We start from the raw sequence: 70,530 nt of genomic DNA, 5'->3' as shown, positions 1-70,530 counted from the left end.
TATTGAACTGAATTTACAAATATTGAATAATTCAGATAAGGCCTGTTTTTTCTTTCTTCTTTCAAACAGAAATCACAAACTCCCTCAAACTGAAACATTTGGGGATTTTCTGTGAAGTCAGGTAAATTTAATGATGTAGATAAAAAGCTCATAACCTCCTTTAACAGCATCCGGTATTTAAATGAATCTGATGGACCGTGACGCCGCTGCCTGCGCTGGTTTCATTAACCGTTCTTACAGTGTTTGCATTTTCTGTTTCTGCTTTGGAACGTCAGGAGTTTGTCCTGTGGAAGAACGGACCGGCTGCTGGTCACCATGTTCCATTTCATCTGGGTGGCTCTGCTGCTGACCGTTGCAGGTAAAGGAGGAAACTTTTACAAATAATGCCTTACATATAGATTAAAGAGGTGTGTTTTAGTGTTTATTGATCATTCTTTCATAATCTGAACATACTCTTTTGTTTTTGTTTTTGGATTGACAGAAACAGAACCGAAGAATAAGGAAAAGTCCTGCTTGACTTCAAGTGACAGAACTTTAACAGCAGAGGCTGAACTCTGTGCTGTTGTACCGTGTTTGACTGGAGCGAATTCTGATGTCAGTGTAACAAGGCATGGCAAATCTGAAAAACGCTGTGACATGACAAACAACAAAGACAACCCAAACAACTGCAGAATCATCATGAAAGACCTCTCCCAGCTGGACCCCGGATCATATCTGCTCAAAATCTCTGGTAAACTCACAAAACCTTCTCAAGCGTCTCTGACTGACAGGCGCCGCCACCACAGACAGGACTGTTGGTCTGATTTTCAAACTCAACCTGTAGCTAAAACAACTTATCCTGTTATTTTTCATTCCAATCTGAAGCTTAAATCTATCTCTTTATCTTCTATCTGAGGTGTTTAGAGTTGATCCATTACCGCATTAGGTCACGAGTCCCTTTTTAATATTGTTTGTTTTAACTGTCAGTTGTTGCCTCAAGTCTGAGTCTGGTGTTAGACTGAAACCTGCTGCTCTTTCTATATTTTTTCTCCTTAGAGATCAGTCAGAAGCCCACAGTGGAGAGTTCTCTCCTGAGAGCAGGACACCATGCCACTCTGACCTGCACGGTCCTCGGTCTCAGCGATAAACCTGTTTCTAGTATCGACTGGACGTGGAGCGCTGCGGGAGGGAACATCTCAACCATCGAGGGAACCAAGGAAACAAATAAGACTGAGAATCTGACTGACAAAGTACAGAGACACAGCTCAACTCTGACCTTTAAGGTGTCAGCTGAACACCATGGTACAAATGTCTCCTGTAAAGTCAAGTTCAGTGATGGCAGTACTGCAGAGGAGAATAAAACCCTCAGTGTCTCCTGTAAGTAGAACAAACCATGCTTTACTCTATTTTGATCTCTTTGGAGGCACGAAATATTCGAGCCATTGTGGAAAATGTTCATCTGGTCCTAAAATAACGACCTCCTGAAGGAGCCGTTCGATTTTCAAGTTTGCATGATCTTTCTGTTCTCTCGTGAGTTTTGTGGCTTCCTCAAACTTCCTCTGTGCTCGTCTGTATGCTTCCTATAGTCGCCATGTGATGGAACAATGCTGTCCAAGGGGAAATGACCTTATGCTCTGTGCCAGCAATGATAGTTTTCAGTAGCTGTTGACCTCATGGTCGGTGGACCGTTGAGCGGTTCTGTTTAGTCCATCATGCATGGATGGAAGTCAGGTGCACGGCTGGTACTGGGACTCTCCTGTTACTCTGGATGCATTCAGTGAGGTTGCCTCTCTCACGATCCATATATCGAACAGCATTGAATTTAACACTAGTTCTAGAAACAAATCAGTAAATGAGGCCTGTTATATAACTGCAAATATAATCTCAATTCTCTGTTCACTCTGTCAAACTGCTACTTTAGCGTGAACATGATCCTGAGCTTTAGGTTCCAACTGAAGAGCAGCTCTGTTACTATTCCACTAACCTCCTGTTCACTAGAAGATGAGCTAACCTGGCCTTCCTAACGACCCGCCTTCTGCTGTCTGTGAGGAAGACGATCTTCCTCCAACCTATCCTTCAATTTTGGACCATTATACTTCACTTCAGTCTCTCTGCTGTGTAGGGGCTTTTATTTTTTCATTCCCAGGTGTAACGGTTACGTTGATAAGCCTCGGCCTGCATCCCACCATTTGAGAACCCATCAGTAAATTCATTCATTCGTCCAGCTCTCATGGAGATCTCTCCAGAAAAAAGCACGAGACTCCAAATAATTCAACAAATTCATGAGTACATTTTTTTGTATTTGCAGCATTTTCAGGGATCCTGAACGCCTCTGCATGTCAGCGGCAGTCGGGCGTGCTGACCTGTGTGTGTGTCAGTGAGGGCTTTCCACTGCCCACCATCACATGGCCGCAGTTAGAGAAGCGTACAGACTACTCTGTACTGACCACCGTGTCCAACAACACTGTGAATAATACCGTCACCGTGTCTGAGAAAACAAACAGCCACGCAACCTTTCAGTGTGTCAGCAGTAATGGGGCGAACGAAGTCAGAAGAGATATCACAGTCACAGAATCTGAGGCACAACAAAAAGGTGAGTGTTCACACTGAGAAACAGCTGCTTCTATTTGGACGATTGTGGTTATTAACCCTCATCCTCACAGTTCCAGATCTTCTCGCAGAGCTGTGGAGGATTATAAAACAGCTGGAGGTCATCGTAGCGTTTTTGATTGGCTTACTGTTCGGGATAATATTTTCATCATTCCTCACATGTTTGGCAAGAAAATGTCGAAGGTACAGTTATAAGTTTCCATCCTGATTTATTTTCCTATTTACATCTAGGAATTACCTGGCCAACTTATTCTCTTTATTGACTTAATATATTTTAAGTGGGATTAGCTGTATCATCTAAATAAGGAAAATTCTCCCCAAAACCTTTTTGACTCATTTTATAATAATGTATTTAGTGTACCAGTAGTAAAGCCTCAACAGACAAATTTAATGTAAACCGTTTGTCTGTGAATGCAAAGAAATTCAGAACTTGTTAAAAAGCTTAGAAAAGCAGTGGTGTTTCATGGAAACACTGCAGCATTAACTATGAAGCACAACAGGTGGTAGTTTTGATTGCCTTATGAATCAACTGTGATTTAACAGACACATAATCAGTTTTAAAGCCACTAAATTAGTAATATTTTCCAGTTTATTTTTGCAGTTAAACATTATTTCTTGTTTATGTCGATGTTCACAGACAGAAGCTGAAGCCTGGCAGACTGACGGAGGACTTAGAGATGAACACCCACGCTGTTCAGGTATTCATTAGTTAAATCTATTTTTCTGACATTAGAGCAGGCTGTAGGTCAGTTTACACTGATTCAAGCACGTTATGATCAAGTATTATATTCGTTTTCATTTTTAACTGGAAATATTGCAACATGAAGGATGATCCTGAGTAGAGTGCCAATTTATTCTGAGCATAGAGGAAATCACAAAACTCACACAGATATTCACATTCTCTGTGTGGCATCGTGCAGATGGAAGTGTGTCACGCAGCTGAAGATGAAGGGACGGAGGAAGCTGGAATGATGGCTGCTGGGCCGTCGGCACCCGAGGGTGACGTGAGGCCCAAAGAGGTGGAGTACTCCCACATCGACTTCTCCCTGCTGAAGGCCAAGAATCCCGCGGAGGAAGATTTGACACAAGGCGCCACCGAGACGGAGTACGCTGAAATCAAAAAGGAAATAAGAGAGGAGGGGGAAGGCAATGATGGAGAAGGGAGTGAGGAGATGAGGGAGGACGAGCGGACCACAGAGGACGGAGGCGAGCAGGACACTCTCTATTCCAACGTGAAAGAAATAATGGATGAATGAAATGTGAGGACGGTGTACAGTGGCTGAGCTTCTCTTTAAACTATTAGTGAAGAAAGTAGAGTAAGACGTGCACGGTAAGAATTTTAGATGAGGATGGATGTAGTGCAGTGAGGCCTGAGGATATTGTATTCTTTGTCTCTTTTCTTCTAACTGGACACTCCATTGTCAAACCAATTCAATTTGAACAAAAGGTTGGAAAGGTATGGGAAGTCAAAATTGGACACAAGTGGCCTTGATTGCTTTGAGGTTGTCTGAAATATTCTGCAAAGATATTTGCATAAATCTTAGAATTGAGATCAGATTGGCTTCCTTTTGGTCTTTAAGGTTCCTGCTTTTGTATGTTGGCGAGTGGGTGGATCCACCAGTGTTTGGCTTCACTGTAATGCTTTTTTTAAATACAGCATTTCTTTCTGTGAATCTCCAAGTAGCAAAAAGTGAGAACTTTTTGTTGTTTCAGTTTAGTAAGCTCATCGTCAAGTTTATGATATGATGGTCAGCTCAAAAGAGCCACGAGAACTTAAGAAAATGGGATGGAATGAAGAGCAGCTTATTTTGTAAAAACACACAAATAAAAAAAAACTAAGAAAAAAGCTTTTTTTTTTTTAGGATTGTTCAACAGAAAAAACCTGTGATGTGTTCAGATTTTTGGGTTCTGTATTATATTGACAGGAAGTTCACTTTTCTTCTTTTTTTGAGCAATAAAAGCGCTTTAACCATAAAAATCACATTTTTTTTCTGTCATGTGTTATGGCAACCTTAATCTTTTTCAAACATGTGGCACTCAGCTCATTTTTACCTTTTATTAATTAATTATCTGAAACTTAAAGGTGCTGTAGGCAGGATTTTGCTAGTCAATGCAAATTTTTCTGTATTCTTTGGATTAAATGTTAGAGTATCCATTGATAATCCTTTAGGAGTGTAGCATAATTGCACTACCGCGAGGGCGCAGCGTTTCCATCTGACTCTGTTCTGAGCTGTAAAGGAATCTCGACAGCTCCAGGTATCTTTGACCAATCAGAAGAGCCCATGAGGCTCTAACCATGATTAGTCAAGGGGCGTTCGTCGCACGTTCTTGTGGGAGGGGCTTAACTTGCATAAGGGAGTGATGTCAGAGAAAACAGGACAGGATTGGCTGTGCTGGGTTTCAAATCGCCATCTTAGATGGGTCAAATCGCCATCTTGCTTAGGTAACCCTAAGCAAATGGCGGAGATGCAGAATCCTGCCTACAGCACCTTTAATTTCATGCAGCAGAAAAAAGGAAAAATAATTCGTGATCCTACAACAAATGGACAGTTTATGTATTTTGAAATGCCACACATTGTGGGGGACTTGATTCTGACTTTAATGACATCTAGTGGTGATGTTTGGAAAAGACGCTGCAGTAAAACGGACTGGTTTGGTGTGTTAAATCTCACCGATGAATCAAACTCACATTGCTCCATTAATATCCTTCTATTGAACAAGAAAAAAAAAGTGTTAGACCAGCCCTGAGCTTAAATATATTCTGCGTCAGTCAGTCATTTGGTGAAATTTAAATGGATCACAAAAGGGAAGAAAATCTCAAGTCTGGCTCAAAATTAAAGCAGCCTTATTTTGTCTGCGATTTCTTTTTGAAGATGTTTCTGTATTAAATTCTCGTAGTTATTGAGAGAAAATGTACATATTATTATCAATGTTGACACATGCTCTCCCTTCTTAAAGATGTAAAAGTAATAAAAATTAACACATATTCAAAATGTTTATTTCAATGTGAAATTGTCATGTTGACAGCTGGCTCCATTATCATTTTTTTTTACCACTGTGAACTATAAGTGACCCCATCATCCTTCACACCTATTGCAAAAAAAACCCAAAACAAAACAAACAAAAAAACCACATGAGGAACCTGATAACACAACTATAAGTGAAGTAGTTTCTATATTTCTTCTGTCACAGTGAGTTCCTTTTTTCTGATGCTTGGTTTCAAACTATCAGCTACCAGTTTTTCACAGAAAAATATATACATGTTTTTTTTTCTTAACCTGTCCTGTCAAGCATGGAGGCAGCAGAACGGAGGTCTGGCTTCTGTCACGTGCCTGAAAGATTTACTCTTCCAAGACGACATTATAGGAGTTCTTCTCTTCAGAAATGACTTGTTTTTTCTTTTTTCCTACCAATTCTTCTTTCACCTTATAATCCGATGCTCAGCCATGTATTTCTCTCACTGCTTAAACTTTTAATGCAAATGCTTAAACTTAGTTATTAAAACAATTTAAATGCAGACTCACCTATAAGAAAACATGGTAACACTTTACTTGAAGCCCCCCTGCATAACACATTATAAGTACATTCATAAAGCATTATAATGCCATTATAACATGTGTAGCTGTAGTTATAAACATTCATAGATGATCACAATGCCAGGACCAAACCCTAACCCTAACCCTAACCCTAACCCTAACCCTAACCTTAATCCTATGCTGTATACTGCTGTATAGTGAGTTATAAAGCATTGTGATCATGTATTAGTGTTTATAACTACTTATAATGTGTTATAAAGAGGGGCTTCAAGTAAAGTGTTACCGAAAACATGACCTACCCCTTAATATCAAGATGGCAGCAAGTGTCTAGCAAACAAGTGTCTGCCCACTTTTGTCAGAAACAAAAGAAATCAATGTGTGAGAGGATGTTGGCTGAAAAACAGAAATCCCCAGCACGCAGGTGTCAGATGTTTTGCATTCTGGGTTCCTCCTAAATGCAGGAACAAGGTTTTCGTGGTGCTGGGGTTTATTTGCAACCGTTTCATCAACATGACTGTTTTCCTCTTTTTCACTCAACAACTGTTACAGTAAGAAAGTAAGAAAAAAAATAAAGTGTCAGCTTGCTAGGTTGTGTTTAGATGTTGCAGACCTTTACTTTTTCAGCTGATGGTGAGACTGACCAATCACGCAAAATAACGATGAGAAATTCTAATCGATTCTATTCTATATTTGCAAAAAATATCCTGAAAAGGCTTGGATATCTGTGTCGTGGGTCGTGTCTGTGCAGGTAAATGACAGCCAGAAGTGTCACATGGACTCCTGCAGTATTCATGTATGTGCTTGAAGTGATTTGGGATTAAAGCCGAGCTTACAGGATTACAATGTTCCGCTAGCTGGACGGATGCCTTAAATAGATCAGCCTGGCGCTGTCAGAGCTGCAGAGCTGCAGAAGAATCCACATTTTACACACGGCAACCGGAGGGCTGCTTCTGCTCCAGACGTACAGGTGAGTGTGTGCTGCGCTCTGTTTTAAACATTTTATTTGTGATGATATATTTTCACGAAGTGCCAAAAAAAAAAATACTAATAGGACAGTGTAGAGGTACTTCAGGTCATCATCTGCATCTGGGATCCTCCTTTAGCAAGAGGATAAAAGTATGCCAGTTGCTGTGAGACTTCCTAATTCTTGACAAACTGTTGCATTTCCGTTCCTCTTTGTGGTCTGTCTTTTGTCATGAGGTGAGTTTTATTCACTGCCCTCTTTATCTCTCTGTAGTGATGGCCGACGTCCTGAAAAGTTTGAACCTTCTTGAGACCCTCAAAGAGTCGATCGAGAGCAATAAACTGTCAGAGGTCAAGGACGCGGTGGAAGACCTCCTGATCAGCAGAATCAATCTGGCAGTGGTCGGGGACCGTGGGGACGAGAAGGCCTCCATCATGAACTCCCTTCGTGGTCTGGGGCCCGGCGATGAGGGAGCAGCTCCCTCTCCGTCCCCTGCTGCCCCTGAGGACATGGCCGGTTACCCGAACCCTAAGCACCCGGACTTCCGCCTGTGGGACCTGCCCCCCGTTCCAACCACGTCCCCGTTTGAACCGCAGGGATACATGGACCGGTATAAATTCCTCCGCTACAATGCCATCTTCATGACGTTCACCGAGAGACCCCGACCGAACAGCGTGGAGGTTTTCTTGGAGTCTCATTCCGTGCAGCGACAGACTGTGTACTTTATTCTTTTAGCTTCCGCTAAAGACACAGAGAAGAGCTTGGAGGAAAAGAGAAAGAGCAGCTTGGCCGTGCTCACGGCGCAGGGCGTCGCCCTGCCCAAGGTCTACGTGGTGGCACCCTCCACTCTGGAGAAACTGGACTTCCCCGGGCTGTTAGAGAACATGAGTAAAGACCTCCCAGAGATCCGAGCCCACGCGCTGCTCCTGGCTCTTCCAACACTCACCTCGGACTTGATCACCCAGAAGAAGGAGGCCTTCAAAGCGCTGGTGTGGGCAGCGGCGTCGCTCTCCGGCGGGATGTCGGCCATTCCCGTTCCTCTGGTGGCGTCCATGGTGGACTCCAGCGTGGCGGTGCGGATCCTGACCAAAGCCCAGCTCTCTCTGTGCCTGGACAACGAGTCCGTGGAGCGCCTGGCTCGGCAGCGGGGCGTCGAGCCCGCGCGCCTCAAGCAGCTGCGGACCTCCGCGCTGTCGGTGGAGGTCAGCAAGGCCGAGGTGAAAACCCGCCTGGCGGCCGCAGAGAAGGAGCTGGCCACGGTCTCGTCCAAGCTGCTGGAGATGGCGATGCCGAGACACGCCCGTTCGGCCAGCCGCTCCTTCGCCGCCATGCTGCAAGCCTTAAACAGCTCTATTGACGAGATGGCCGTGGATGCTGAGAAGATACTGGCTGCTGCTCTTTAGAGCGGCAATCAAACCAAATGATGACTTTTTAAGTTTTCTGTCTGGCTTTGATACTTGTTCTCTTTGATATTAACTGTACAGATAATGTCAATAACGTCATGAATGTTTTGACACTGTTAATATTCTCACAACCCAACAGTAAGTTCTGTAAATAAATGCTAATAACTTCAAGTTGCTCTGCCCCTTCTTATCAACACAGATGCACTAAATAGTCACTTTTACTATTACTGAAACTCAAATAGATGAAGTGAGAAGACCGACACCCTGCATGGACACATAAGCCAAATTTATCTTCTTTTTCAGTAAAGCTATAAAGGCTTGTGTTCGCTCGCTTGCATGATTGGACATGTAAATTCTTTAAGGCCACAAGTCAGCCGTGGAAACTTCCTCTTACAGTCTTGTTTCTTGACAAGTGATAGTGTGTTTGCAATAGAGCAAGAAGGGGATTACTTAAGGTAAGATGTGTGTGGTTTTTTTTAATGCATTTTATGATCTTAAATGAGGACTATTAAGAATTTTTCACAGCAATCTGTTAAAAATAGAGAAAAACATGTAAATTTGAATGTTACAATTTTATATGTTCCAGTATTTTTGACAGATATTTGCTTCTTGAGTTGAGATGTATTGTGAGTCGGTTTGGAATTCATAGCTGTTGAAGCAGAATTAAGATTTTAAGGTATTTAAAAAGTTGTGTTAAAAGTCTTGTCATGGGATCGGGGACATCAAGATGCTGAAAGGAACAGAACCTAACAGCGGGAAGACTAAAATTGAGAGTGGTCGCAAGAAATATACAGTCATATAAAACGATACTGATTTTTTTTTAAGTGAAAATATATGCTGGAGGGGGGAAGATAAGTGAAAGACAGCGATAAAACAGAGTACAGAGTAACATATATCAAATAACAGGATTTATAAGAAAAACATATTTGAAATATGTTATATTGGGAACAGATCTGAAAACATTTCTGGGCTCTCTGATTTTTGGAGAAATGGATGGAATCTAAGTGATATTTCACCTCCAACAAAAGTCAAAAACAGGGCTTTTTCTTTTGAAAAACCTGGTTTTATGAATGTGAAATTTTGCCAAAAAAGTAGGTTGATTAAGAATTCCATTGAATTTTTATATATACACTGGTGGAGGTCAAACAGAATCTGTTTCAATATAAATTGAAATTGATTGATTTATCACAAATGAAATTCCAAAACGTTGCCAAAACTATTCAGAGTGAAGACAGAGCCAAATAAAAGGTCACTGTTTCAGGAGAATGATTGCAAAAAGTGCATACTACATCAATGTCTGATTTAAATTTGTTTAGATAACTTTTACAGGGGTAAAATCTGTGAAGAATTTTGAATGATGCTTCTTTTATTTAGCTAGAAATGAAAAAATAATTGAGCAGAAGCCAGACTTTCATCCAGATCACATAAAAAACAAATCTATTCCAGTGAGAAACGGCACTTGGGGGAGACCCAGTATCCTTTGTGAAGAGGGCTCTAATTCCTTTATCATCATTCCTGGGATCACAGGGGAAATGTGATGGTTAAGTCAAGGTCTTTGATTAAACAACATACACACTCCAGGAGAAATCACTCCAAAAACTACAGCAAATTCACGAGGAGAAACTGGGATGTTATACTGTTTTACAAATTAATCTTAAGTAAAAAGATAACCTCCTGCTTTAAAGAGTGGATCAACCAAAATTATATTATTTTGAAACCATGAGTTGCTTGTGGAGAATGTCTATTATTCCATGTCAAGTAACGGTGAAGAGTAACCGACCGATGTCCTTACAAGTCTTACTGTAAAACATACTGATGGTTTGGTTGTCTTGTCTGCTGTTTGTTGCACATTTCAGGTTTTCCTCCGAGTGAACATGAATCACACAATTGGATGGTTGGTGTTTTTGACACTGATAAAAGGTGAGTACAGTGGTTTCTGCTAGCCATGTTTCACTGCTGAATTCCAGTCTGAAGTCCTGAAGGTGTAACTTTTTGTTTTCTCACAACTGCAGGTTTTCTTTGTCATGAACAAATCCCCATCGAGGTAGATAAAACTGCAGAATAAAACAGCGAAAGAGGGGTCCTGTGTTGAAATTAAATGCAAAGTCACAAGATTGTTGACACTTATAATGCCCTCTGGTATTGGATAAATGCAGAATGGAACGATGAAGATAAGATTTTTATGGCATTAATGTTTACAGCAATGATGCATCAAGGATCTCTGAAGACTTTAAAGGCAGAGTTCACTTAATCGCCTCTGAACAAGCAGCCTGGAATTCTGGCAATTCACTTTCACGTTCGGAACAATTCAGCATTCGGATTTGTGACCTGAGGAAAAATGACACCGGGAATTATATGTTACGATATGTGAAAGATAAGAGAAAATGGTCAACTGACAAGTCAAGGATCAACGTTACAGTTCAGGGTAAGTAAAACCATCAGAAGAGCAGTAAGGATGATCTGATTGACTTCATGTGATATTAAAACCTGAAAGAAATCAAAATGAGAAAAACTCAAAATGTTATTTTTCCTATTTTGTCCTTTTGTAATAGATTACATTTCACTGAAATGAGAAATGAAAATTCTGAATGATTTAGAAGCGTTTTTCTTTAGTTTGACTGTTTAGGAAATGTGTTCATGAAACAATGTAAACATGGTAATATTGAAAAATGCTTTACTGTTCTACTCCTTCAGCCTATTCGCTGTATTCACTAACATTTCTTCTAATGCTGCCTCTCGTTTTTACTTTCAGACAATCCATGTCTGATCACATTTGACAACACCACCGCTCTGGAAAACGGCAATAACGCTCAAATGCTCCACCCCTTCTTCGTGTTCCTTCAATCCACAAATTGCCGACTCAAACCAGCAGCTGTTAAACCAGTCTTTACGCCTTACTGAGGCTTCTCCCTCTAAAAGCGTCGTTTCCACTTTTGTGGCAACCTGGAAGAACGACGGGGCCGAGTTTTCATGTCAGACAGAGGGTAACGATGAGAAATATTTGATCAGGAAGATCAAAGTCAGTGTAGAGTGTAAGTTTTTATATATTTGTTTACAGTCTGAAGTACACAGATAAACGCTGCGGTCATATTTACTATTAATTTGTGGAGAAGTTTTAAAACGCTTCCCTCCTGAGCTGATCACAGCAGCTCTTCACTGGGAACACAAGGCTCAACATTCAGCTGGACTTGTGTTGACTTTTTGACACAGATGCTCCGAGAGACGTCGTGGCGAAGGCGTCCTCTCCCAGTGTGAACGAAGGACAGGATGTGAGTCTCAGCTGCTCTGCCAGAGGGAATCCTACGCCTGAATTTACCTGGTTTAAAGATCAAGAGCAGTTCTCAGGAGCCAAATGGACCATCTCTTCAATCACAGAGGCACAAAGTGGAGTACCACTGCAGCGCTAAAAATAACATGAAGAAGAAAAACGGAGCACAGTCAACATTATAGTGAATTGTGAGTACTTCATGTTAGGCTTGAATGACCTTTTTGCCCAGTGCCCAGTGGGATGTCAATCCAGGCTAATATACTGGAGAATTATTCTGGATTTGTGACTCCTGTAGGGTTAATCCTAGACTTTTATTTACCTGAGTTTGAAATCTATTTATCTAAATATTTGATGTATAGCTTTAGGTTAAGAAGTACAGTTTTTGCTTAGTAAAAAAAATCATTTGCTCACATTTATCAGTTACAACATAAGAAAGAAGGACGTTTGATATCATGTTTAAGTACAAAGCAATAACAACAACATCAATAACTTTGACTTAATCTTCTGCTGTATTTTAATCATGTTAAATGCTGAAATCCTGTATTTTACAGATAAGCCAGTTGTTGAGGTCCTGATCTCACAGGAGCCCAGTGAGCATCTTGAAAATGTTAAAGAAGGAGATAAAGTCACATTCTTATGTAATGTGAAGAAAAGCTCCCCACAACCATACGCCTTTGCTTGGTATAAAAATGGAAGACGCCAACCCAATTCAGACCCATGGAATCAAAAAAGAGTTGATATATTGAAGGTCCAGCCCCAGCACAGTGGTCAGTATGAATGCGAAGCCACGAACTCTGTGGGCGGTGGGAAATCAGCACCTCGTCATTTTCAGGTTAACTGTAAGTTTCGCTCACCTGTTCTCGCTGTGCACAGTCTGAACCACCTGCAGCAGTGTACTGAAAGCTCTTCTGCTGCCATTTCTTTTTCTTTTTTCCTTTTTCCCCAGACAAGCCAAGAAACACCCGGATTTCCTCAGAGAACTTGAACGATAACAGCGTGAGCGTTAGCGGCTCTCTCACACTGACCTGCAACACTGAGGCCTTTCCACAGCCGTGGTTCACCTGGTACCGTTACCGACAGACCGACCGCTTGAACCTGACGCACATGAGCAGAGAACAGAGCCTAACACTGAAGAAGGTGCAGAGAGCGGACGAGGCCTGTTACAGATGTAACACATCAAACAGCATCGATACTGGGGACGTCAGTGAGCCGCTGTGCATACGTGTACGGTGTAAGTGAAGTTGTCTGCACTTTCGTCAGGTTAAAGAACAATCACAAGACAACAAGCTTTCAGTTGCTTTCTCTCCACAGTTCCTCCCACCAGCATGGTGCTGTCGATGGAGCCTGAGGTGACAGAGGGCCAGCCGGTAACGATCACCTGCTCTGTGGAGAGTTTCCCGCCGTCACGTTTTACCTTGACTAGATCAAACAACAAATCAACTTTAAAAGAATTTCCAGCTGATGGAAAAAATGCTGTCCGCCACACTTTCGCTGCAACCTCGACAGATGCAAACAGTTACACCTGCAATGCACGGAACAGTGAGGGAGGTGCACAGAGCGCCCCGAGGACACTAGTGGTGACATGTGAGTGACCGAGCGTGGCTTGTTTTTCTGTCCTAATTGTATGATTTCATTTTTTAGTCCTTACATTTTCACTACTTAATTAAACACCGATTAAAACATAAAGCAGTTACTTTTGATGGAATGTTCACGTTTTGTCATTTCTGGTTTCTCCAGATGCCCCTAAAGAAGTGACGGTAGAAGCTGTGCCCGGTCTCGTGGTGAAAGAAAACAAGAAATTCAGGTTGGACTGCAGGGCCAAGTCCCACCCACCAGTGCGCTCCATGACCTGGGTGAAGAGGCCTCATGGGGGGGGGTGAACCCGTCAGGTGGAGTGGCTCAGTGATCTTTGTGAAGTCAGCCGGACCTTCTGACGCCGGATTCTACAGCTGTGAAGCCGCAAATCAAATCGGAACTCGACACTCAGAGCCGGTGGAGATGAGAGTCCTGTGTGAGTTCACTGTAGCTGTTGAGATGCTTCAGTAAAAACTTCATCTTTCGTCTCACCAGATCCTCCTCCTGGTTTTCACCGGTCACCTTCACTGGGCTTCAAACACAGTGACCCTGTGCTTCCCTCTACATCACTGAGTGTGGTTACATGGTGTTTTAAATTAAGAATTGGTTTATTCTGAATGAAGTAATTCAGAATTGTATTCATCGGCTTGGTGTTTAGATGGAAAAAGAAAAAGAAAGGATTAAATTCTCTCTCACGCCGGGTCTGCAAAGCGTTCTGATTGGACAGGGGGCGGCCGTGACGTACTTACATCTCCGGGAAGTAAACAGCGTTTTTCCTCTTCTTTCTTTCTCGATTAACTTTGGTGTTCCCGCTTTGAAATTGTCCGCGTAGTTAAGCACCCGTCGATTTTCTCTTTTTATTATGTCCAATGCTTCTAAAACTGTAGTTAAATAAACCATCTCCCTACGAGTCGAACTTCGGGCCGCCATCTTGGAATATTGCGTAATCACGACGGAGCATGCGCAGAATGACTGGAATAAAGTCGCGCCTAATTTACATATAATTCTGCTTCCAAAGAAGAATAAACCGGCCGGTCTATTCGGCTTTAAACTTAATTTTGAACAAAGTTTTCAGGCGTTTACATGGTCATATTTGAATGGAATTAGGCTATAGCCCATTTGGATTTATACAGGAATAAAAAGTCCCGTGTAAACACATTTTTTGGTCCTCTGTGTGTCCTTTGAAGAATCTTTCTCCTCTCTCTTCCTGTTCAGATGGTCCAAAACACACAAAATCATTGAAGGGGAAAGACGGCAGCTGCCTGACGGGACGAGCATTGTGCTGCTGAGCTGCTTCGCTCGCTGCGATCCTCTCGCCAGACAATATTCATGGTACAGGAAGGCAGACGATGAGGGCAGGGATATCATGGTCTCTGATCAGCAGAATATCTCTGTAAGCTCCCGTGAACCGGGGGAATACTACTGCGTCGCTAAGAATGAGATGGGTCAAAGAGCCTCGGATCCACTCCCACTGTTTAACAGTGAGTGAATTTTATGGCCATGAGTCCATCTGTGTGTTCTGCATTGAACTTTCAGACGATCGATATGTCAGGATTTTTATTTATTTTCTTTATATTACACAAACAAGATTCCATTCCAATGATATTGTTGCTCTTTCTCTTCTAATCACAGGCCGAGTTATGAAGATTTTGAAGTTTTTCACCACTTTCTGTGTTCTTTTGTTCATTTTATCCCTGGTTTTCCTTTTGTACAGGTAAATTCTGGGTACACTTTTCATAAGGAATTAATTCAGCAGTTCAGAAAACTAAACCACTGTCCTACTGATCTTTTTTTTCAGACACAGGAAGAACAAATTGATTCAACAAAGACCCACCAACACACGGTCCTGCTGCAGTTTTCAGGTGACAACTAGTTTACAACTCAACTTTTCACCTCTGTACACGGCAAAATGTAAATCAGAGAAAGGCATCTTTGTGTGTGTCACTTCGTTCAGATGAAGAGCTCCAGGAGCAGGAATCGAATGAATGAAGCTGCTTTGACTGGGCCTTCCAGGAGCAGAGACGACCTCCTTCCACATCAGTCTCGTCCAGACAGCGTGTAAGACAGCAGACACACACACGCACACACACATGCAGAACAAGTAACAGTCTGTTGCACAATGAGCTTCTGCTCCTTCTTTCAGCGTTTAGATATGAACAGCGTGATTTTATTTGTCGCTGTTCCACAGGCCTGCATCCAACATCAGCTGTGTTTACTCCATGGTGAATCTGCCGGTGAGGACAGCCGACACACACATAACAACCCATTAATGAGAAGGTTTATTACAGACTGCATGGGAAGTTGAACACATTGGACCTTTGTTAAAGAGGCAAAGAAGGTTTTCACAGGAGCGCCATGTAGCTTGTGAAAACAGCCATTAAACTGATTTATAAGAGAAGCTGAGCTGGAAATGTATGGAAGATATCAGCAAAAATGAGATTGAATAGCAGAAAAACTTTATGTAGAGATAGATTCAATCTCACCTTGTAAATATTTGCCATGAAAAACTAATCCAAATCTTCCCCAAGTCTATACATCCAATCAGACAGACAATATTTTCTGAAAAGAGACACATAAAAACTACCTGTTCAAATGTTTACATGTTCTTGGACTCACTTAGGAGAGACACAATTTTAACTAAAAATATATTGAAATTAAAAGCTGAAGCTCTTGTGCTGAGAAAAGAAGTACATTGTTTGAAATGTTACATTTAGTCTTTTCAAATAATGTGCATACAGTACATCCAATCACTTCAGTTAGAAAATTCAGATGTTTATTTCTATATCTCACTGTAAAAAACTCTGAAGATCTTTTCTTGAATTGGTAATCATAAAATAGAAATATGGGCCAAAACTGTAGAAAAATGGTAAAAAAAAAAAAAAAAAAAAACACAATGAAAAGGCAAAGAAAAACATTAATATAAATAAGCATCATTTCCATGACTTCAGTAAAATCCATTCACTTTCAGAACCATAACCACCAGTCATCACGGCGACTGGCTCCCTGTCAGATAAAACCTGAATTAGTGGAGCTGTGTTCTTGTTGAGCAGACGTCTCAATGCTCCGCAGCAGGCCGCCGCCACAGCGTTCATTCAGGGTTTTGCATTTGCAGCAAGAAATTCAATGACGGGCTTTACATCTTCAATTCAGACGCATGAATGAACTGATTCAGTGGTGACTGCACACTGGGTGATGTGTCATGTCTGTATCTGCTCAGGCTCCCTCTGCACAAAGACCCGCGACGCAGTGCGATGCACAAACAGAGGAAAACGCTCTCAATTATGCTTCTTTGCACTTTGAGAAGAAGCACAGGTAAGACTTTCTGTTGCGCATGTGACATGCAAGAAACACATTTTCCAATTTTTTTATATTTTGCAGACTTTATTGAAGTTTTCTTTTCTTTTAGGGAGCCAAAAGAAGATGTTGTGTATGCTAGAGTGTCCAAACGAAAAGTGGCAGACTATGAAAATGCAGCATTTGCAGACAAGACTTCACAGCCATCCGACTACGATACAGACACCAGTGAGGATGAAGTTCAGGTCACCTACTCTATGGTGAACTTTAAGCCCAAGGCCCAACATCAGAGACGAAGAGGAGACTCCAGCTCCTCTGAAGAAAACACCCAATACTCTGAGCTCAATCTCTGAATTCAGAATTCATATCCTCTAATTAAATACTGTATATTTAGCCTCTGAAACTATTTTCCTAAGCATTCTGTTTCAAGCATCACAAAGACGGATAAAGAATGAGATGTGCTTTTTTCCCAGCTAACTCATAGGATTCCAAACATAAAGCAGGACAGCTTCCACAATTGGGAATGCTGCACAAACAAAATGCACGTTTGTAATGCTGCAAAGCCGCGTCGCCTCCGCTGAGCTTCCCAGTGTGTGCATGTTGAAACAATGTGCTCCTCTGTGTGCGAGGGCCGGTGGAAAAGTTCAGAGACCGTCCCTGTCTTGCACAAATGGTGCATGACACTGTCATGTGTGCAGCAGGAGCGGACAGAAACATTACGTCACGCACGCAACAAATGGAGCTGTGTTACGCAACGCTTTCTCATGCTCCTTATGCATGTGCACACTTTTCAAAGCTCTTCCATTTCACAGCAGCTCTTGTTTGACCATCGTATTTGCAAGTGCATTTGCACTGTTTTTTTTCTAATAAGCTCAAACTTATTTATGTTTTGCAAAAACACAAAGACAGTAAAAAAAAAACAAAAAAACATTGAATACTCAAACTCTGTATTCACTTATTTAATTCTGCACAAATGGTTCAAATGAAGACAGGAGAAAATGTAAGTTAACAGTGAAATAATAAACAAGCATCTGCATGAAAAACTTTGTTCGCACTGAAGCACATACAGGGCAAACTGAAAAAATGGCCTTTATAGGGAGGAAAATGCAACATTAGTTCTGATATCTGAATCAATTCACTATATAATGTTTGAATTATGTTTTTTTTTTTGGGAACATTTTTCAAGTATTAACAGACAGAATCTAAAGAGACAACTCCCAAAACTGAAAGTCACAATGTGGAGTCGCTTACTCCTTGAAAAAACTGTTACCTAAAACACAATCTAAACTCCATTACTGCATATTTAAAAACATCTCACTGGGGCCTCTGCTCATCGCTTGTAGCTGGAAAGACTGTGGAACTCAGTTCCTAACTGGCCTCAGCTTCAGCAGCCACACTTTCACTGCCCTGCTCTGCAGCAGCACCACGGCATCTTCTTCTTGTCCCACATGAGCGTCTTCCACAGTTTCCTCTTGGTGCACGTTACCATTCGGCATGTCGGGTGTCACGGGGGCCTGGCCGTTGACCTCACCCTCCGCAGGGTCACTCACTAAGCTCTCATGCAGTGGAATAAAGTCTCCATTAGCGTGGTGGAGAGCTTCTCCTTATGCACCCGTCTCCACCACAATGGCTTTATCGGTATAAACCAGTGAAGAGCTGATCTGCACAGATAAAGTTGGTCCGATCAGGATCACTTCATCAACAACTACCCCAACTGAATTTTGCTAGTGGACTAGAAAAAAAAGATATTTAGGTTTTTTTTCTGTATTTGTAACCAATACCACATACTTAGACTCAAACTCACCTCGTTGGCAGCTACTAATCCTGAAGGGTCCGCCACTCCTTTGTCAGGTGAGAAGCTGCCTCTCTTTTTCCTGAAACCAAACTGAAGTTCAGTTGTTTATAATAGTTTCATCAGTAAAAAACCCATTTTTCACCAGTTAAAATGTTCACATTCTCATCTGCTAGACATTGTATGTGACGTTGTAAATTTACATCTTAGTGGGAATTAGAAGCTCAAATATCCAACAGTAAGCATGAACTTTGTAAAATAATGTGATAAACCTTTCCAATCCCGGTTGCTGTGGAACCTTTTCTGGCCAAAAATCAAACCGGTTGTTTTAAACTTCTCTGAACCCTGTTGTCATTGTAGTGTGTTTAATGTGGAAGATTACTGTCACCTTGCATATTTAGTGTGTTCATTAATGTATTCGCTGAACGGTTTATGAATGTGAGTAGGAGTTTGCTGAGGAAGAATTCTGTTTTGAATAAAAGCATCAGTTATGGCTGTTTTTGTGTTTTTTAACCTGCAAAAGAATATGAGCAGGGGGACGCACACCACCAGCATCCCCACTGCCCCCACCGCAGAGCCCACCAGCAGGGAAAAGGTATGGATGCCTGAAAGGTTCAAACAGAAACTGTCAGCATGGAGGACGAAATAAATAAAAACAAATAGAAATGCATCTTTCTGCATTGTGAGTTTTCTACCGAGCTGAGTCTCGCTGGCCGACACGTTGAAGGCCAGGCTGTCGGAGCCCAGAGCGTTGGAGCTGAGGCAGACCAGCGAGGGCGCGTCTTCGTCCACGCGGTACAGGGTGATCAGGCTCCTCAGGGCGGCGCCGCCCAGAGACACCTGCTTGATCGGGATGTCGGCAGAGTGATTGACGGCTTCTCCGGCCAGTTCCCACTCTAAAGAGGGAGGCGGGTTTGCGTGGCTGTCGCAGGAGCAGCGGATCTGGGATAAAATCCTGACACAGCGGGAGGAAGGCAGGATCTCCGGAGCGACTGGCACGCAGAAGGGAAATGGTCATTTCAATGCGGTCATTCACACGTTGTTTTTTTCCTCTTTCTAAGAACACGCCATCCATGTAGAAACTCACATATAACATCAACGCTGACGGTCTGGGAGACTTCAGCCCCATGGACGTTCAGGGCTTCGCAGTAAAACCCGTCCTCTGACAGTCTGCTCACGTTGAAGGTGAAGTCTCGCTCAGAGCCCACCGCCTCCTTCTCATGGCCCGCCACCCGGAACCAGGTGAAACTGTCCGCCGCCGGATTGGCGGAGTTTGAGCAGGTCAGGGTCAGAGAGTGGCCGTCCTCCACTGGACCGGAGGGCGCTGCAGACACTGCGGTGTTTTTAGGAGGATCTGGGAGAAATCATGAAACGGTTATTCAAATGACATTTTCTCACAGATTCAACCTTCTGGCAAAATGAAAACATGAAAAGTTAGAAGCTGAAGAACATCATGTTTACCAGAAAAGGAACAAAAACCAAAAAACATTTTTTTTTTAAATCTTTTTAGTTCAGAATTGATGTTTGAATGAAGGCTGAAACCAACATGGCCGCACTGGCACACACATGGGCACAGCGGAGCTCGGTCATGATGAACTGCCGACACAGAAAAGCTTTTTTAAAGGGACGCCACGCAACGCCACAATGCTTTACTGTCTCCCGTCCAGACGCTGTGAGCAAACCTTGGCCCCCGCTGGTGTTTGGGTAGCCTCAGCTGAATATACAGTAGAAACTGATTCAGAACTCCAGCAGCCAGGAAATGTACAGTTCTGTTGTTGTTGTTGTATTTTTTTGTCAGTGTGAATCAACTCTGTGTTGGATGGACTCACACTGGACGTCCAGACGAACCGGCGCTGACGTTTCCTCTCCCAGCTGGTTTTTGGCCGTGCAGCGGTAGTCTCCACTGTGGCTGGCGTCAACACCGGTCAGAACCAGGACCGATCCGGGCTCTTTGTCCTCCTCCTCGCCTCTGAACCAGGTGTAGTTGGTGACCGGCGGGTTGGATCGGCTCCTGCAGAGCAGAGAAACTGAGCTGCCCTCCACAACTGGACCAGCGTGGTCCAGGACGACGGTAGTTTCCTTTGGAGGGACTAGACAAGAAAAACAGTACAACTCAGTCTGAGCCAGACTTGTGCTCAATGCTTTCTCTTATTTACTTACACTGCACTTCTATCTGAGTGATGGAGGAGTTCTGGGCGCCATATTTGTTGCTGGCTTTGCAGTAAAACTGGCTGTCCGCTTCTGAAACTGTGATCGAAAGCTTCTTCTTAGTTCCCACCTGCTCTCCATCCGGGTTGTACCAGCTGTAGCTGTCCACTGCAGGGTTTGCCTCAGCGCTACAGCTCAGGGTCACCGAGCTGCCCTCTGTCACCGGCCCAGAGTGACTGACTGACGTGTTATCTGGAGGATCTGGAAGAGAAATACATACGAAATCGATTTTTCACCCCCAGGAACTGATGCAGCAAATGAAATTAGCTTTGGTTTCCACTAACTTAATAATCCATCTTTTTGGTAAATCATCACAGGCAAACGACTGAACAGAGCAGATGACGCTGCCTGACCCACAGCTGTCCTGCATCAGGCTACAGTGATTTACTAATTCATTCATAATGAATCAGGAGACAATGCTGGTACATCCATACGGTATATAATGCTGATCAGCCTTGCTCTGATCCATAAGAGAGCATTCTTGAAATATTTAGAAAAGGAGAATAATTATCATTATGAAGATTATTGTAGAGTTAGTTAAAAAAAAATGCAGATAAAAAGTAGAAAAATGTGTGTGAAAGCATCAAAGGCCAAAATGACATATTGTGTTTCACAATTGATTAAAAAAAGCTGGAAAATCTCACTAGATGTTTAAAAAAACCTGTAATAAATGTACCAGAACAACAAGAGGACACCAGATTACTCATGCGAGCTCCAGTTTCCAAGTTTAGACTCAAACAGATAATAAAATGTGATTGTATGCTTCAATGTTTTGGTACTTTGTTGAACTGAAACAACAAAAAGGCATAAAAGTGACATGAAGAGACTCACAGAAGACCTGCAGAGTCAGAGCTCTTTCATACAGGAGCTGAGTGTTGCCGGCCTGCCGGGTGTACAGGGCGCTGCAGGAGAGCTTCTGTCCGTCGTGGAGGGATGAAGCGGTGAAGTTCAGGACAGAGGTCACAGTTTTTGCTCCATTAGTTTCCTCAGTAACGCCCAAACTGGGGTTCCAGATAAGAACCGGAGGGAGGGCGGGACAGGGAGTCACGGCCGAGCAGGTCACCGTCACCTGCGCTCCTTCTTCTACCTCCAGCCTGGACGGAGTTACAGTCGGTCTGGGAAGCGAGTCTGAGGAGAGAAACCAGAAAGAAGAGCATGAGTGACGGAAACACATTCTATTATTAAAAAAATAGGTGGATTTGCAAAGTAAGAATAACAGCAGAACAAACTCTGAGTGGTGATCTGGACACTTTTCTGAAAATTGAACTTGAGGGAGTTGTCACACTGCAGTCTGAAGTAGTAGTTATCGTAGTGGTTGGACGGCAGGTTGTTGAAGACGGTGGAGCAGTCCTTCTGCCGCAGGCTGCCGATCAGCTCTCCCTGCAGGATATTCAGGTTCGCGCTCGCTCCGGTCAGGCTGGAATCGAACACCTGCGTGCGGCTCCAGCTCCCCCTTTTCCAGATGGCTTTACACGACTGGTCCAGGTCGTCCTCCCACTCGGGGGGGATGCTGAAGCTGCAGGGGACGACCACGCAGGAGCCGCCGAGGCCCTCCACCGTCTCGGGCATGACCACCGCCCACTGCTGGCACCAGACCCCTGGGGAGAAACCACAGCGAAGTAAACACTGCAGGAAGGTGTGGATGTCACGGGTGGTCGAAAAACAAACATTATTTTGTCCATTTCAAGACGAGAGTCTGACTTATTGTGTGGGAAGAACCTAAAGCATCAAACATGCAGCCCACATCCTGATACTCAACCAAAAAGTTTATTATCGTCATTTCTGTGGCAGTGGATTCATGTAATTTAGCTAGATTTATTGGATCGGTTCATTTATTTGTTAAAATAAATGTTAAAAAGTATCCCAACAAATGTGAATATCTAACTTTAAAGGGCATTTTTGCAATGCATGCAATATATGTTAAAACTGTGGAGCTATCAGAAACACATCAGACCAACTGACCTTGGAGGAGACAGAACAGGAAGAAAAGCTTCACAGCTCGCGTCATGCTTTTCAGTCAGGTCAGAGTCTGCAGAGAGAAATACTGCACAAGAACAAAACATTTCATTTTCTACTTTTTTGCTGAACTAAGGATAAATAAACAATATTTAATCTGTTTACACGTTAGCAAATTAATTGTGCAAAACCGTCTGAAAAAATATAAAAACACTAAATGTGTAGCATTATTTAATTTATTGTAGCAAGATAGCCAAAAATGACACAATGTGATTCTTTCCAATGAATTTTTAACTAGGGGGGAACAACTTAATATACATTTCAAAACTGCATGCATCTAAGAACATTAAGGACAAATTTCTTCATGTTTACTGTTATTTCCAGCTGTATTTCCATAAAGAATGATCAGATGCATCTTACACTATAAAAAACACAATGAATAAGTGCTTTGAACTGTGAAACAGCAAAAACACGTATGAAAACAAATACATTTTTCTTAAATTTTTTGTACTTTTTAAACTTCAACAAACAAATTGTGTAATTAGCAAATTGTGTGAAGAATTGTGCTGCATGAGTAAATACAGTAGATTAAAAAGTGGAGTGAAAGCAGGCAAGTGTGGAACTGAGAAGTGGAAAAGTAAAGTTCTTTTTTTTTCTAATTTTGTTCCCAAAAATACCCCTTGAGTTAATTTTCCAAAATGTACCAAGTAATGTGGAAACTGTCACTGTAGATAGAAATGCAGCCTTACCTTCAGCGTAGATGGAGCAGAAATGAAAGCTATTCACACACCTCCTGAGCTGGTGTTTTTAATAAAAAAGTGACATTCAGGCATCTAACATTTTTGAATCGATAAATAATTGAAAAGTACAAGTTTTACCAGCATTGAAGGGTCGGAGGGAATGAGTCTGTGTGGATGTCACACTCAGCCGTTGTACAGTGAGTCTGGGAGGGGCTCACAGCACAACAACAGGGGCTTCACACACTCTGTTCCTCGGCTATATTCATGGGGAAATCAAGCAGATACTTTCCAATCTCAGAACATTTTAACAAGCAAGATGACTTTTAAGCTACATTAAAAAAAATACTTAATATCACAAATTCACTCAGGAAAACACAATGAAAAGTGAGAGTTTCAGGTCCACTGATCGGGGAGGATTATGTAACAGGGCTCATGTTGGAAGTCACTGATACATCCTTCCACGTTTCTGTATTCATGAGTTCATTTCACGGCAATCAATTCCACATGCATGGTCATTAAAATAACGATACACGATGAGTCTTAGAGAGGTTATGTGATAGAATGAGATTCAATTGTTTCCATAATTGCCATAAACTGTCGGTGAGTCAAAGCTGCTCATTGATGCTTGAGGGAACACTGCTGCCCTGTGTTCACAATTGTAACAGCTGATAATTAAAAATGTGATTCCCAAACCGTTTATTTAAATACATAATGTGATGAGTCCCCCCCCAAAAAATGTGAGTAATCAGAGACAACCAAGGATTTTTCATGAGTAAACATTTAATAGTGCATTCATAACAGTGTTCTTTCTCCGGTATTGCAAATCAAACCCCATATAAATTTTTAAAATAATAAATAACCTTTAAAATCGTATATACAATCTGCCTGAGGTGAAAACACTGACATAAGATGCAGATGTATTCATGGAAAACACATGAAAATATGAAGCAATCCAATAATTAAAAAAGTATGTAGCCACAGTGTTCCGCCTCTTCCTTTCTCTGAAAGTCCAGATAAACTTCATGATTATCATCCTTACTGGGTTTTGGGTGTTAGTTTGTGCAGAATCGTGCTGGTGTGCACGCCAGCAGCTGTTGTAGTGTTTGGTCGTGCAGTGAGCTTCAGCTTTGTGATTCAGTCCTGTGGCCAGCAGGGGGCGCTCTGACTCAGAGAGTGTAAACCTCATAGTAACAAACATCCAGTGTGCAGGCTGCTGAGGGGAGCTGCAGACGGTTTGCTGATAGCCATCACTCGGTGGGTAACCTCCTCCTCCGCCGTGTCCAAACACATCTGGAAACCACAACCACGGTGACTCCGCCTCTTTTTATCCACGAGTCCGGTTCACGATGAGCCGAAGGCTTCTTCAGACAGCCGAGAGAGCGAAGAACGGCCGTCTGTCAGAGTAAGGCAGCTTCGAGAGTTTCACAGTCCCGGAGGTCAATAGCGGCAGTGCTCGTCTGTCGCCGTGACGATGACGTCCATCCATATCCGCATGGACACCGGATTTGAGGCCACCAGGAAGAAGAGACGGTCGTACGTCTTGACACAGAACGTCAGACTGGGCCGCGGAGACTGAGGAGAGGAGACAAAGGTCAAGGTTGAGTGTTGAAGAAGCAGCTTGATGGACAGTGAAGGGTTTTTCCTGCGTTGATGGATTCGGTTCATGGTTCCTTCAAGCAGCTCATCACAATCTCCTTTTCAATATTCAGGAACTTCCACATTTCTGTCTCTTCAATAACAGTCAGGAAATACATGAATGAATCAGTTTAGCTTGAGCACAGTTTCAAGAGCATTCTTGATTCAACCTGTTTGCAACAAGACACAATATATTGAAAGACTGCAGGGTGCAGAAAGGAACATTAAGAGGATTGTTGTGTCAGAAATTTATCTCATTTAGATGTTATTTTTTCTTCAGCTGCTTATCATGAATTCAGCCTTTAAACATACAAAACATTGGCAGAGATCAGAAAACTTTTCCCAAGCTCTGCTGCACATCCCACAAATGCATGTTTCTCAAGTTTCAGAGCATTTGAATGGCGAATATTCAGGCTTTCAAACAGGAATGCATTTATTGCTATAAGAATAACTATACATTTTGTGATTTCACAATCACTGTTGCATTAAAACACACTGGAGGCAGAATCTCCAGACAGACAGAGCCACCCTTTGCAGCTTGAATGTTACTTTTTCTCTACTTTAAAAATCACTTTTTTTTCTACTTCATGGGGAATCAGACTTTGAAGACTTTTTGAAATCTGTACTTTCCTTATTATTGGAGCGAGTAATTACAAGACTCATTTTCAGGAGGCAGCAGCTTAAAAAAAAAAAAAAAAAAATCACATTTGATGTAAATATTGACTAAAGTGGTAACAATCAATCTGAGGAGTAAAGTCCAAGGATTTCTCAAGAACATAAACGTTGATTAGACTATCAGAGTGTAAATTCCGTACTCACAGAGGCAGCTGTGCGTAGATGGTCGTAATAAACTTCTTCGATGGCCTGAAAGTAGATGACTCCCTTTAACTTCCTCTCATCACAGTCTGCAGCAGAGGGAGAGAAATTTAAGAAAAAAATCACTGTTGAAGGAACAAAATGAAACAAATGTTAATTTTTTTTTAACTACATTTTTAATGATAGAATAGATACAGGAAACTGGAAGACGATGGAAACTTGAAAAGAATATTCATGTAGGTTCTCAACAAGTGCAGCCCTGTTTGGCACACAGAAGCCTTTATTCCTGCAGAATCATGCTCACACACACTCTCACACACACTCACACACTCCCCCAGCCAGTCTAACCTGTATAGTAGGCCAGTCGTTTGTGGTCCGTATCAAACAGAAACCACCTCTTCTTCCAGGTCTTGACCCTCCCCCCTCGCTTGGTCAGGAAGCCGGCGCAGCGTCGAGGCGTGAGCCGCAGGTCCGTGCAGGCCGAAACCCCGTGACCCAGAGACTCCACGTGGGCCCGCAGGTCAAAGTTCGGGGAGAGGAAGAGGGGCAGGCTGCGCTGCTGGAAAGACAGCTGGAGTTTCAACGAGCCGCCTCATTTTCCATGGAGACGGGTGGAAATGCTGTTCACATTTCTGGCCGTCAAAAACAGCTACATTTCTTCCTGACTATGAAACAGAGCCTCTTGATCACATGATAGTAAAGTAAAGGCGTTTGAACTTGTGCTAGAAAATAGGGAAATATGATATATATTAAAAAAAGCACCTGCCCACACGACATTTTCAATTCTGAACTTGTTCTTCTGAGTTTCATCTCCTGAACAAGACTTCATCAACCTTTTCCTCTAAACAAAAGTTCCTTTGAGGATAACGTGTGAAATGAAGAACTATTTCACTACCAACTTCCTGAATAATTCCTTTCGAATCATCTTTATACTTGAAGGCTATTTTTAGCAGCAGCCCTCGTGACTTAGTGTTAGACTCCAAGGACAAAATATTGCTGCTGGTGAACAGACTGTCAAAACTAAAGAGATGAAGGTTGTACAGAAGATTTCCCACAGTGTTAGTCCAACATATCATGTGAATCAATCAGCTTATTTGAACAGTTTCTCTAGTGGTAACAGTTTGGACACACTGGGTTAGAAGTTTTTTTTTTTCATTAAAAGCCAAAATTGATAACTTTCTGAAGACTTGGTTTTGAATTTTCACTATAAAACCCAGCTGGTTTCACACATCACAATCCAGTTCCTCAAGGCCCCACCAACCGCTAACTCAGCACTGACCGCAGTCACATTGCACCATGGGTAATATCAGCGCCAGGATTTCTCCAGAAGAATGCCTCGGCTGAATAGATAAGCCACAGCAGTGGCTCCTTTATAAGAGAAACATGCTCTCAGGGTCTTGATACCGACTCCAAGTCTGCATTTCGTTCATACCTCGGGGGAATTTGGTGAATAAACGGCCTTTGGTTCCTCTCTGGGGAGTTCCGGTTCTGGTTCTGGCCTTCGAGGTGTCTCTGCGTCTTCTGGTTCTGGTCTTAGAGAGTTTTGCTCCTTTTTTCGTTTTTCTTCCAACAACAGCAGCCGTCGCTCTTCCTGAGTAAACATTGAAGCAACTTATTACTGATCAATGTGAGTCACACACCTCTCACACAGCTGGGAGTATTCAAAACAAATCAGTCGGTATAAACATTTAAGTTGAAATCAGGTCACAGGAGTCATTTTCTTGTCTTTTTCAATAGAAACTCTTTGAACCTACAAGTCATATGGCTGCACGTTTTTTCCATCCTGGCTTGTGTGCTCGTAGAAGACGTGCATCACACATCTGCCGACTGTTCCCCTGGACCGTCATGGGCGAGTGGAGCGGCTGTCAGCGATCAGACAGCCGAGCCTAACGCGCCGTGTCGCTGGCGATTAGAAGTGTCGGCGAGTGTTTCCCACGGCAGGTGACTCACCCGCTCTCTGAGCAGCCTCTCTCTCTCCGCTTTGGCTTCACGCAGCTTCCTCTCGATCTCCACCAGATCCAAAAGGCACGGGCTGAGAGAGGCAGACACAAAGGGAGAGGGTTAGGCCGAGTTTAAAAGAAACCGTCTCACAAGTGGATGAAAGTTGAACGAGACCTCAGACTTCAGCAAACAAGGTTGAAAAGAATCAACAGCGAAAGGCCGCATATACTGTACAACAAGTTCTGCAATCTGGCACTGGTTTTATATCACAATACTGAAAAATCACATTTCAATTCAAATGTTCTACGATGCATTTTAAAACGCCAAACAGCCCTTTGACCGTTTTCACAGTAAAAGTATCACAGTATTTATCTCTGAGATAACGCCGCACACTGCATCTCACAGTTTTCGCTCCTGTAAAAGTGCTGCAGTGTCTCAAAGTGAAAAAAAACTCACTTTGATTTAAAGCTATCAGCATTTTTATATCACAACTGCATGTTCTCCCTGTGCATGCTTGAGAATGTTCCAGGTACCCCAGATTCCTCCACAATCCAAAGATACTGGTACAGGTTATGTTAATCATGAATATGAGTTTGTATGTTACTGTTTGTATATTAGCAATATTTCTGACCAGAGTAACTCTTTTGCCCGTTATCAGGTGGAATCGGCTCCGTAACACAGATGAAGATGGTAAATATAACAAGTTCAGTGTAGCAATACTTGATATTGAGAAGAGAAAAAAAAACTCAAATTAACATCTTTCTTTTGTTAACAAGTTACAGAATCTTTTTCTGAAAGACAAATATAAAGGCATGACTCAAACTGTTGGCTCGCAGACTTTCCCAACATTCAGGGTGTGCTCGCTTTTGTTTTTACTCACATAGAAAGTGGTTTTAATCGAGTGGTTTACGGAGCAGGCTTGTTTATTGTCTCACTGAGCACAATTCAGGCCGTGGGGCATCAGATCTTAAAAAATGACTCAGTCCAGTGCAGAATTAAAAGAACCACTAGAAACAGTAGAAAGAGGACAACTCTATGTTGGACTGGTTTCAGTGCATGCCACAAATTATGCCCTCAACTTTTATTTGTTTCACAAATCAAAGATACAAGGATATAAAATGCATCTTTAATAAGGAAAGCTGGTCAAAACTACGAAGCTGAGATGTTAATTTCAACTGTCTTAAATTAATAGTGATTCCACTCACTCTTCACCACAACTTTTTTCAAAGCACATAAGTTAAATTTTCTCAGCTGGTTGTGGAAGTTTTAGTAAAGGTAAAAGACATAAGTTAACGCCGAAACTTTAAACTGAAGAGCAAATAGCACCGATGCCCGTCGTCCACAGGAGATTGGTGCTGGAGTGAAAGACGGTTACTTTACAAATAGTCAAGTTGCATTAGGAAAAAAAAAATCATCTTGAGCTGTGAGCATAAAGGCTGAAGAAAATCACAGTAGCCACATTAGTGTCCACAGATGGGCAGATACTGTCAGTATCTCATACTGACAGTATTGCATTTTTGTTCCCTGAGAAATAAAAAAAATCACAATTACAATTACATTTACAATATGTCTTGTGGAAGGTGCACTGAAGATCAACATCTTCAGCGTATATCTGTGAGTCTTTACAGTAAAGCAAAGAGGAAGGCTTGAATTTGTCAGTATTTATTATTATGTATTGTTTTTAATTTTGTTCAAAATGGGCTTTATGTGGCCACTGAAACAAAATGACTCTGATGTCAAAGCTTCAGATCATCAATAAAACCAGGATTCAGTTCAAAACACTCAAACATTAGACACCTCATACGTTTATGCACAAAATTATTTTAAATATCACATTATGTGTCCAGAACAGGGTCACCAACAATTCGACACTTTACATACTGTATCAGTTTGAAAAAAGAAGATTTTCTTTCCAAAACAGGTCTGAAATAAAAGAGGTTCCTTTATGTTTTGACCATTATGGCATACAGAGGGCAGGTGGAGGTGTGTCAGGAGCCATCAAACAAGACTTCATCAAATACAAACTTTAGAAAATCAAGAGTCGGAAAAAAACCCCACCAGAGACGTTCTGAAATGTATTCATGGATCAGGACAAAACTCGAATATAAAACTCGGCAGTAGTTTCCAACCTTTTGCTCCCTGCAGTCTTTCAGATGCAGAATGCTGGAGAACACCCCTGATTTACTAAAACATCACAGTGAAGCCAAATGAGTGAAGCCGCTCTGACCAACATACAAAATCATGCATGGTTTCCTCAGGCTGCTGTCGCTTTAAGGCAGTTAATTTGCCTTTTTTTTCTTTGGAATCATGCAAATCTAAATGAGAAAACCTCAGAGCAGGAAACGCCTCGGACTCCCTTCGATCTCTGGCTCCACTGTGGGAACTGCTGGTCTGGAGGACAACTGCAGTGACAACCCGGGTGACTTTTCCCTTGATATTGTCATGACTAACGCTTCAGTGACTGAAGAAAAGTTCTTCACACACGCTGCATTTCTCCAGTCTAAGACTCAAAGATAAATGCGCTCCCACCTTACAATCAATTACCAGCCGGTCCATGAACCTCTAAAAGCCACTCTCATGTCAGGCTCGAGTAAACCAACAGTGAAGAAACTGACCTGGCAGCTCTAGAGCTTGTTGTGCTGTTGCACGGAGGAAGGAAACCTCCACCGTTACCGATGGCCGGCCTGTGCCCGTTGCTGTGTCCGTTGCTCAGCCTCTGGGGGGAGAGCGGGGAAGAGAAGCCCTCGGGGGTCTGACTGTCTGGAGGCGCCCTCACAAACACTGAGAGGAAGGAAACGAAAGACAGAGACACGCAAGAACGTCATATGAGATATATGTGAGACGTGGCGTGGGAGAAATCAAGGCGTTAACTCATATCACCTCAAAAAAACTTCAGTTTCTGTATTTGGGAAGAGACTCAGGAAAGTACAAGGGAGTGGGACAAAGCCCTGGCAAGACTTGACATGACCTGGTAGATCAGGCTACTGTGATACTCAGTGACGGATCCCTGGGTGTGTATGTGAAAAAAAAAATGAATATGGGGGAGATTTCAGGCTCAAGCACACGGGTGCTTCTCTGGCTCATCCGGTCGGGAGGGCAAATCCTGCTCCGCGCCAACGCAACAGCCATCGACTAACGCCGCGGACACACCTTCCATTTAACTGAAAGGGAGGGAGCTGAGCAAACAGACGGACAAAACCAGGACGGGCTTACATGGGAGAACACGTTCGCCGTTCTATATCACAAACCTCTCAGGTCAAACAACGGAGAGCACAATGAGAGATTAAAAAAAAAAAAAAAAAAAAAAGGAGGCTGATAAAAGCTCACCCTGTGCCGAGAGCGGCCGGTCGCTGGCTCTGTTGTGTCGGTTTGAGCTCCGTCTTCGAGGCAGGCTGGTGGTTTCTTTGCATGGTTCCTAAAAATAAAAGGGAACAGTGTAAATCAATGTCGGCAATCCCCAAGTACTTTCACAGCGTACTCAATCCAAGTTTAAGAACAAACATTTAACTCCTTTCAACCTCTCAAACGTCAGAGTCAGTTTATTTTCTGATAACAAGCTGCATTTCTTTGAGCTGTGAATTCTCACACACATAAAAGACAAAAAACACTGAAATCTGTTTTTTCAACAACTTAACAGCAGATTCTATATGAATGTAACTGTTAGCTGAACCTTCATTCTGAATGGGGGGAGTATGTGTAGGTGTAGTTCCAGACCTGAGGAGGTTGTGGACGGTCAGAGGAGAAAGAGACATCATGCAGGGGGCGGAGCCGGTGATGTTCGACCAATCAGTGAGCGGCTTCTTGTCTTTGAGAACCTGCAGGACCAGATTCAACTTTAAAAAAAATTCCAAGATTTAAAAGAAAACCAGGTGAGGAAAACCCGCTTTAATTTAATTTAGCCGGCAGAAACGTGACAGCAAAAGAGCTGCAGAGCTCAGAAATACCACAACGGGCTGTGAATGAAAACACAGGGGAGGATTGTGATGAGTTTAAAAATTATCACAGTCTCACTATCTTCCCCTCTAACCCTCCCTCGGAGCTTGACTCAGGAACACATGAGCAATTCAGTCACCGCGCGCAGCACGGCGTTTAACCCTCGCCTGCCTCTACACCACTCCTCGATATCACATGCTGACAGGAGACATGTGGACGTTTCAAAGCTTTTACACAACAGCTGCTGACTCCTTAGTATTGTTGACACTAACATTTCAAAGCAGACAATCTGGTGAGATGCTTCCCTTTTTCTTTTTTCTTGTTCATGTGGTCCAAACAGATTTTGTTCTTTTCACACTACGTTACCAGTGGATTTGCCAGAAGGCACAGCTCTCTCTCTCACCATCAGTTCAACACACGTCTGTCAGAAATAAACTACATCCTGTTCACAGTCATGTTACAGTCCTCCGCACATGCCACGAGCCTTCCGTCCTCCCTCCAGCGGGTCTCTATTGTCATATTTACAAGGCCGACTGCAGTATATATATAAAGACGACACATTCTAACACCCCCGGGTCACACAGCTCAACATGAGTGCATTTTGTCAGCTTACCGCTCGCTCACTGCAAGGATGTGAAACTTCTCCCAGCTCTGTCTCTCACACTCATCCACACACACTCACACGTTAACAGCAGCGGCACCCTCCCTCACACACGGCTTACTCCTCCCTCCAGCCCTCTCGCTCGTTCCCTCCCTCCCTCCCTCCCTCTCCACATCCGATTTACTCTTTCCTCCATCAGATCTTGTCTCTTGCTCATTTTAACCGGCGCTGTCAAAGAAACTCCCATCAAAGATGAACCACTGGCCGGAGCCGCAGCGCAGTTTAATTAGGGACGGCGCGGAATGCATTCTTAGGAACAGAAAGTATTCAAAATAAACACAGATAACACATGAAGAGAGTCCTTTCCTCCGATCTGCAGCCAATGATTCGTACTCACAGGCTGCACCTCCACAATTTACTACTGATAATGCAAAAGAAGGAAAGAAAAAATAAATATCGCTTTTTCGACTCATCAGTGACAGTAAACGTAACACTGATGTGATCACCAGCAGGGCATTAAATCGACATCATATTTCATTACAATATTAATTATATTTCTCAAGTGATTTTAATGTAAATGATGTTACTTGTACAAGTCAAAAAAAATCCCACAGATCCCCGAGCATGATGTTGATATTTGCATGCAAAGACAAATAAAAAGCCTCATCACAAAGTTAATTACCCATTTCACAAGCGGGAGCTACAACATCATCAGTATATACCTAAACTAGAAATTGGCACTCAGAGAGCTCAGACCTCCGCCACAGCTCAAATCAGTCACCAACAACCATAAGAACACCATATATAATCACCCAACATTGTGATCAGGGGTGTGATCGGAGCGGAGCGCTGTAGCGCCTCTGTCTGTCACCCTCTCTCCCTGTGTGTGTGTGTGTGTTTATCTGAAAAGGAAAACCAAAAAGCAACATAATTTATGTTATTTTACTTCATTTTAATTTGAAAATGGACCGGATTCTCTCGTATTTTCCGTTCCCGACTTCCTGTGTGGTGCGATCTGCTCTGTCCAGCTTTACAACTGGTGGTACACGGCGTGCGCAGCTCGCGGAGAAAATAGAGAGGAGCGGAGCGGCCACGGTCCACGGCGCGAGCCGCTACGTACGCTGCGGTCGCCCGCGTCTCCTGTATGAACCGTCAGATAGGTGAACAGGGGCGCTGATCTGACAGTCGGTGCGCTGCGCTTCCCACTTCTGCGTCGGAAGCGGCGCGTCCTGTGTGAACCAGGCGTTTGTCCCCCCCTGTCGGTGGGCCTGCCCAACCATGTGAAAGACTCCCTATCTCTCAATGACAAAGAATCCTTCAAAAAATTCCTGGATCCAGACAGTGATCCGGATCATCACCAAAATTTAATCAATTCTAAGTTAGCCCAAGACCCACCTTTCCACAAAGTTTCATTGCAATCCGTCCATTACTTTTTCCGGGATCTTGCTAACAAACCAACAAACCAACCAACAAACCAACAAACCGACATGATTACATAACCTCCTGGCGGAGGTAATAATCGAATCATGAATCACTGTGTTGACGAAGAAGTCACAAATGTTTCTGACTTGTATCTCAAAATGATGATAATGTGAGAGCTGAGAGCGAAACCAAACCAGTAATCTGTTTCTAAAGATGAGGGGATGTGGAGGGTTGAAAAAGCTGTGAGTTTGTCAACACATGAGCAGATTTAGTCTGGACTGAGATTATCTTTTCATACTGTAACCAGGACAGTGCGAGCTGACGTGGATTCAACTATTGCCATGTTAAATGAAAAGAAACTTTATGCTTTAAGAATAAACTGGTGAGTAAGCATGTGTTTAAATTACTGTCTAAGGTTAGATTCTCAGAAATAAAATGATACATTTAGTTTTTCAGATGCTCCAATGAACGTCTGTGCTGTAATTATGTATTTGTCTCATTATACATGTTAGAAATTATGTTGGAAATCAATGTTGTTGCAATGATGTTGTCTCTGAAGTGATAAGTGGCAAAATGTTGTCTTTCAGCTTCTCAGTTGTGGCTCATCTGCCCCAGAAACACCTCTAACAAGGAATACGTTAATGCATTTGTTTGTGTTGCTGGTGATCAGCTCTAAAATCACGTGCATTGATGTTAAGTTCAATTCCACGGCCAGTAAAAAAAGAATGCATCAATACGCTGTGTGAAATAAATTGATCATCAATGACAGATTGATTATTTTTTGCTAAAACAACTATAAAATTGTTCCTTATTCCTGTCAATTCTTTATCTATGATAAATTATATACATATTGCAATGATAGGAAATCAAACTAATAGTAAAACCTGATAGCAGAAAGATGCAGTATGCAACATGACACTGTATATGTTTTGAGTAGTTTTTCAGAATGACACCCAGAAAAGTACCATACAAGACAAAGAACGTGTCGTACCGTTTGGTTTGTCTGGACGAGTTCTCTCCTCTCTTTCCTCAAGCAGTTCAGCTCCCTCTCCTTCTCCCTCTCCATCTCCTTCAGCTGCTTCTCCAACTGCTCCACTCGCCCCTGGAAACTCACAGAGGGATTCCCGTCAGGGTGGACGGCCGTACGGTTTCCCCTCTTCCTCAAAAGAAACGTCATGCGCTGTAGTGGATCCATCCAGAGGAGTTCACCTAATTATTTCATTATGCCGTGAAAAAACCTGGAGTAAAAGTCCCAGATGCAAAGCCATGTGGGTTAGAGGGAGTGAAACCAGGAGTCTGAGGGGAGCTGATCCGTCCAGACTGGGCACCATGCAAATCAAATGTCCTTTTTTGCAATGTTAATGAGAGACACGTGACGGCAGGGCATGGCTGAAAGTAAAACCCAAAGACACAATGGGAAATTCTGAGACAGCCGGAGACACATATAAACACATGGGGAAGGCCGTAGAGCAGCTGAGTCAGTGAGCATCTCTCTCACACAATCCCAGTGTTCAATGCTTTCTCTGCACTCCTCCTCCCTCACTAAGAAACACTTCCACATTGTCTTTACATCTGTCAGTAAAAACACAACTTTTAGGATTAGTAATGTAAGAAAACCCTCCAGCAAAGCTTGAACCACATTATGTCCCAACAACTGTCACGTTGAGGAGTGACTTTGTGTTAAATACAAAACTTTTATTATTATTGAGACGGTTTTCATTTTAAATATTTGCATAATATTTACCGTTTACCTTTTTACAATGAAATGCGTATGTACTGTACACTTGCAATAAATTCAGTGAAAAACTCAATTTAGCTATAAAAACATGTTCTTCAATGAAATTGCTACATCGTGACTTCTTCTCCAAACTTTAAAAGAAAGAAAATCCCAACCTCCCAGCTTTTCTCTACTTGTCCTAAAGCTCTCTGGTCCCTCCCAGGTTAAGTCTGTCACAACCCTGAGAAAACCACTGATTAGCATGCATTAGGTAAGAGTCTTCACTGACCTTTACACACATGATGCAACTGATTGTAAAAGTTTGGCAAGGAAGCCTAAATTACAATGCATTACCTTCACTTTCTTAGGCGAAAAGAAAATTTTCTTCAACTGCTTTGACCTTTGTGAATATTTTCATTCTACCCAGTCTAATTATTTGAAGGTAAATCAGACTTTCATTATTTAGAATAAGTGCCTTTATCACTTCAGCACTAAACACAGCGATTCGAGTCTGGTCATGTGCTTAATTTGCATGTTCTACCTGTGCGTGGGTGGGCTTTCTCGTGAAGTTAACGGTTGACTCTAAGCTGCCTGTATATGTAAAATGTAAATGTTTTCAAATTGTGCTTCTCTTTGTTTGTCTGCTGATGGACTGGCAATCTGTCCAAGGTATTTCCTGTCTTCACTCACAGCCCTCAGGGATCGTCTCCAGGGTCGGACGAAATGGAACAGAAGCTGGATGGATGAAACTCAGCGACTGAGGTGGAATCATAAAGCTGAACTCGATAATCAGGGGTAATAACAGATATTAAAGATTTACAATACAAGTACAAGCATGCGTCAATTTTGTTCAAATTACTACTGGGAGCAGTGATCTGTGAGGTTTCTGTGGCTCACAGTTTAAGTGTTATTTGGACACGACAGTCATTATCTGTGCTGTAACGGCCGGGATCCTGTTTTGGTTTCTGTGCATTCAGACTACCTTTTATGATGCATCCGAGCGAGTTCGTTCTTGTAAGCACTTGTTTGAAGGATATCGTGTTTACCCAGGAAACAAACTTCTGCTTCCCAACACACTTTTTACTGACGAATAAACCAAATACAATCGGCTACGTGTTCATGCGTAGCAAAATTTCCATCTTCTCCATTCCTGATTTCTCCTCCTCTGCTTTCATTTTCTCTCTGATGAGATTACGCTCGCTGCACAGCGTCATATGACACAATCAGAGGGACTGTACACAGTTTAGAGTTCATGCATGTGACAGTTTAGGAAGGGAAAAAGGATGGGTGAGTGACACCTTGTCTGTCAGTGGCAATAAGTCTATAATTATAGTTTTCACTGCAGCTGAAAATTACCATCTGAGAGAGCTTTATAACTTGAGTGATCAATGTCAAAAAGGGATTATTTGACAAGGAGCATAAATATGTGGTTTTCAAATCCACTTTCTTTTCTGTCCTCTCCTCTTTCAACCTTATTAAAAAACAACAAACAAACAAAAAACAGGAGACTCCGAACTGGGATATTATGCAAAAAGTATTTGAGTAGAATAACAAGAAGTCACAGAAAAAAAAAATGCAGATTAGGAGTCATAAATCGAAAATGAAGGGAGTAATGTGTGTAAGAGAATTCTATTCATGAGAGCTGAGAACCCCTGTTGTGTCGTCCACCTGCTCTCTGCACCCGCCTGACGTCACACGTCTGCACTGAAAGGGAATTTATGCAGGGTAAACACCGACACGGAGCACATGACGCACTGATAAGCTCCAGGCCCGTAAAGCCTGTCAGGGAGCAGCTGTCAACTTCTTAGGGAAAAAAAAAAAGAAAACACCTTACACTTATTTACCTGCGCGTTGTTGACCGCGTGCTGCTGACATAAGATTTCCTTCTCCACCTCTGCTCGGCTCGCCGCCTCCTTATCTTTGTCCTCCTCGCTCTCGTCTTCTTCGTCGATGCCGCTCTCTCGCTCCAGAACACGAAACTCCCAGTCGTCAAAAGCCCGAACCGCGGCCTCCATCGCCTCTTTCTCCTGTACCAAACAGAAAAACATGAGTTTCACTTTAACTGCAGCTTAAATTAAGACAAACTTCATTACTACTTTCACTGTTGCTCAAGCTCAGAGTTCTCAACAACAATGTATGCTGCATATTAATGCCAGATAACAAACCCTTGTTGCTTCAGCATCTCTAACACAGAATAAATGACTTCTCTGTTAATTTTTTCCAGGAAACATAAAATGTGCCTGATTTCACATTATGTGGCAATTTTATTAGTATGAGAACCAGTTTTACTGCTTCAGTATGCAAGAAACAGCTCACTCACTGAAAACAGAGGTTGATTCTTTGCACAATTGTTGCTAAAACGCAGCGTTTAAAGGTTCAAGTGCGGAAGAGTGTTAAACTCAGCAAACCTCAGAGCAGGAACACCTGCTCTCTCATTCCTGTGCAGCTTCTGTTTGCACGCATGCAGTTTTTCCAGTGAAGCAACATGTGTTAAACCAGTTTCTAAAAGCTCTTTCCAAATAAATCTATCAAGTTGCGACGGAGGATAACAACCTGTTGCTGGTCTGCGCCTGAACCTGCTGTCAAACCCCTGCATTCAGGGCAGAGGGTCTGGAGTCTTGTTCTGTCACATTCACTCAAACACAACCTGCGTTTGTTGAGGGCGTGTAAAACTACCGACGCGCGGACACTTCAGGTTGGACAGGTATTGAACAATCGCACATTGTGCAAAACAACATCATGGTGAAGAGTTAAGAGCGCGGATGTCAACACGTTTGGTATCTGGGACACTCTGGCTTGTGTCAAAACAGCATGTCGAGTATGAGCAGCAGTTTCATGTTTCCTCTGGAAAAGCTGCAACCGAGAAGCAGCCGCTCACACTTCACTGTTATATCTGCTCGACTGGCTGAGGCCATGAAGATAATGGCACTAGTGCAAGATATGGGAGTTTATTTTTCTGTTTCCATCAAGCAATATTGTTTCTGACCATGATTCACAAACACAGTGACAAAATTAATGAGATTATTCTGTGAAAGATATTGCATTTGAATCACATGAGAGTGATTGTTGGAATTATCCGTCTGTGTCCAGCCACGCTGAGGAGCTGAGCTGTCAGTCCGTCTTTGTGTTGAACTATTTCAACCCTTTAACCTGATTTAATTTCTGGTAGTTTATAATTTTAAGGAAATTAGAAATTTAGGACTTATATTTTTGAGAAAAAGTTATAGTTATACCTGAGAGACACGCCAGCCTACCTGTTGCAGCTGCGCTGTCAGCTGCTCTTTCTGACTCTCTGGCTGAGTCGGGATCAGCTTCTGTTTTTCCTCATAGCTCCTCTTCAGCTCCTCCACCCTGCGTCTCTCCTGCTCCAGGTTCTCTCGCTCCTACGGCAACGATTAAGAAATACGCAAAACTATTTCGAAATTCAGAAACAGAACAGCATCAAGATCCGTTCCGCAACTCAGCTCAGAGTGAAGAACAAAGACATTTATCTTTAACTGTGTGAATAAACAATCGCTTCATGGAAGCTGAATTATCACCGACGCGATCTTGTTTCAACATTAATGGACCATGAGTCAAAGTGTCTGTGAAATCCTTTAAACTCAAGCTAAACATGACAGCAACACCTATTGCACAGTGAGCTGTTCAATCACATTTTCAATGACTGTCATGCTAAAAAAGAAGGAAAGAATGGAGAAACAAAGAAGCCCCTTGGTACGGTTACTTGCCTAATACAGACTTGACACGCTGCAGAAAATTTAAAGCTTTTATTTTACCTTTTGTCTGTCGGTGTGCTTGCCCTTGTCTCTTTGCCTGGCCGCCTCCTGCAGAGCCTGGAGCTTCTGCGTGTGTCGCTGCAGCTGCTTCTTCTCTGTCTGCAGCTCTCCCTGCAGCAGGGCGATCTCCAGCTGCAGCTGAGAGGACAGGAGACGCCACCGAAATGAATCACACTGACCGGACCCCGAGCAGCTCACAGATATGCATTTACTGTGGTTGTGTTTGGAAACGGGGCGTTGGCAGAGACGTGCAGAGTTCAGAAAAACCACATCAGAGTCAACTTTATTGGACAGACTGTCTTGGACATATTCTTTTCTCCACCTGCGGATGTTTTTACCACCAATAAGGCCGAAAAAGAAAAACTTACAGTTGAAAATCAACTTTCTTGAATGCTTGCTTTATTCTGGGCCTTTTGCGTAAATCCATGCTGTTTCTTTTTTCTCCACATGTAATGTGTGAAGCTAACTGGATTTCTTTTTTCTGCTCATCCATCACAGCACCACCAACATTTCCCATGCTCACCTCAATCTTCAGTTCTTCTTTCTGTTGGTCGATCTCTGTGATTCGCTGTTGGAGCATTGAAGACGATGGTAAAACCCTCCGTGAGCCACTCTCCAGCTTTTTAATGCAGGACTGCAATAAAAAAAAAGAAAAAAAAAGAAACAGATAAGCTCATTGAATCGGATGAAGATTCAATTTCAATGCATTCAAGAAACTGATTTTCTATGAAAAAGTTTGACAAATTGGTTAATCGCTATCATCTGCTTCATCTCACTCACCCTCTCACTCTCCGTGCTGCTGCTCTCCGTGTCCGACTCGGCCCCCGAGGAGGCGGGACTCTGATCCCCGATCACCCTGGTGATCCACGGCGGCCGCAGACCCTGCTCCCACTGACTCCGGGAGTTCTCCATGGTATGTTGGGGCATTTCTACCAACTAAAAACAGAGGAGGCAGTTAACATGAGCATGCAGCTGAAGGTGAACGGGTGTGTGTGTGTGCTGGTGGGGGGGGGGGCTCGCTGACTTCAGAGAATATTGCAGTAATCTAATCTCCTGCACGGATGAAGGCGTATGAGGGATCAGGTGACAGTTCATTGAGGGGATATCACAGTTGAGTAATACAGCACAAGCACTTTAAAAACACAGAAATCCCCTCTGGCTTCCAGAAAACACGCCTGTGAGAGAGAAAAGAAAACGAACCGCTTTGAAGAGGAAGCAATACCGAATGAAAGGGGGGAGGGATTTCAGGATGCGGATAGCGGTTTGTGGTTAAAACTCAGAGTGTCTCTCGCAGTAAAGGACTCTCAGGGCGATAAACTGCAGCCTATTCTGTTGCCTGCTTTGATATACATCAATAAATACACGTTATATTAAAGGAACTAGATCAGAATGGACTTTGAAGTATTGTTAAACTGTCTTTTCTCAATGGCATTCATGTGGATTTACCCAAACAGATTTTTCAACTTTCAACATCAAAGCACCTCCTAACATTTAGGTGCATTTCACTCTTTATTATTATGTTCTCTTTCTTCCATGCTGCCCTTTCACCTACATCCGTGTTGGTCTCCGAATGTAAAAACCTGCAGGCCACCAGAAACAAGGCACAGACCGAGACCGATTTGTGGGAAAATACTTCTGATTCCTATTGTCTAACCTTTTCCCACCGTGGCTGCCCACCCTCTGCGCCCTCCTCCTCTCCGCTCCAGTCCGGACCTTATTAGGCTGCAGGGAATGCGGGCCGAGTGGAAGTACTGAGATAAATATACTGCCGAGATGTGAATAAGTGAACGACTGGCACACTGACATCCAGACTGACGCAGAAGTGGGAGAGATCCAGGACAGCAAGACAGAAGAGCTGAATATCGTGCTTCTGTGAATCAGCAAAACACAGCTTCACATGTGTCAGAAGATAAAGCACATCCAGCAATCCATGTTCTAGACACTTCTATCCATCTTCAGAGAGCCGTGACTGTTGAGACGTTTGCATCTATCTATAAACCGGAACGTTACTTTCCAGGATGCAACTAAGAAACTGAGTTTTATCCATCCGTCCTGTTTACTATTTTACAGCCCGAAGTCGATCGTGGCTTATTGGGGTGCACGAAGGATCTGGATCCTGGATGGATCGTCAGCCGTTCAATGGATGAACCTCAATCCCATGTAGTGTAATGAAGACGGGATGAAAGCAGAGTACCCAGACTGAATCTGAAAGTACAGGAAGAAGCTGCAACCTCCACACAAAAAAGATGAATTCACAGAGATATAACCACGAAACCACTGTGCTGCTCAACAGACAGCGAGACGTAAACATTTCAACTTATACATTTTCCTTGTCTACCATAAACTCATTGTACTGAAGTGAAAAAAGGAATAAAAAAAGTTTTATTTGAAAAGTTATGAGGCTTTTTTAATGGTTTTTAAAACTGTGTGAGAAAGAAATGATTAAACAAGCTAAACGAAACATTGACCTTCAGAAACTAGAAGGAGGAACTAATTAGATGTTTTTACTAATTCAAATATTCTCACAAATGTATTTAAAATTTCCATTAATATTTAATTTTTTGCACAGTGAATGGAAACACTTATTTGCTTTAAGTATATTTGGCATGTTGTGACATTACCAAAATGATATATTTGCACAGGTCAGTCAGAAAAGCCATCCAGCATAAAACTTGTGCCAAATCAATCATGTAGCTCACATGAAGAGGCCTAAACATTTTCTCTGTCTCTATGATGCATTAATCTCACGCCACCAAGACATAGGCATGTACAGAGATTGGCGCCAACACAGTGAAAGGTCAGGTTCACACCGGGAGACTCCATGAGGCGTCTGTCTGCAGTACTGGTACCTTCTGCTGCACCGGTTCTTCTCTATGAACAATCTGCTGTTTATGAAAAGCTCTGAAACCCTCAGATAAACAAGGCAGAGTGGGGCCGTTCAGTGACTCACAAATAAATCTAAACAAACAGCGATGCCACTGTTTGACCTTCAGCTAAAGTCCAGTCCGATACCCTATCAGGAGCCGGGAGGGAATAAGACACACATTCAGGAGTAAAGTCCGTGTCTTCGCGCCAATACAGAAGCTTTTGCAAATGCAAAAAAACAAAAAGGCAAACAGAAAGAAATGACCAGTCAAAAACAAACGGAGAAGGCAAAAAGAAAAAGCAACTAACTCATTTAGGAAAAAAAAGAAAAAAAAAAAAAAAAGAAGAGAAAAATCAGCAGATGATGGAAAAAAGAGGGACAAAGTTCAGGCTCAGATCCAGATCAAAGAACAAAACACACTTTTGTGCCCAAAATAATTGGACTTGATTGCGGGGAGGGGAGCGCCTCTGGAGAATAAGATAACCGGGAGGGAACGAAGACAGTTCAGTGTCACGTGCGCATATGTGTGTGCATGTGTTTTTGTTTATGTGTGAGTGTAACACAAGCAGAGGCAGCAAAAGGAGTCACATTTTTTTAACTGATGTGGAAGCAAGCACTATTATATAACACTCATATGGAATAAAATCTGCTGAAAAGCACTAAACTTCACAAGTTTACACACAATACATCATTTCTAGCCCAAAAAATTCCCTAAACTGGACGTACTTCTTACTGGAATTCTGTAAAATACTGGATACATAAGACTAATACCACTGAACAACTATTTTATGTATTGTTTGCATAAAACAAACCGAAGAATGAAACTGATTAGGACAGCAGCACTGATCTCAATTGATCACAACTATTTCACTATTTAACCAAGTGTTCAAACAATGTGAGGTAGTCTTGATTTTTAATCTGGAAAAAAAAAAGAAGAAGAAGATAAAAATGCATAAAAATGTAAAAATTAGATCTAAACATAGTGTGTCATGGTTCGGAAGCTACACATAAATTATCCTCTTGTGATTGAAAACCAGACAATGAATTGACAGAACTTAATATAAACGACTATCAGTATAATCCAAACCTAACGTTCGATTTAAAGGTATACTGGAGGATCCTTAGAACCAATCAGAATCGTATGGTTCCAAATCGTAATTGGGCAGTCATAATGCCAATCAATGTGGGAACGCGTTTGCGTGATGACATATCATGTCGAGCCGCCGCCTCTGTGCGTGCTCTGGTTTCGAGCCGCGCATGCGCAGAGCATTGTTTAGGAAGTGACATGCAGCGGGAGCGACCAAAGCGCCTCATTCAGAAGCGGCTTGCTCCTCACGCGAACGCCTCCCAAGAAGATGGCTAGCCACAAAAAAAGAACATTGTTTGAGGTGGCAGAGGATAGAAGAAAGGCCACAGAAAAGAAGGGCAAAGCACGTGTTTTACTGGGAGATTCCTTCACGAGGTGGCGGACAGTCAAAGCACAAAAGGGATTTAGGACTGATCACGACGTGGGGAAGTTTCTGCTGGACAGGTAACGTGCTTATTATCCCATTCAAATGTGTTTCTGTTGCATAAACACGTAAGACACCACTTTACGGATCGTATTCTTATGTATGATTGGAAGAAGAGTCCGACATGATTACAAATGTGTTTTAATCCTATGTGGAAAGAGGATGCTCGAGCTGCGCGGATGTAAACAAACTGACATGCGGCTGACGTGTGCACACCCCACAGTCCTCATGCGGAGGGAGCAGCGCATGCGCAGTGCTCCAAAAATGGCAAATCGGCCATGTTGTACAAAATCGGCGGAGAATCCTCAAATATGCCTTTTAATCTCAAGAATCCATACAAAAGTGCAAAGTCCAGCCTCTCTATCAGTGGAGTTTGCATGTTCACGAGTGGGTTTTGTTTCCCCCCCTCAGTCCAAATAACAGAATATGAGGTGAACAGGAGAGTCTAAATCATCTGTACCCCCATAGTCAGATGTGACCGGCTTCAGCCGGTCAGCTGCTTCCACAGATGATTTTATCTAATTTTCAATGAGGACACAGGATGTAATGGATCACAAATCTGTTAGTCAAACTGTGTCAGAGTTTCTAATCAGGGTTGGGTTTTTAGGCACATGTGAAGTTTTAGGAAACTTTTCTGTGAAAAAAGGGTTTCAACGATCCAAGAGAACAACGATCAAAGTACACCAGAGATCAGGTAAACATGTCACTTCCAGTTTCTTCAAAACAGGGATGAAAAAAACCCCCCCTCTCTTTTACACTTCAGTATCTTTGAGATGAGGGATCGTCTGTCATTGTATCACACAGACTGTATGCAGTCAAACTTTCCGTGAAATGTAAACACACCTGGACGTGTGGCGTTCCCTGCAGTCAGGTTAAGATAGCTGAACGGTGTCAGTAGGTTTCTTTTTTGTTTTTATCTTTTTGTTTGTATAAAGCTCCCACCAGAGCAGACATGTACAACACTAAACCAACAACTCCTCAAAACAAACAGTAAAATGCCCCTTAAACCCTTTTCAGGGCACCCAGTGAAATACCTGGAAATAGAAAAGTTTAACCCTTGTGTGTTCACGGGATTTTCTCACTGGATTCCTGTCAAAGCTTCACAACTTTTTTTTAATCATCTATTTCACGCCTTTGCTCTACAGTATGTGTAACACCCTCAGGATGATTTCCTACAGTGAAATGCATCAATCAGGCACAACAACAAATGGAAATAATAATATTCATTTAACAGTTATCACTGTACAGGAGTGAGTTTCAACAAATTTTTCTTTTCTGTCTCCTGCTTTTCCCCCATACTGCGTGCTAAACACAAACAAGCTTTAGGTGTCGCTACAGGTACAGCCCACAACATAGGAGCAACAACATACTGTAAAACTGTCAATTCCCCATGCCTCTGTCAGGGCCTTTTCATTAGCGAGGAGGGAAAAGTGGGGGTAAGCAATGTGTACACAAAACCATCAAGTCAACAGGGACAACCGCTATATTCCAGCAGCTCCGTCCAGAACAAAGGAGCGGCGACGACGGCCCGCTCCGTGCGTGGGTGTGAGCGCCGATTACAGCCTGTCACTATGCATTCAGTGCAGGGGCACTATAGTGAAAACATGTCACACGCAGAGCGCGTGAGCGCAACTGCACCGCATGCCATACAATGCCAAATTAATCCACGAGGCCAGGCTCACAGGTCAAGTCACGCAGCGCACGGTAGTGAATAACACTGACATCGCACTGCACCGCATCTGTTGAACTAAATGTTATAAAAGGTTCCATGTGTTTTATTAAGTGCAATTTCATAACATCCAAATGAAGGCTACGGAAAAGGCTCAAACATGTGAGGTCCACAGCAGTAAACTTTTCCTGTCTGTTAATGAGTGACGGGAATCGTGAGACACCAGACTGTTTCGAGTGGAAAGCGAGCTGACCCAGCTTTAACGGGAACTAATCTCTGGGTTACTGTGAACTGCAAATGCAAACAGCAGACAGGAGGCAGTCTGTGTTTGTCGCTTGGCGGTTCGACACAGAAAAAGAGAGATAATTCACTCACTTTACCTGATGAAGCCTGGGAGGGCTTTTGATGTTGTTGTAGATTGAAGTTATCAACACTTTCTCTCTTTCACAGTCCAATATGTGGTTTTCCACATCTGCTCATGCAGCTCTGTAACAGATTCTCTAATTGAATAAAAGTTCCGCTGACGAAAAACAGATCCTGTTGCGGTGGCTGACTTTTAAAGAGCTTGTTAAATGAGACCACAGAGCGTACAGCTGAATGTAACTGACATGTCATGTTAGGCTTCTGATCCCAAATCCTCTCAGACGGTTAGTAAGCTGTGAAAGCAGCCACTGTTTTCAGGCTTTACATTCACAGTGACCTTGAGCTGCACTCTACTTTAGACCAGAGGACCTTCGACAATGCAGTTTTTAAATGTACTGTAAGAAGATATTATCTCCCATCTGTAGAAGTATGAGAGTAAAACAGGGTTTGTAAGCAAAGTAGGACAAGTCAGACATTTTTTTTATTGGCCACAATTGCAGGCTGTGGCTCCGATCAACTAAAAATCGAGAGATTTTAAAACTTTCTCGTGACTGGAAGACATGAGATCATCACATCACTTATATGCACAGTCTTTCCAGGGACCTTCAATTATTTTCTTATTGTCAAAATGAAATCTGCTTCTCACAAGAACTGCTAACTTCTGAATGAAAGAGGATTGTCCTGTAAAGAACCGAGGTAACCTCAGCTGAACTTAGTGAATGAATCAGTCATTAGACGGACTCCTCCAGAACAGACAGCTCAGCTAATGCGTCACAGCAACGCTGCCAAAGCACAGCTATGTCAACTTTTCCAATAAAAGTACCTTCATTAGTTCTTACGAGAGAATTGTCAACAACTTATATAGAGTACCAAAACGCTTCCACTTGATTACAGTGGCAAACACGCAACTCACATGTCAAATCTCACTAAACTGACACAGATAATCAGGCACAGGCCACGCGGTAATTTGACAGGTTGGAGTATGTGGTCTTCCCTGCAGTGAGCTCTGGAGCTGCTGCTTGTGGCTGGATCAGGCTCGGGACCGCGAACCCAGGAGCTGTCATTACGCTGCACGTTCCTGAGCTGGAGGAGCAGGTGACAACAGGTTGTCCTGGCTGTCACTCCCCTGTTCCGACACTGCGAGAAAAAGTGACAAATCCTACCTGACACCTACCTGGAAACATAATTAAAAAATGATCAAAAAAACAAACGATCTTCGCACTAATAAGCTGAGTGAATCAACTTTAGCACAGTAAATAACAACCTGGTGCTCGCTGCAGTAGCTCTGGACTTGACATACTGTCTTGTTTCAATGTGTATTTTTCTACATTCCTGAGGAAAATTAGATGACAAGCTGCCATCAGTTTGAGACATTATCGAGACAACAATGGGAGCTTTATAAGCAGAAGATGTCTCGGCAATTTCAGTGGTTATGTCCGGCTCTGGCAAACGTCCTACAGAATTAAATATCAGTTTCCTCTCAAGAACTCGGCTAAAAACAGGAGAAAACACAACATTGAAGAATACTGATGCCTGGAGACAAGCAGTGGTACAGAAACACCATGACCAAGTACCATGATAATACATTTGACATGTCACTTTAAAGAATGTAAAATAAACAAGCAGCAACCTTATTCCAAGCAGCTGATCAGTAGTTCAGAAAAATCAAGTTTTCTCGACAATAAAATGGTCAACATTATCATTTGAATGCAATTACAGCTATTACTATTGGAATATTTGACACCAGCTGTCAGAACTAAATACTTCTCTGAACTCACATCTCTGTCTGTCTGTGTACTAATAATTCTTGAGGCTTTGCACATTTTACAAAGGAGTCAAAATCATATGTTCACTTCAAGGTATGTTTTAACTGAATGTAACAGACCGAAACTTCCATGTAAATAACACCAGAAAGAATGTTGGAAACCACCTGAAGCAACAGACCACATGTGGGAAAACACAGAACAAAATGAGCCACATTACAATCCACGCTGTAGTAGAAGATAAACGGTTAGTGGGTGAATCAAGAAGAAATCAAGAAGAAAGCCCCCCCAAAAAGCAGACAGAAATGCAATAACAATAATAATAGTTGTTATTATTATTATCATGGTGACAATACAAATTATTTGAAGTCAAAGACATCGTAGAGAGCGTTAAAATAAAACCAAGGGATTATTTTAACAGTCGTGACACACCTATGTCTGACATTTTCTGGACTAAAATGATTCATAAATCTGCAGCGACAAAAGATCCTGGAAGTCTCAGGTTATGAGTGATTACTGTGCTCCAAATTGATGCCATTAATCACGCTGGTTTACAATAACACTCCAGCAGAGCCGAAAAACACCTGCAGTACGAATAATACCTGCATGATTCCAACTTTAATCTTAATCAAATACGATATTTCAACTAAAAGGAGCAAATGCTGGTTTCCTTTGTCTCTAAAGCAGACATTCACCCACCTGTAGCCCTAAATGAGACTTGTAATACAGACAAAACCAGGTCTAATTGCCCATACACAACCTGCAAGTGTGTGCTATGGGCTGGAACATGAATGCAGGTCGAGCAGCTCTCACTGGGATTCCTTTGGCCTGAGTGTGTGAAAATCATGATGCAAGAAGAGTGATCCATTAATGAGTCAGACTGGGACACACAGGGCTCAGACACATTTATCCACCGGTGATCAAAACAACATATCTGTGTTTCAGAGACATAAAACACAGCTGGAAAGGCCAAAGGCAGAAGTCTCCAGACAGAAAATCCTCCCAATCTTTCCTCTAAATCCCACCTCAGCAGGACACTCCCACCCTCTCTGTTTACCCTGAGAGTGCTGATGGAGGGATAAAACACGACACAAGGTCATGGTAAACAAAAGTGTGAGGATTTATGTAAACCCATGTTATTGAGAGAGAGAGAGAGAAAAGTTAAGGGACACTCAAATCTCAGATAAAACTGCAAAGACAACAGATAAGACGTGAATCGTTTTTAACCATACAGGTCTGTAGGAACCTGTATGATACAAAAATTAAAACTGTCACAGTTTATTTATCTTTATAGTTTCCAATAAAAAAAAGTTTATGAATGCATTCGGCATGTGAAAGTTGAATGAATGTCTCTCTTTGTTTGGAGTCAAAGGTTAAAAATAAGTATCTGTTGTTGTGTATCCAGCAGCAGCAGAAGCTCAGCATGAAAGTTGGCTCCTGACACACACAGAGCACAGTTTGTCCCCTGCGAGCCTGTTTTTGTCTCACAGCCACAAACTGAGTGTGGAGGTCTGCTGACTCGGTGCTAAAGAAGAGAAAGAGTGAATGAAAGCGGCTCTTACCTGGCGAAAAAAAACAAAAAAAAAACGGCCGTGGACTTCAAAACATGAAGGCAAAGGTGGAAGAAGCGCGAACAACACGGCGGAGCGTCACTTCACGCACTCTGCGGGGCGCTGGGAGTCCCGCCGCCTCTTGTGGTCGCTTGTTGTGGAGCTGACAGCCGCTTTGACGTCCTCCGGCGGGTGTTTTACCTCCATTCAAACCCCTCGCTGTCGGAGGGGAGGGGGGGACGCGACAGGCAGCTCGCGCGGCTGCTCCGTGTCAACAGGTGAGCTCGTGCTGAAGGCGCGAGACGGAGGAGAGGGAGGAGGAAGAGGAGGAGGGCGCAGGCTCGGGAGGAGAGTTTCACCAATGATCAGTCCCTGTGACCTCTTCACTTTAAACTTCGGACTCCGCCGGTTCTCCTCCGCACTCACACGGGATTTCTATTCTGGGAAGTGACGGAGTTTCTCTCTGCGGAGTCATCCGGGAGAGCGGCCAGCGGCACGCTGCGGAGTGAAAAGCTGCCCGTTAAACCGCGCGCTCCCGCGGGGAGAGTATGAAATTATTAAAAGGAAATTACCTTCCTAACAAGGTCATTGTGAGTGAGTGAGTGGCTCGGCTGGGTAAACTTTACCTGGGTTTTAGAGGAAAGCTGCGGAAGTCCCAGCTGACCTGCCACAGTCCAAATTCACTGCACACTTCTCCAGTTATTCATCCTGATTTCACCAAATTAGGTTAGGTAGCAGTGAGACAGTCCCAAACACAGGTACACATCAAATATGAAGGACTTTTTAAATCTGAGTTACTGTTATTGATCCCCAGGGGCGGGCAAAGGTCTGCAAAATAATTAACACGTAGATATATTTGTGCTGATCAGTAAAACTTGAGTTGTGTTACTCACTTTCCAAAGGTTGATTTTTGTGCAAACTTGAGGGGAAAAAAATAAGTTTTATAGACTTTTGAAACAGAATCAATTATCTGTCAGCATTTAACTATTTCTGTTATTTTGGTTACGAGGGAGGTGGGCTATATGTCAGTACTGTCTGGGAAGCTGTGGGGGGTCAAGGGCCTTGCTCAGCAACTCTGTCGGGACAGGAGTCGAACCTTCAAACACATAATCCGAGACTACCCTGAGGCTGGCATGTTATTTGTTTTTTTTGTTCTTTAAAGTTGTTGCATAGTTGAAAATCTTTTGAAGTGACTCTTATCTCACAGCCCAAGGAGACAGATGTGACACTGAGTGACTCATCTTTCACTGCAAGTGATTATCTCTGAGTTCCTGACTCCAAATGAAGATTTAGAAGGAAATGTGTTGAGTTTAATTCAATGTGGACAAACTCGTTTTTCAGAGTTATCACGTCATTTCTTATATATAGTGGGAGATGAGCTTAAAATGAGTGTTTTGATTGTGTAAGTAATAAATATCTGTACAGGTGTTGTCATGTGTCATTATCACACATGTGAAAATACAATTTGTAAATGGATTTTCCACACACAGGGGTTTTGACCTTTCGTGTGGAGTTTGCATGTTCTCTCTGAGCATGTACCTTCCTCAGTCCTGCAGTGGTGGTGGAGCTGCTGCAACACAACGCTCTGCGGGTTTTACCGTCCTCTGCCGAACCTCCATGTCCTGACCAGACCTGCTGTACGTGACGTTCTTATTCGAGAAAATAGTCATGGTACACATCAAATTAAACAAGATGTGGGAGATACACGAACCACAGAGGAGATTAGAACACCAGGAAATATTGAAAAGTCACCATGAGGTTAACGCAGAAAGAACAATGACAGTAAAAGTCCTGAAAAATAATACTCTGGAGACAAGATTTACTTCAGGGCCTTGTATACTAACCCTCTTTTTCTGCTTCCTAAAGACAAAAGTCTGCTCTCTTCACTTGAAGGGCTTTATCGCCCTCACCGGCCTCTTTACAGTTTGCTCTGAATGAGCTGATAGTGTAATAGATTCTTTCCAGTGACATGTGGCTGGCGTGAGAGAGAATAGGCAGCACGTTCACGGCGGCACAGAGGGAGGATGAGGAAAAGAGTGGGACTGAAAATAAATTGGGGGGAAAAAAGAAAGGTGGCAGATGGGTGATACACACTCGCGGTGAAGAGGACAGCTGGCTCATCGCTTTCCAGCAGCTACACGGGATCAAGAAAATGGGAGCATTTTACAGAGAAAGGCAACATATCTTCAGCTGAATGGTAACAACTCACGCACACACACTTCTCATTTTCAGTGAGGAACAATGCAGGTGTCTGTCAGCGAGTGTAGGAAGTGAGGCAGAAGGAGCAGCCCAATCATGTTTTGTCTTGGGTGCTGACAGAAACATCTGCTAGATGGTGTGTGTGTGTGTGTGTGTGTGTGTGTGTGTGTGTGTGTGTGTGTGTGTGTGTTGTTAATGGTATTAACTTGCATCAGACCAGCCAAAACACACCTTTTTACAACCCACGTTTTCATGTGCGCTCACAAAAAAAATCCTTCTTTGATGGAGAAGTTGACCTGTATGTTTCTACTGAAAAACCTTGTATGGTTTTAAACCAGGATATCTTTATTACAGCTGAAAGGACTTTGAACAGATTGCCCATACCGGCACTGTGTGGACCCAGTTCAAGCTGCAACTAAATGTTATTTATGATTCACATTCTAAAAAAATATATTTCTTTCCATGAAATCCAGGAGATGGTTTAACTCTATACACTGAACTGTTTCTGCTTTCTATCTGTGGTAAAAGGAATTCACTTATATGGTGCTTTCCCACCACTTGAGCTGTATCCAAATGGCTTTGCAGTGTTAATCACATTCACCCAGAGATGAGGAATTGAATCTGTAACCTTACAATTGAGAGACATCTATCCCCCAGTCTGTGATCTATCTGATTACTATACATTCACCAAGCATTTTCCCCTTTGGGACATTAGATGAGAAAACCTTGCCTTTAAAGTGAAACTTGTGTCATGATTCTAAGTTGAACAACCATTTCTCTGTGTTGGGTCACATGTGATCTGTTGCCATAATTTCATAAATGTATAATACACACATGAACTCAACAGCACACGGTTATGACTTTCAGTCATTGCAGCCCTTCAGCGGCACATCCAGACAGTCTGCGATTTACAAATATATTCAGGAGGCTGAGAAATCCTGACCTTCAGACCTTTTTCTGGATCCTACATTTTCCACAGTGAAACTCTAAAGCACCTTGCATCACACTGCATCCAAACCATTCGTGACAGATATTACAGCTTCCCATGGAAACAGCTTGGAAGGCTCCACATCCCCAGCATGGCTATGTGACTGCCGGCCTGGCTCTTTGAGGGTTAAAATAAAGTGAAATACTGTCTCAGTTTATTCCATTTGGATTTAATGGTATTTAATTACTGTTTTTGGCTGTTGGGAGGTATCCACATTCGGCTTCAAGGGTCCAGAGTATTAAAAGTAAGCTGCAAAAATTAAATTAATTTGGCATCAGACCATCACTGGCTTGCAGAAACCAATACTCTTCAAAGTTCTCATATCCAATTTGTACCGCAGGCCCTTTCTTTAATTTCTGTAGGATCGTAATCAAAGCCTCAACCGTTTTTCTCCCACAATTTCAAAGAACAGCCTTTGTTTTGTCATCTTGCTTTATTTGCCACTAATGCATGTTTTTCGTGACCTTTCACCTTATGCTGCAGATGAGTGATCTGTGCATGTGAACTTAATGCAAGATACCATCAGCCTGGGAATGACATTTCACTTTTTAAAACTTCTTAATAAGAAAGAATGAGGAATATGAGAGGTCCTAATGCTAGTTTTCTTGACAATAAATTGATATATAAAAATTTGATTGATGGTTAGATGACTTTTCTGGAAAGCTACAGATTTTATTGTTTCTGTGCAGCACTGTAATTCTTTCAGATATAAACTTCAAAAGTACATTATGTAAATCTTAATGCCACTGCTGTGCACTTGGGGGCGGTAGCGAGTCACTGAAGTTGTTTTCAGTACAACTCCTAATTTTCAAAGTTTCTAATGGTTCCAGCCTCTGCTGTATTTACCATTCTGTCAGTTTTCTTGTTGAACTGAGGACAGATCAGATGCCACACTCACACAAATAGACCAAACTCATAAATAAAGCACAGCACATCCACATTAAGGCTGTTTTCTTTTAATTTGCATTACTTAAAACATCTCAAATATTTTAAAATATATCTTTATAAGGCAACTTTAGCATCACTGATCAAATAAAATACAGAACACAGAGACAAACTGCTGAAGTTCATCCCTTTATTAGGGACTGAACCTTTTGGATTCACTTTTACAGCTTTCTGGAGACATTTTTGCTTGTATTCATTAAAGCCACATGATTTGTTTCACTTGTGCAAGTTCCTGCAAGGCCTCCACATCCAAACAAACCCGTCTTACAGGCTGAGAAGCTGCTTCACACCAGGAGAGCAGAATGCATTAGACGTTGGCTAATCTGGAAGCAGACCTGCTTCGTGACAAGATCCTCCTTTTGACATATCTTAGATGAGACACACCTCAGCAGACACTTTTCTCTTGGATTTCTAAAGAAAAGAACAGTTGAAAATAGGAACTGGTGGCCATGAAAAGGGGTGCTACAGAAAAGAGTACTTATTGATTTTGTATGCAAATAGTGTAGCTTTAGTGTGTGTGTGTGTGTGTGTGTGTCTGTGTGTGTGTGTGTGTGTGTGTGTGTGTGTGTGTGTGTGTGTGTGTGTGTGTGTGTGTGTGTGTGTGTGTGTGTGTGTGTCCTTGGCTGAAGGAAGCTGGACTCACTGTGGAGGAACTCAGTTGTGCCAGTTAAGCATCCATGAATACTAAACCGAAGCTTGAATAGAACATTTTTTCATCCAACTTTTCTTTTTCATTAAAATTAGCCAAATTCTGCAATTCATAAAAACACAACTTAGAAAATATCTGTCATATTTAACTTTATGCTAAGTACAAAAATATACTATTAAGTCTTCTTTCCCTCATGTACAGGCCTATAAGTGCTCGTATTGCAAAGCTAAAATATACATCAATGCATTTTCATTTCAAGTGCAATCACAATGTCAGTAGCTGCAGTCCAACCAGCTAATTATTAAATACATAGCTTTACATTTTCAGACAGAAACACAATAATTAAAGCACATAAATGGTTACCGCTTTTGGTTAATTCTGCTAGAAATTCAAGTTAAATGATGCAGTGGTCTGACTTAAAATGTTCTCTGTTGCTTTCAAACTTCGTGTACTCCACAAACCAGATTAGCAGGCACTGAGATGTCTGTGGAAAAAGGAAAACAACAGTTCTCAAAAGAAAATGATGGACAATGTTGAAGTATTGAAATCTTCACATCAAAGATGTGTCTTTCTGGACAAACACAGGGGGGAGCTGAACTGTCAAAGGAAATAGTTTTTTGTTACCGATTTTTGCTGGCTTGGGGAGGTTGAGGTTGTCCATGATTTTCACAAACTCCTCCAGGCTCTTTGTCAGGCGTGGGTTGAACTTGCGCTCCTCACCGACGGTAGAAACCGTCCGTCCTGATGCAGACAGAGCGACATACACATAAAGGCAACATTAACTGGCAGGTTATCTGAAGCCTAAAGTCATTTTGACCACATTTAATTAAAAACCACACGAATGCTTTGAGATGATTAGCAGTCTTATGTATCCCTGTAGTAGATGTGCTCACAATTTGACACCCTTGTAGTTAAGATTAGAGTTTTATCACAGTAATTGAAGTTTCCACCGACTTGATTTTCATGTGAACCTCACTCATCAATTGTAATGTAAGAAAATACCTGGGAATTTGTGAGAGGACTTCATACTGACTTACTGAACTTCGATCAACTTTCACATATTTGCTTTCCGGCAAACCTAAAGCTTCCATTTTGATTATTTGCATTGATTCATATTCACGTTTACAACTGATTTTCTTCAGTTGAAAATTACAGCCCTGAAAGATACAAATCTGTGTTTTTGTCACCGGTTTTCACCTCAGTGTTCGATTCTATCAGCGTCATATTAGTTTTATGGCAGGTTGTGAACCACTGTCTTCATGTCAACACAGATTTTATTTTTTTCCCCCCACCTGTGTAGTCGTGCGCTGGGTAAATGAGGCAGTGGTCAGGCAGCGTGAAGATCTTCTGATGGACTGACTCATAAAGCGTTTTAGGACACCCTAATCATCAGAGACAAAAGCAGCAGTCAGTTAGAAACAGAGGCGATGCTGCTCCCTTGTGTTCACCGGGCCGCATTGCAAAATCACTTAATCCAATGGAAGACTGAAGTCAAGTTGAGGCCGACCTTGCTGGAAGTCAGTGCGGCCGCAGCCTCGGATGAGAAGAGTGTCGCCAGTGAAAGCCATGCTCTGGTCCCCGGACACCAGCGTCACACAGCCGTCTGTGTGTCCCGGAGTGTTTCTCACAGTCAGATACTAGCAGAGAGAAAAGACGACCATCACTCCAAGGCCTGTGAACTGTTCTTAATCAAGACCCAACAAAAGCACACGATGCCGACACAAATCCAGAAGATACACTTACTTGAAAGCATGAGCTGAACACACACATGCATGCTGAGGTAAGTGAGAAAAAAAAAACCAAAACAATAATAATAATAATAATTTTCCTACGTGTTTTCCGAAGGTGATCTTATCTCCTTCGGTGAAGTGAATATCTGCTGAAGCGCCGCTGAATTTGGAAATGGCGCTTTTCAGTCCGGCCAGTCTTTTCTTCATCAGACCGGTGCTGGTTATGTGGTCCGCGTGGCAGTGAGTGTTCACTGTGAGAAAAACAAACATGACATCTTCCAATATGAAGCACAGATACAACTCTGATATTGATGGTTGCGATAATTTGTGTATAAGTTTGTCAAGCTCTAAATTTTGAATCCATTTGTAATACCATGTAATAGCAATTATATTTGCAGTTCTGTGCAGCACAGCAGTATTATATTGTGAACTGCAAGTTGTATAACTTTGATTATGTCACAGCTGATTATGTGCATGCTTATAAAATAAGTGGAAAAAAATATACAACTCTCTTAATAGAGAAAATGTTCACTGATTTATTGAAGCTTCTTTGGCATAAAACCTTCAGGATATTTCATTAAGTTTAATTTCAATAGGACTTTCATCTCAGAACTATCATAAAAAAGTTGAACATTTTTAAGGCTATAACAAGACGCTGATTGACACAGAAATGAAATCGTCAAAGACTGTCACAAAGACATCTTGATATGTGGAATGACAATTAGAGAAATACCTGCTACAGTTAGGTTGAGTCCCAGTTCGTCGATGAGCTTCAGGTCTCTGTCGATGGTCTCCAGGACAGGGTCTATAAGGACAGCCTCCCTGGTCTCCGAGTCAGCCAGCAGGTAGGTGTAGGTGCTGCTCTCTGACTCAAACAGCTAGACAGCAAACAGTACGCACGAGTCAATTTGTCATCAATACAAACAGTCTGCTATTGGAGTTTAATCACAGATTACAGTCGTAACAGTAGATATAACACTCATTTGCTCCTTTGTCCGAATAACTTGTACGTTTTGTGTCAATAAGGGTCCGCTTTAGGGGAACTGTGACGGAATATTCTGTCATATTGTTTCATGTTTAATCAGATTTCCAAACATAAAAACATCAAACTGCTTTCCTTGTTCAGTAATTTACAGTAAGAGGTGCTTTTCCAAAGCAAAGCACTAAAACACATGACAGTTTCTGACAATACATGACATCTGAAGCAGAACTATAATACTTTGTCAATTTTTAAACAAATCCCCCTGGTTTTTTTTTAATCCTACGCAAGCGGCACCTTTTTCAACGTATCATATTGTTATTTTTCCATTTCTTCTATAGATCGTCATGAGCTTGTTAGATTGGGAAATAACAGCGAGAAATGACAACATTTTCACATACTGTTTCTTGTGAAAACAATCATACTTTGGCATTTCATTCTCTGATGATTCTCGTTCAACCTGCTTAGCTGAAACTGTTTTCCATTTTGTTGCCAGATATTCATAAAGTTATACATAATCATGAAGGATGTAAATTGAAGCAGTAATGAGCAGCACTCACACATTTCTTGGTCCATATTGAGAAAATGAGAAAAATAGGAGTGCTTACAATGTTATGCAACACAGGATATAACACTATCAATCACGGCGGCTACTGGAGTCAAATACGGATCCTCGTGTCTGAATATACTGAAAATAGGTGAAAAGCTTATCGCTTGTCAGTTTACTGATAAGATAGTTAAACAACCACATATCTCGTGTAAACAACTTTCATAAAAGGCTAACTCTTGATGCACAGTTATATTGCCTTTAGCTCCATTTTATGTTACTTAGTTTTCATTCAAAGTATCATATCAGTTCCAGAGCAAAGACATGGTAACTTCCAAATATGTGCTGGTTAAGTGTCTGGCTATATTGAAAGTGAAGTCAATTTCAGTTACATCTATTTTATAATTATTTCAAGATTTCAGTGTGGACAATCTTTCATGAAAACAAAGACAATCTCTACTGACTGAGATTTCATGATATTAGGTAAAAAAAAATGCAATATTGTTGCACTGGCGATATGATTTGCAATAAATGAGCAAAAATGTGTTTAACGGTGAGATTGTGTGTGTGTGTTTATGATAAAGTGTCCAGTCTGGTGTCATCTGATTGGCCAACTATGTTGACACGCAGATCATGAATAATATGCAAACACAAGTCATTGCAGTTTAATCAGTTCTAAACTATGCTTATATTACAAATGATGATAACGTTGCCATATCCTGCAGCACTACTATTGACAGATATTAATAATGCTTAGCTATCTCGGCTTGTCTAAAGTAAAAACACACATTTATTGTTTCAAGTTATAGATATGAAACTATAAATAAGCAAGCTACCTTATAAGCTTTTTGTTGTGCAGTGTTTATCTGCAGGCATACTTCTTTTCCCATGGTCAAACTTTACACAAGTCCTTGATGAATGATGGAAGAAAAATGAGAAGGTGCACTTCAAATACTTCTGTCCCCTACAGCTGTCAAGAAAATGATGGAGTGTGTGGCTCATAAAACCTCCATCTGCACAGCTGTTACCTGTCAGGCACTGTGCACAAAGCAAAGTCGCTGCGCAGATCGATCTGCCAGGTGTGTGTTCATCTTGAATTTTATCAACCACAATCCTAAAAACTCAACGTAAACAAACTAGCTTAAAATGCTACACTAATAAACATCGCGAGCTCACGGCTTAAACTCTTCTTATACTTCCGGTACCGTTAACTGGAATTATTGTTGCTATTTCATGGTACACTATTCTTTACATGCAGGATTAAATTGTCAAAACAGCAGAAACTCACTTGTCTGAAGAGCAGTCCTTGAGAAGAAGCCATCCTGGAGCTGTACCGCCTGCCGGTGACTGTCAGCGGCTCGATCCAGCTTCCCACACCGGGGTACGAGCGCCTGCTCCGGGCAGCTGAGTGACTCCAGCCCTCGGCGGTTCCCCCTATACGTAGCGTGAGAGCCAGAGCCCGGCTAACCGGTTTCACTCTGCTCATTACCGAGCACATAATTCTTGATTTTCTGGCTGTGCAAAAAAGATATTTATCTCAACCGACTGTCTGAGGAAGCTAGCAGGTCAAGCGCACGGAGACAATGGCGTGCACCACCCTGCTGTCACCTCATATGAACTACGCGGCTGTCATTAACTTTAACAACGGCTCTGGCGGCTGCCATGGCCAGGGTTTCAGTTAATATTAAACAACGAAATCCTGGTTAGTCCCGCTAGTTACGCCTAGTGATGGACTTCCTCTTCGCCCGGTGTTATGTCAATGTAGGTCATCTGTATTGTCAGAGGTGCGCGTTCACGAGGCTTGACGCTCTCACGCCGTGCACGCCGTGCAAGCGTGGGCGGCTGCAGGAATACGTGACTTTTCACATTCATTTTAGAGGATCTCATTTTACTAAGACTAAACTGAGTGATAACGCAATATAAGAGCATTCTTATCCGATGTGTCAAAGTCTCTCAAATGGGCCATTTTCACAGCTCCACTACTTCCTGAAATTAACTGTGCACATTAATTTCCTGTCTTGCATTATTGGCCAAAATGATTAATCCAGGTGTGTCTTGTTGCAGCAGTCTAAACCAGACACACCTGGATTAATCAGTTTGGCCAAAAATGCAAGACAGGAAATGAATGTGCACAGCTATTTTCAGGAAGTAGTGAAGCTGTGAAAATACCCCATTACAATAACTTATAAAGAGTATAAGTGGAGAATTTGGTGCCAAGAATGAAAAAATCATCATCAAAGATCCTCCACTCTTAATGTATTTGGGTTTATCAGTAATGTATGGATAATACCGTAATTTGTACGCATTTTCCTGACAATAGCTGTACCGTGGTCAGTGTTCTTGCAATGCTGCTGTAAAAGCTTTTCAGATCATCAGATTATCTGACACATCGAATCCTGTTGCTCCAGCAGGAATTCCCCTTGTTACAACACTCTGTTCAAACAAAGTTGAGACATACTGTCTTTGCAGAGTTAAAAACACTGATCCATATCACACACACAGCATCACTCATGAAATCAACCCACAAAATGTTTTCCTGTTAAATTTAACAGGAACTTGGACTTGGACTGGCAACGTAATTGTGTAACCTTCCTTTCACCGTGTGTGATGAAACAAGATAGACAGGAGTAGAAATTTACACCGCAGTTACAATTACTGTAACTACTGACCACCAAAATCTGAGTGCTCAATCATCCCACCTCAACACTCACATAGAAATATCCCCTGAGGCAATGCACTCACAAACCAAGACATTTACTGGAAATCTTGATATTCTTATGTTATAAAAATAGAAGAATTGCACACTTTAGTTCATAAACTTTATGAAAAGATCCTTTCAAGGTATAAAACAAAGGAGATACATTTGCAATTCATTTTCCATTGAAGAGGCTGAGTAAAAATATAATTCTTTTATGGAAGACCTGTTATTTAAATGAGTGCTTAGAATCCTTTGAGAACATTGGTGTATTTCCCTTTGGACATACAGCGATAGCTCTAAGAAGAAGTTCTATGAATAAGAAAGACCATAGACACAGATACAGATGAGTGATTTATTGTTATTTGTTTGGTTCAGTGTTTGTTGTTGAGAAGGCTTCAGTCACGGCTGCTGTTGTATCATCCCCTGTGTCTGGTTTGCCCTGTGTCATAAATAGAAAGATGGAAACAACACAAAAAACAGCTCAAATAATGTTTGAGCAAAAAAAAGTCATTAAATGTTACAGGAGAGGTAAGAGTGACATTTATCAATAAGAAATACTGCAGGCTATAAAAGTTGTAAGAGGCTTTGTGTCACTATAATTTATTGAAAGCCCCCTTCCAGCACATGTTAGGGACTGAACCTGTTTTCTCGTCTCTACTGCATAATGCTGCGCAGTGTGTCAGTGTGACGACTGTCTGGTTAGCATAACCCCGGAGACATATTTACATTTAACCTTGAGGATCTCAACCGACGATGAGCTGAGGTTTCATCCTGTAGAGACCCAAAGGAGAAAATGTTTTTAAATGCATCTATTGGTTTTTACGTTCTTTATTTGTGGTCGAGTATTCTGGTGAACATGTTTTTTTCTTCCTACGAAATAAGTTAAGCAAAGCTGTGCAGTACACAGTGGGTAACACTGTTGCTTAGCAGCTTATATCCAGGTTTTTGGGGGCTTTCTGAGAAAAGTTTCCATGTCATCTGTGTGTGTTCTTGTCTTTGTTTTGCTACTCTGGTTAAGTTCCACAGTCAAAAACATGTATTTCATTAAATGTACATATTTGCTGTTCTTCATTTCTATGTGTTTGCCACGTGACGGACTGAAGACCTGTCTCTCTGTAACCCGAAGTGTTACGAAGCTGCATATAAAATTAATATATTGATGAGTGAAGTAGCTCAAAGGACTAAAGTGAACTTTTGTTGGACAGGTCCCAGGAGGTTATAATATGTTTTATAGCAGAATATGTGACAGGCAGCCAAAGGTGTTGATTATATCAAGTTCAAAGTACAAAATGAAGGACAGTGTCTATAAAACACACCTTGTCAATCACGTATCCCTTTCTGATGACCGTACTGCCTGAATTTAGGTGCAGTATGAGCAGGAACTGTGCTTTAGGAGTGACCTCAAAGCAAGAAAACCTCAGTTTGTTTGAAAACTTCATGTTTTTAAGTGGAGCGTTTGAATGTTGCCCATTTACACGCACTTTTTTCATTCTATGCTTGCCTGGGAGTGCTTTGGGTTCCTCCCAGGACTCACTGGTTTAACCAGTGACTTTAAATGGCTCATGTATGGCTGTCTGTCTCTCCGTTCTCGCCCTGTGACAAGACTGGTGAACTTCTTTGTCTCTGGTGCTTATAGGAGATGGATGGATGCGTCTGTCCGTACCTCTGTGTGTCTTTCAACCCAGTGCAGCAGCTGAGTTACTCTGCTGTAGACGCCCGGATTGTTGGGCCGTGCGCAGCCTACTCCCCAGCTCACCACCCCGGCCAGCCTCCAGTCCCCACTGGATGTCTCACACAGCAGGGGTCCGCCGCTGTCACCCTGAAAACCCAACCATTCATCAGACATGACACAACAGGCGAGCGCTTAGCGGTGAGTGACACCACCCTGACCTCAAGAGAAAGGAAAAAAAAGAAAGAAAAAGAAAAACATCTCCATAAATCTGCATTAAACTCATAGAGATCTGAAGCCACCGGGAGATTACCTGGCAGGAGTCCACCCCACCATCCATGCTGCCAGCACAAATCATCCGAGGGGTGATGAGGACGCCGTACACGCTGTCGTTGGAGCAGATGGATTGAGCTATCACCTTCACCTGAGCCTGCCTCAGCTCATCTGACGAAAAGCCTGTTGAAGAAGAAAAGGGAGCACGGCCAAATAAAAAAGCCCCCTGTAATGATGTTAAAAGTGCAACTTACAAACCTCGAATACCAAGGGCTTACTGTCACTCCCAAATGAACAGGGATCAATCTTTCTTTTTAATTTATCTGATTAGTTAGATGTGACATGATGATATTATTGTTATTATATGTAAAGTGTCTATTTCTGTGTCAAAATGATAGATTTTTTTAGCATAGAACACAGTTATACATCACTCTTGGGGGCACAGTTCTGTGTAGAGGACATAAGTTTTGCATTGATGCAGCATATTACCTACTGAAATTCCCTCAAAGGTTTAAATCATCTGACAATGTGCAGTTGTGTACAAACTCTTCCAGTGTCAGAGCAATGCACCTCCTTCACGAAGAGACCCCCAGCCGGTGATCCAGCAGTCCGCTCCTGGAGGGAAAGACTCGCTGGGAACTGGCAAACAGACCGGCCGCACCCCACCTGCAGACAGAGACAGTAGAGATCAGACTGACAAGTAATCCTGGTGTGAACTTGAGCAGTAAAGCGATCACAGTCTGGGGTGAACATGATGATATCATTAGGAGAGATCCAGGTTCGGGGGGCTTTCTGTGTGGAATTTTTATGTTCTCTCTCACTGTTGAAACTTCAATTTCCTTCCACCTTCCGAAAAGATGTGCTCAGTGTATGTGTGTGTGTGTGTGTGTGTGTGTGTGTGTGTGTGTGTGTGTGTGTGTGTGTGTGTGTTCTCGTATTTCTATCCTTGTTGGGGCCAAATGTCCCCACAAGGATAGCAAAACGTGAAACGACGTGCCTTGTGGGGACCTTTTTCCGGTCCTAAGTAGGAGAAACTGTGTTTTCTTGACCATGTTGTTGTTACTGAAAAAAGTAAAAGTGCAAAAACATTTCTTTAGGGTTAGGCTTTATTGTGGTGTGGGTTAGGGTTAGGGTAAGGGTTAGGGCTAGGGGCTAGACATGAATGGGAGTCAATGGAAGGTCCCCACAAGGATAGAAATACGAGACTGTGTGTGTGTGTGTGTGTGTGTGTGTGTGTGTGTGTGTGTGTGTGTGTGTGTGTGTGTGGATCGACCCAGAACCATTTCCTGGATAAAGAGCTGTGGAAGGTGGTTCATTTTGGAGAAAGCTTCTTTCCCACAGCAGATTTGGTCTCCTGATTTTTGTCCTTGCTGCTTTTCAACAGTATCTAAAGAGACTTCAGCGCTTCAGAATATTTTATGCTGTGTTCAGTTTTGGCAAAGTCAAATATTCACTTGATGTAGATCTGGCAGATAAAGCATGACTGTGAAAGCATTTTCAAACCTTTATGAGGGGTTTTATGGAACGTTATAAACCACATAAACAGCCGTACAATATCTAGTTTACCATCTCTTCAGCACTGCTTTCCTATTTCTTAGCTCATCTATTTCCACCTCACTATTAGCATCCTGGATTCTGTATCAAACAATCCTTTCATATATTCTGTTTATAGTCTGGCTTGATTTTCAGCATTGTGAAGCTGCGGTATCCAGTCTTGGTCCTTGACGACCGCGGTCTTCTTTTACATCCCGCCCTGTTTCGAGACACCTGAATCAAGTGAATGCACCATCATGAAACTCTACACAATGCCCCATAATGATCTAATCTCTTTGTGTTTTGTTGCAGGCAAACAGCGGAAACATTTGGCGCTCCCGGCAGACGGAGCCGCCTGACGCTCGCCTGTCATTTCCATGTCAGTGACGGTTCTCAGCAGCCCCACGTCGTAGTCTTTGTTCTGGCTGCTGAAGAGAGGGTGGTAGTGGATCTGTAGGGCTCTGTAGCGCTTCCCAAAAGAGCTCTGAGCGATGTTGACCGTGCCCGCCACCACCAGCCAGTCGGCCGCTTCAGTCCACTTGTTCCTGCACAAGTGTCACAGGAAAGTTTGTGGTTTGAATTCAGCTCAGGCAGCAGAGAGCAGTTTTCTTTTTTCTTTCTCTCAGTAAATGCCAAACTCGCATGGATGGCATTTATCCCATCTGTTAGATGAGATTTACAAAAATATTTAGTGATTAGGCACCAATTAATCTCACAAATAAACATTTAATGAATTTGCCATCTTTCATCTTTGTTTTTTTTTTTAAATTTATTTCTGTTTCATTTTCTTTCTTCTTGCCTCACACATTCACTCCTTCACGTCCACATCTTACTCGACAAAGCAGTGAGCTGCCGTGATGACCCAGTGAGAGGAGATGATGGAGCCTCCGCACATGTGTCTCCCTCTCCAGTGCAGACTGACTTGCCAGCCCCACTTTTCTGGTGCTGCCACGGTTCCCCCGACGATCCGCCGGCCATCACTCACCACGGCCGGACAATCTGGACGTGAGACGGTGAGCGAGAAGAGACGAATGACGAGCCGTAAACAGACAGCACACACACAATGTCATATTTGAGGATGGTGATGTTACATTGGCAGGGTTAGGGTCAATGAGAATCACATTAGTGTGTAATTTAACATGAGGGTCTCCATCTGTACCAACTGTGATGTTCACCGTCTGGTTCCCCAGATTCTTGGACAGATGAGGACGGTGAGTTGAGACGTTGCAGCTTTCTCTCTCACCACACAGAGGAGGAGGTTCACTCAGATCGGAGGGGAACAGCAGGAATTTCACTGATGTGAAGAAACGGTAACAGCAGTAAACGGCACAGATGTAAAAATTAATGTTACATTTTATTCTGTTTGATCCAAATCTTGGCCAATAATTTAAGCCAAAAATTCTCTATATTGTGTATCAGTTTGACTCTCTTTTTCTATTTTCTTTAAAGGATAAAGTCTTAGGAAAGAGAATAGCTATTGGCACACTGAGTATGTAAAATGCACCATGTTAGAATCCCAGCCTCGTTTCATGTGGATTTTATTTTTATTGCAGAAACTCCCAAAATTGATGCTCAGTGAAGTGGAAAGATTCGACAATACTGAAGAGCTTTAGAAATTACATTTATCATACTAACAAGATTTTAATTTCCACTTTCAAGGAAATTTCTGCTGCTGTTTTCTGCATATTAATTACATATTCAGTCTATAGACTACAGATTTATGTAAGGAATCTAACCTGATTAGACGGGATGAGGTCTGAAACTGCTGCTTTTACACGCTGAATGCTCAAATCTATTGGGGCAAAACCACACACAGGCCGTCTGTTTATTGCTACAGATGCAGACAAAGTAGGTTACCTAATATAGCTGAAGTGATGACCAGTTTGATGGCGACCGGGACTCCCACGAGGACGATCAGCTCTCGATATGTGCAGGACTGAGGCTCTGCATCTACAGACACACAAATGGACAAGTTTATGAAGAACATGCTTTGTGCAGCAGCAATAATGTTTATTTTTCAGCATTTTTACTCCTTTAGTTGTATTGCATCAAATGAATCTGGCGTTCAGCAGGTGTTTAAAAAACAAAAACATAATCGAGCAAATCAGATTTTTCTGATATATTTTTTTCCACATGAAATCTTAGCTAACGGAAGGAAAAATTGACATTTTACCCCATCCTTAAAAGAACTAATGTCATAACTTGGTGCCGTAATAAACCATCTGCTGTTAAACCTTCTGTGAAAGAACTGTAGAAACTTAAAAAAAAATGCAACATCCCACAATTTCTTTGAATTTCAGTTGATTACCTTAAAATTTTATCACCATTCACTACATCGTATTTATTTTCATGATGTCTGATCTTGACAGCAAATAAAGTTTACTGGCAAAACATATCAGCAAAAATGACAATTAACAAGAAGTAGCATGTCAGAAAAAAAGAAATAAAAAAGCAACAAGATCAGAACAAAACAGCAACAGACAATAAACACAGTGCGGGCTCAGTGCAGGTCATAAAGCTGCAGCTCTGAAGCCAGAGCGACGAGCTGGAAGATATAGAAAGAGGAGAAACAGAGGCAAAAAGAACAAACTGCAAGACAAAGAAGACACAAAGTTAATAGCATGTGATGGTGGGATTTACTGTAAATGACTAATAAATGAGCTCAAACCCAGAATATAACCAAGGGATGGATCAGCGATCGTAAAGGATTTAGGAAGAAACCGAGTGTATCCGTAAAAGTTGAGGAGTTTTCTGTCCTCATCAAGAAACTGCAGAAGAGAGGAAAGGGACGCCTCGTTTTTGTTCGAACTTCTTGATACTAGTACTTGATAATTAAATTTTTCATTCAGTCAGATGTGATTATAATGAATATATTTGATCCAACATTACATGGTCTGGATCAACAGTGTAAAACATGCAAAAACATCATTCCTGAAACCTGAATATTTATACATATAAACAACAAAAAGGAACATGAAGTTTGACAGAAAACTTGTGGGTTTCTGTGAGCTGTTTCTGCGTTGTGTTCAGAAGCACGCTGCCTGAGGGTCTGAGGACCAACCGAATGAAAACTGCTTGATCAGCAAAAGGCTGTTTTCAGATGACCTCCACTAACCCAGAAGAAAACTCATCAATAACATCAGCTGAAACACAACTGTATACAATGGTTTGAAGGTTAAAAAAAAAAAGAAATGACAAAATTAATTTTCTGCCTGAGTGGTGGCCACCTGAGGCTGTAACAGGGAACCTCGAGTTTTTAATAGAAACCTGCAAGCGTTGTTCAGCTACAGACAGTTATGCTTTGTTGAAAAGTTAAGCTGCATGAATTTTGTTCTGCAGGAGGTGAACTATGACCCCTCTCCAACACAGTCTGGAACATTTTGATGCTGAAAATTGCCTTGTATGGAAAACTGTACTCTAAATCAACATAGAACAGAAAGAAAAGGTGTTTTTGAGAGTTTATCTTGGAAGATAAAACTCATGAAGGGAAATGACAAATAGGAGACAATCAAACTGAACCTGTCTGTGTGGCGTGAACATCATGTGCACATCTGAACAGGACAGAGTGGTACTGAAGATGAATGGATGGCAATTAACTAACATGAACTGCAGTCATGGGCCACCGGTTGTCCATATCTGATTTAGGAGCGGCAGTGACATCGGTTTGGGCTAATTGCTGCCTCGAGGAACCTGACAGGAAGTGGATCATGAAAACTTCCCCACTTGTAACTGCACTGATAGATTTTTTTTTTTTTTTTTAAATATCAGCAATAAATTACAGTTTCATCACTGTCAAAAGTCAAGGCATTCCTATAGTGTATGATTATTCTATCATACATTATCATTCTTGAGCTGTTATCAGTTTGAACCCCTGCATAAGGATATAGTTTTACAAAGTATCAGTATGTCAAAATCTCCAGGAACAGATGGGAAAGGAATACATAATGTGAACAGAAAACTGTTGCCTCGGGTCTTAAAGGGTTGAAGAAGCCCCAGATTGACATTTTGCATGCTAATAGGATTCACTAAATAGGCGAGGGACAAGCTTTATTTTCAGAGTTTAGTGCCAGAATTTTCTGTAGCATATGAACAAAAAAGCTGGACTATCATTGTACATACACGGACAGCCCCAGCTGATACAGTATCAGTAAACAAAATGATAAATGATTCACTTGAATGGAGCAAACTAATACAATAGGTCAGGAAAAAGAAGCCTGGAAATGATTAAACATTTCCACCACCGTTCGGTCCACAGATGTATGAGAAATCCAAGCCTTCAGCGTGTCAAAGACCACTGTGAGGTCAAACAGTAAAACGGCTGCACACCAGGCCGACCCTAAGTTATAACGTTATTATTGCGGCCATAAACAGCTGCCTCGGCACTCTGTTTGGGGGAAACAGTGAAAAATGTTACAGCATCTATCTCGTCTCGGGGCTGATAAGAAACCACTTTGTCCTCGACTTTGGAAAACTCACTCAGTCAGAAGGAGAAGCTGGAGTGAGGAGTGTATCGAGGGCTTTTAATAAAGGAGCAAAGCGTCATGCTTGTGCTTCAGAGGCCAGAAAAATAACATGCGGCAAGTAATTATGGACAGTTTCACAAGGAGGACTCTCCAGTCATGTTTGACTTTAAAGAATGCGGCTGCAGAAAAATGAAGCTGGCATATGGGACGGGAGCTTGAGAGGAGATGGAACAATGGTCCCTCTCCTGCCTTTGAGGAAGTGCCGAAGCAAATAATGATTTTGTGATAGAGTGGGTGGTAAAACTCTGGACAGACCTCAGCCGGTGGTGATATCGACAATAAAGGACGAAGGTCCTTTATGTCACGGCTTCAAAAGAGAATGAAAACAAGTTTAAGACGTGCTGAAGAAAAGCCTGAGGATCTGTCCAGTGCCCATTTCAGCAAAATACTCTCCTCAAGCACCTCACTAACGCTTTATTGTTTCATTTTTTGCATTTAAACTGTGAGGCGTTATTTGATTTTTTTTGCAAGGATAAACTAGATACAGAAATCATTGCAGGCATACAACACAGAAGATATCTTCTAATGAAGTCCTCAAATAAAAGTTTTCCAGAACCAGGTGAGAAAAAGCCTCTCAAAACAATAACAGAAGCATCTCTGCTGATTTGTGCACCTTTTTCGTTTGCTTTAAAAACAGATGCTTTCATTAACAGTACTTTCAGACATAGCAATCACATCTAATTTACAAATAAATAAAGTCATGCAGATAGACTCACCGCAGCATTTTGCGTGATCTGGAACACACGACCAATTTTACAGATTCATGAGGGCAAATGCACAGTTGATGAAACATAAGCTTGTATCAGCACCTGTTTTTAAATGTGCAGATCTTTAGTCAGAGCATATCTGGCTGTAATACTTCACCAATAATCAGATATTTAACTACTGAACTCTTCTCACAGCTCCAGTTGCCGCCTTTGCTTTTAACCGCTCAGACACAGATCATCCTTCCTCTGTGTTCGCTTGATTCAGATTAATTCAGGAGTACGTCACGCCAGTCACCATTTATCAAGGCTAACACCGAGACACGCACAATAACAAATCCACACACAACTACAGCTGCATCAATGCCACTTTGTTTGACTGTAACAAATGAAAATGAGAAACACAGAATCACTGCAGGAGATTTTAGAGACTGTGAATTATTTATGTGTACCATGATCTGTGAAGCAGCAGAGCTGCTGTCTCTCTGTCCTGTTAGCATTTGTAGACAATTAGCACATGCACACAAATTTGCACATAAGCATCAATAAATCATTATCCTTCCAGGCGAATTTGCTCGCCATCTAAAATATAACTACAGTACATCGCTGATACATGTAAGTAGAGTGAGTTACAGTCCTAATTCTCAGAGAGGGCTCCTTGTCACAGCCTCCAGTTTCTTTTCATTTCCTTTGTCCTGATCAAAAGCTGATGCGCAATTAATCATCACCCTTCCTCATGAGAAAACACGTTGTTGTGTGGTTTTAACCGCCCGGCAGGATTTGCTCGTCTGTGAAACCTGCCAGCACTTTCTGTGACATCTGACATGTCAGCTCATCGCCACAGAAAGTGGAAAAAGTATGATAAGTTAGATGTTATTAACTTCACAAGACTTCATCCTGTCCTGGCTTAAGGACATATCAAACAAATTGCAAGAAAGTACCGTCAGCTGCAGTAGTGTCTGTGCTTACACAGGCTGCCTGTTGGAAATCGATCTTTCTGCTTTCTTTACCTCTTCAATCAATTCAGGGGAGCAGAGTTCTCAGCTGACTGACTGAATGAATGAATGAATAATCTTTATTGTTATTGTACACTGGGTGTAATAAAATTCCAGGCTTCTGTCTTAAAATTAAAGATTAACACAGATGAAAGTAAATTGCAGGGAAAAGAAATGAAAGGGTACAGAGAGACTGACAATCGTACACATTCACATGAATACAGTGTTTAAGTCATGGAAGAAACACAGAAAGCTGTGTTCCAAAGTAATAATACAAAGTGTTGTATTATTACTAATTGGGAAATGGAGAGAGAGTAAAGCTGCTACATTTAGCTGCTAACCCAGAGCACATTTCTAGTCATAAACCATCTGTTTCAGTAAAAATCAAGCTAAACTTGGTTTATATTGTGTCATTTTTTCAGGTTTTTAAATTCAGTAATCTGAAAAATCAAATTGTCTTGCCATCATGCCATAAAAGACGAAGGTTAATTTAAGTATCTAAGTAAGAGCCATTCAATAATAATCCAAGCCTGGTACATGATTTGAATATGATGCATGATAATCAGTTATCAGGAGAATGGTATGGTACGAAGAGGAGAGAGGAGTGAATCTGGCTGATATAATATACCTATTTATCACCCAGACATGAACTTCAATCAAGGAAGCGATAGGTGAAGCAGCGCAGTGATAAAAGAATTAAATAAAAAACAAGATGAAGACTGACGTTGAGCTGCTTGTCTGTTTTAAATATAAGGGAGAGCGAGAGAGAGAGAGAGAGAGAGAGAGAGAGAGAGAGAGAGAGAGAGAGAGAGAGAGAGAGAGAGAGAGAGAGAGAGAGAGAAATTGCTCTTGGATCCTAAAACAACAACACAAATACTAGACTTCAGAAGAAAAAAATTGATTTAGCATGTAAAAATTTTTATATTCTAATTAATAATATATATTATTATTTATAAAATTATAATTTATCTGGTAAGCATAGAAAAAGTTTTTTTGACCTTCAACAAGTAAAGTAAAATGCTGAATTGTTCATCTCATGTCTCACCATTAAAAAAAAACATTTCAGGTATTGATTAAAAAAAAACAAAAAACTAACATCTTGTTGGAGTTTGAGCAGAATAGAGCAGAATGCATAAAATGAAGCCTGAAGAGACATTTCTCCAATCCTTTCACAGCATAAAACACTTCAGACTTCATGTCATGGCGTCTT

The 70,530-nt window shown here is 42.0% G+C and overlaps 6 protein-coding genes and 1 long non-coding RNA gene across 7 annotated transcripts in view; 4 read left to right on the top strand and 3 right to left on the bottom strand.

The window, feature by feature from the left end:
* Positions 1-4,672, top strand: part of LOC115397398 (uncharacterized) — a 4,833-nt gene extending 161 nt beyond the window's left edge. The window contains exons 2-9 of the mRNA XM_030103680.1: positions 70-121; positions 276-358; positions 482-730; positions 1,036-1,356; positions 2,288-2,572; positions 2,643-2,772; positions 3,227-3,287; positions 3,510-4,672. Coding sequence (XP_029959540.1) covers positions 316-358; positions 482-730; positions 1,036-1,356; positions 2,288-2,572; positions 2,643-2,772; positions 3,227-3,287; positions 3,510-3,845 — 1,425 coding nt within the window. The 5' untranslated portion in view covers positions 70-121; positions 276-315 and the 3' untranslated portion in view covers positions 3,846-4,672. The remainder of the gene's footprint in view (positions 1-69; positions 122-275; positions 359-481; positions 731-1,035; positions 1,357-2,287; positions 2,573-2,642; positions 2,773-3,226; positions 3,288-3,509) is intronic.
* A 2,659-nt stretch (positions 4,673-7,331) lies between these two features.
* LOC115397399 (interferon-inducible GTPase 5-like) lies at positions 7,332-8,493 on the top strand. Its single transcript, XM_030103681.1, has one exon. The coding sequence runs from the start codon at positions 7,365-7,367 to the stop codon at positions 8,490-8,492; it is 1,128 nt and encodes a 375-aa protein (XP_029959541.1). The 5' UTR covers positions 7,332-7,364; the 3' UTR covers position 8,493.
* A 3,828-nt stretch (positions 8,494-12,321) lies between these two features.
* Positions 12,322-13,635, top strand: LOC115396884 (uncharacterized). Its single transcript, XR_003932410.1, has 4 exons — positions 12,322-12,599; positions 12,707-12,991; positions 13,072-13,344; positions 13,498-13,635. It is a non-coding gene; the product is annotated as an uncharacterized LOC115396884 (long non-coding RNA).
* Positions 13,636-14,574: 939 nt separating this feature from the next.
* LOC115396883 (uncharacterized) lies at positions 14,575-17,548 on the top strand. Its single transcript, XM_030102953.1, has 7 exons — positions 14,575-14,816; positions 14,968-15,049; positions 15,134-15,197; positions 15,290-15,393; positions 15,524-15,569; positions 16,553-16,647; positions 16,742-17,548. Exons 1-7 carry the CDS (start codon positions 14,702-14,704, stop codon positions 16,980-16,982), a joined length of 747 nt encoding a protein of 248 aa, XP_029958813.1. The 5' UTR covers positions 14,575-14,701; the 3' UTR covers positions 16,983-17,548.
* A 685-nt stretch (positions 17,549-18,233) lies between these two features.
* On the bottom strand, positions 18,234-23,098 carry LOC115396468 (myelin-associated glycoprotein-like). The gene is made up of 10 exons (XM_030102348.1): positions 22,592-23,098; positions 21,859-22,227; positions 21,461-21,757; positions 20,582-20,830; positions 20,251-20,511; positions 19,509-19,775; positions 19,117-19,413; positions 18,936-19,026; positions 18,434-18,503; positions 18,234-18,290 (listed from the first exon to the last, which is right to left on the bottom strand). Exons 1-10 carry the CDS (start codon positions 22,635-22,637, stop codon positions 18,234-18,236), a joined length of 2,004 nt encoding a protein of 667 aa, XP_029958208.1. The 5' UTR covers positions 22,638-23,098.
* A 20-nt stretch (positions 23,099-23,118) lies between these two features.
* LOC115396860 (pleckstrin homology-like domain family B member 3) lies at positions 23,119-49,325 on the bottom strand. The gene is given in 16 exon segments (XM_030102929.1): positions 23,119-24,897; positions 25,780-25,865; positions 26,125-26,335; positions 27,209-27,367; positions 27,727-27,808; positions 30,333-30,498; positions 31,045-31,132; positions 31,432-31,442; positions 31,445-31,532; positions 34,665-34,775; positions 37,235-37,417; positions 38,645-38,773; positions 39,167-39,304; positions 39,690-39,800; positions 39,947-40,102; positions 48,901-49,325. Coding segments are annotated over 15 exon segments (1,845 nt in total). The 5' UTR covers positions 40,094-40,102; positions 48,901-49,325; the 3' UTR covers positions 23,119-24,762.
* A 4,209-nt stretch (positions 49,326-53,534) lies between these two features.
* Positions 53,535-58,687, bottom strand: LOC115396862 (persulfide dioxygenase ETHE1, mitochondrial-like). Its single transcript, XM_030102930.1, has 7 exons — positions 58,214-58,687; positions 56,133-56,277; positions 55,502-55,650; positions 55,177-55,306; positions 54,962-55,051; positions 54,294-54,410; positions 53,535-54,153 (listed from the first exon to the last, which is right to left on the bottom strand). The coding sequence occupies exons 1-7, from the start codon at positions 58,421-58,423 to the stop codon at positions 54,107-54,109; spliced, it is 888 nt and encodes a 295-aa protein (XP_029958790.1). The 5' UTR covers positions 58,424-58,687; the 3' UTR covers positions 53,535-54,106.
* Positions 58,688-70,530: the final 11,843 nt, after the last annotated feature.

The sequence above is a fragment of the Salarias fasciatus genome, chromosome 11 (assembly GCF_902148845.1).
Source record: "Salarias fasciatus chromosome 11, fSalaFa1.1, whole genome shotgun sequence".
In the NCBI taxonomy this organism is placed as follows: Eukaryota; Metazoa; Chordata; class Actinopteri; order Blenniiformes; family Blenniidae; genus Salarias; species Salarias fasciatus.
This window is presented reverse-complemented; position numbering and strand designations above follow the sequence as displayed.

Coding starts and splice junctions, on each gene's coding strand:
- LOC115397399 (XM_030103681.1), top strand. CDS start 7,365: ATGGCCGACGTCCTGAAAAGTTTGAACCTTCTTGAGACCCTCAAAGAG.
- LOC115396883 (XM_030102953.1), top strand. CDS start 14,702: ATGGTCTCTGATCAGCAGAATATCTCTGTAAGCTCCCGTGAACCGGGG. Junction 15,570..16,552: donor ACTCCATGGTGAATCTGCCG/GTGAGGACAGCC, acceptor GTATCTGCTCAG/GCTCCCTCTGCACAAAGACC. Junction 16,648..16,741: donor CACTTTGAGAAGAAGCACAG/GTAAGACTTTCT, acceptor CTTTTCTTTTAG/GGAGCCAAAAGAAGATGTTG.
- LOC115396468 (XM_030102348.1), bottom strand. CDS start 22,637: ATGACGCGAGCTGTGAAGCTTTTCTTCCTGTTCTGTCTCCTCCAAG. Junction 20,512..20,581: donor CACTCAGATAGAAGTGCAGT/GTAAGTAAATAA, acceptor TTTCTTGTCTAG/TCCCTCCAAAGGAAACTACC. Junction 19,776..20,250: donor GGTTCGTCTGGACGTCCAGT/GTGAGTCCATCC, acceptor GATTTCTCCCAG/ATCCTCCTAAAAACACCGCA.
- LOC115396862 (XM_030102930.1), bottom strand. CDS start 58,423: ATGTGCTCGGTAATGAGCAGAGTGAAACCGGTTAGCCGGGCTCTGGCT. Junction 55,052..55,176: donor CCGCACTGACTTCCAGCAAG/GTCGGCCTCAAC, acceptor TCTGATGATTAG/GGTGTCCTAAAACGCTTTAT. Junction 54,154..54,293: donor CCCCAAGCCAGCAAAAATCG/GTAACAAAAAAC, acceptor CTTTTTCCACAG/ACATCTCAGTGCCTGCTAAT.